The 71,923-nt window shown below is 37.6% G+C and overlaps 6 protein-coding genes and 2 pseudogenes across 7 annotated transcripts in view; 4 read left to right on the top strand and 4 right to left on the bottom strand.

The window, feature by feature from the left end:
* The window catches only part of BNAC07G16420D, a 3,182-nt gene extending 2,258 nt beyond the window's left edge, over positions 1-924 (top strand). Inside the window, exon 1 of the mRNA XM_013830794.3 lies at positions 1-924. This exon is cut by the window's left edge and continues 2,258 nt beyond it. Coding sequence (XP_013686248.2) covers positions 1-776 — 776 coding nt within the window. The 3' untranslated portion in view covers positions 777-924.
* A 1,491-nt stretch (positions 925-2,415) lies between these two features.
* Positions 2,416-2,999, bottom strand: LOC106393537 (annotated as a pseudogene).
* LOC106393536 lies at positions 2,998-4,748 on the top strand (annotated as a pseudogene).
* Positions 4,749-37,666: 32,918 nt separating this feature from the next.
* Positions 37,667-39,447, bottom strand: LOC106393532 (protein RKD3-like). Its single transcript, XM_013834224.2, has 4 exons — positions 38,790-39,447; positions 38,523-38,680; positions 38,099-38,454; positions 37,667-38,013 (listed from the first exon to the last, which is right to left on the bottom strand). The coding sequence occupies exons 1-4, from the start codon at positions 38,897-38,899 to the stop codon at positions 37,735-37,737; spliced, it is 903 nt and encodes a 300-aa protein (XP_013689678.2). The 5' UTR covers positions 38,900-39,447; the 3' UTR covers positions 37,667-37,734.
* Positions 39,448-46,457: 7,010 nt separating this feature from the next.
* Positions 46,458-47,861, top strand: LOC106394880 (vacuolar protein sorting-associated protein 32 homolog 1-like). The gene is made up of 4 exons (XM_048764138.1): positions 46,458-46,461; positions 46,574-46,659; positions 46,745-46,836; positions 46,917-47,861. Exons 1-4 carry the CDS (start codon positions 46,458-46,460, stop codon positions 47,071-47,073), a joined length of 339 nt encoding a protein of 112 aa, XP_048620095.1. The 3' UTR covers positions 47,074-47,861.
* A 14-nt stretch (positions 47,862-47,875) lies between these two features.
* LOC106393529 (putative ethylene-responsive transcription factor ERF121) lies at positions 47,876-48,970 on the bottom strand. Its single transcript, XM_013834222.2, has 2 exons — positions 48,107-48,970; positions 47,876-48,009 (listed from the first exon to the last, which is right to left on the bottom strand). The coding sequence occupies exons 1-2, from the start codon at positions 48,447-48,449 to the stop codon at positions 47,876-47,878; spliced, it is 477 nt and encodes a 158-aa protein (XP_013689676.2). The 5' UTR covers positions 48,450-48,970.
* A 5,198-nt stretch (positions 48,971-54,168) lies between these two features.
* Positions 54,169-55,801, top strand: BNAC07G16360D. Its single transcript, XM_013835305.3, has one exon. The coding sequence runs from the start codon at positions 54,542-54,544 to the stop codon at positions 55,706-55,708; it is 1,167 nt and encodes a 388-aa protein (XP_013690759.2). The 5' UTR covers positions 54,169-54,541; the 3' UTR covers positions 55,709-55,801.
* Positions 55,802-64,026: 8,225 nt separating this feature from the next.
* Positions 64,027-70,006, bottom strand: LOC106390346 (zeaxanthin epoxidase, chloroplastic). 2 transcript variants are annotated; one of them, XM_013830789.3, is made up of 20 exons: positions 69,722-70,006; positions 69,360-69,453; positions 68,863-69,197; positions 68,574-68,677; positions 66,963-67,696; positions 66,711-66,873; positions 66,567-66,641; positions 66,368-66,468; positions 66,161-66,276; positions 65,859-66,070; positions 65,675-65,766; positions 65,485-65,599; positions 65,299-65,402; positions 65,186-65,231; positions 65,038-65,102; positions 64,872-64,958; positions 64,730-64,784; positions 64,537-64,625; positions 64,356-64,443; positions 64,027-64,272 (listed from the first exon to the last, which is right to left on the bottom strand). In XM_013830789.3, exons 5-20 carry the CDS (start codon positions 67,634-67,636, stop codon positions 64,183-64,185), a joined length of 2,172 nt encoding a protein of 723 aa, XP_013686243.1. In that variant the 5' UTR covers positions 67,637-67,696; positions 68,574-68,677; positions 68,863-69,197; positions 69,360-69,453; positions 69,722-70,006; the 3' UTR covers positions 64,027-64,182. The 2 variants fall into 2 exon arrangements, with proteins under 2 accessions (XP_013686243.1, XP_013686242.1); XM_013830788.3 differs by lacking the exons at positions 68,574-68,677; positions 68,863-69,197; positions 69,360-69,453; positions 69,722-70,006 and having other exon boundaries at positions 64,730-64,787; positions 66,963-67,673.
* Positions 70,007-71,923: the final 1,917 nt, after the last annotated feature.

The following is a 71,923-nucleotide window of genomic DNA, read 5'->3' as shown; positions in this document are numbered from 1 at the left end:
AAGAGAGTGCGATAAGAAGAGAAACAGAAGGCGAGTTTAGGCTGCTAGGGAGAAGGGAGAAGAGTCAGTACAATGGTGGGAGAGTTCTTGTGAACGAAGATGAACATCCCAGTAAACGAAGAGTATCTTTCAGATCAGTAGATCATGGAGAAGCATCGGTGATCAGCTTTGAAGATGATGAAGAAGAAGAAGATGGAAGCAATGGAGGAGCAGAATGGGATGATGATCAGAGAGAACCAGAGATCGTTTGCCGTCACATTGATCATGTGAACATGTTAGGTCTCAACAAGACCACCTCGAGACTCCGGTACCTCATTAACTGGCTTGTGACTTCTCTGCTCCAGCTAAGGCTGCCTAGATCAGACCCCGGTGGAGAGCACAAGAATCTTGTTCAAATCTACGGTCCAAAGATCAAATACGAGCGAGGATCATCCGTGGCGTTTAACGTAAGGGATTTGAAGAGTGGGATGGTTCATCCTGAGATAGTGCAGAAGCTAGCTGAAAGAGAAGGTATATCTCTAGGCATTGGTTACCTCAGTCACATAAAGATCGTCGATAATCGAAGAAGCGAAGATTCGAGTTCTTGGAAACCAGATGGAAGGAACAACAACGGGTTCATAAGAGTTGAGGTTGTCACAGCTTCACTTGGGTTCTTAACAAACTTTGAAGATGTTTACAGATTATGGAGTTTCGTGGCAAAGTTCTTGAGTCCAGGCTTTGCTAAACAAGGGACACTCCCAACAGTTATTGAAGAAGATGACTCTTCAGAAACTTAGAAGAAGACATGAGCAATGAATACATTTTGTTTTGCTACACTTCCTTTACTGTACTTATCTGAGAGCATTCACATGTATGATTCTGGCAAGTTATGTGAACAGAGACGATCCCAGAAAAGTTTGCAGCTGTAACTGTTCATTTATTTTCTATCTTGTGTCATAAAATTCATTGATTCATACATAAATTTTAGAACAAGAAGATAGCTGCTCTCTGTGACTGATGATGGGTTTGCTTTCAAGATTCCATCATCTTTATAATAAAAGCAATCGCTAACGCAGATTCCTTAGTCTGCAAGAACCTGTTTTCTTCGACAATATCAGTAGTCAAGTTGAGTAAGAGAGGGCGTTCCGGGTCATTGAATGTATTGTCACGAACTCTTGCAACCCATTTCGCAGCTTCCCATACACCAAATCTGACAAATGCGAGAGAAGAAAATCTTAAACATCCATAGGAGGCAAGAGTATAAACCATCTATGACCGAGAGAGTGCTGAATACTTAACCGAGTATTGAATGAGGAGGTAACTAAAACTGCTGGATAAAGAACATCTTTAGGAATGTTTTCATAAGGAGAGCACTCGCGTATTGCATGAAAATCATCGATGATATCTCCTGGATATCCAACCTCTTCGTAGTCTACTGCCGTTAAGGGTAGCATTGGGATGTATTAGAGTATGAGTTGGATCAAGAAAAGTAACCTGAAACAAAAAACAAAAGACACATTTGATGTCTTACTTTTTTAATGGATGCACAGCTTCCTTGTTACCTTTAGACGGCAGATTGAAATAGATCAGGACAGTGATTTATGGCTGAAGCAACGACAAGCCCTCCTGCACTGTATCCCCGACCGGCGAGCTTGTTTTCTTGAACTATATTGTTCTCAACAAGGAACTTGGCACAGTGAATGTAATCTTTAACAGAGTTATAGTTTCTTTGCGCCACTTCCTTCTTGATGCCACTTCTTTCCTTTTCCACCTCCGCCTCTGAATACATATCATCTTTTTGAGAGAGAGTGAGAAGATGGGACTGACCTAACATCTGCATATGCAAGAACCCATCCACGGCCAAGGAGGCTTTTAGCCATCTCTTATCAAGCATTTCACCATAAGCAGCACCATGAGCATGAAGCAGACCAGGTTTCCGGTTCCCTTCTCTCTGAGCTCTCGAGTAAACAACAGTTAACGGGACCATGGCTCCATCATGGCATAAAACTCGGTTAAGTCATTCCACAAGTTGTCATTCAAGGCACTAGTAATATCCTCCTCACTATCAAAACTGACAGTTCTTGTGCCTGTCTCGGTGGAGTTTGCAGTGCCGTATAAAACCCGTGTTCTCTCGTGAAGCATGTTTTGCTGCTGCACGATGTTCCATTTTAGTTTTGAGTTTAATTATGAAACTAATATTGATGAATTATCAAAGTTAGATATACAAAACCAAAGAAATCAGATTTTTGTTGTATTTGTACTAACTTTATTGCTTAATTTAACATATTTGAACTGATTTAAAACGATTTAACCAATTTAGAATAGTTCAAACCGATTTGAGTCTTATAAAATGTTTTGGAGAGGACATAGTTAGTTGCAGCATAAACCGATTTTTAGAACCATGCTTACAAGTAAGTATGAGATCCTAGAGTTGCTTTATTTACCTCCAAATCTATCAGCTTTCCTGATTGTAGTCAAGCAGCTTCTGCTCAATACTCTTCCCAGAAGTGAAATCAAACCCAGCAGCAGGAGACTTATGAGAAATAAACTACTCGTGCAAGCTCGCTAGCCTCCTCCTACACAGTACTGGATACTACTGCTTTCCTTCTTCAACCCTTCTATAATACAACCAAAAATCAATGTCCAATTACCCAAAACATAATTCGAGCTTTTCACCACTCTTTAACTGAATTCAAAGAAAGGAACAAGAAAAAGTCTGTTTAATTTTTAACGAACCAAGCGAGAAGCCATCTTCGGTGTACTTCTCTTATTTCTCCATGTAGATATCCGTGTGTCGCATCGCCACTTTGTCTTCTGAGCTTAGACATCCAGCTGTAAGGATCCTCCCACGTCGCGCCGTGGAAGGTGAAACTCTGAGGCTTCTTCGGAGGTTTTGGTAACGTAGGGGGTGGTGGAGGTGGAGGAGGAGTCTTCTGAGGCTTGTAACGGCGGCATTGTTGCCGGAAACGATGATTGTTATGACGGAAGGTCCGGTAGAGATGGGAGGAGAGCACTGTTGTTGGGGTTTACAGAGGTTTTGCGTCTCAGAGATTGTCATAAAGGTATTAAGTTGTAAAAAAATAGAAGTTTAGAGGCTGTAACATAAATAACAAAAACCAAGGGGAGTAGAAAGCAAAACTCGTAACTTACCCAAAAGTTGGCGATTTATTTTCCTTTTTATTAGGGCACCGAAAATATAAATTTGCCTGTTTGTTTTCTCGCTAATAAAGGTTTTCGTATCAGTTTATCACACAAGATTATATCCTCTCGTCCTCTCATTCATGAATCTTGAACCCTCTTGTTCTTAGATCTTCTTCAGTCTTTAAACCCTCTCTTGTTTTATTTACTTAATCACTACCAAAAAGCTGATCAAAGAAGAAGAAAGAAAGAATGGTTGAAACTAGTGAGAAGACTTCTTCTCCATCTTCTTCCTCTCATGGGCGTAAAGACTTGGAGTTTTTCAAGGTTTATCTTCCCGAGTTCAGCTCTCACCAACTGGTCTGCTCTTATATGTTATCTCTTTTCTTCTCTAGGAGTTAAATATTCTTTTTTCTCTTGGAAACTAATTAATATCAAAATTAAAGTGCAGGTGATACCTCAAGCATTCATAAACATCTTAGATAAGCCATTACCTAAGAGAGTGGTATTAGTAGATGAGATCGGACGGTTATGGGATGTGGAGACAAAGACTGGTGCTGTTGTTTTCAGACAAGGTTGGGAAAAATTTGCAAACGAACATTCTCTTGATTTTGGAGACTTTCTTTTGTTTAGATACAACGGCGAGTCTAGATTTGACGTCACGATTTTCGCCAAAGACGGATGTAAAAAAGACCTTGATAGATTTAGGGTTTCTGTTGAGAAAGAACCGGTTATCGTTAAACCGGTGGGTATTTCTATCAAACCGGAACCTTGGGAAGACTGTGGCAAGAGGGTCATGCAGAATCGTAAACGCGTTTCGGTTAGAGAGGAGGCTAGTGTTCTTGGTGATATTGAACCGGGCCACCGAAGAAATACTAGGAAAAAAGATAACCGGTCTAGAGGTATCTGAATTTAGCTGTTTTTTTTATATCCTATTTGATTCAATTTATTCAAGTTTGATTTTGATCATATGTAGATCCTCGTGAGATGTCATGGGTTCCTGAGAAGAAACACAAAGGATCTGAAGAACCGGTTTATAAACCCAAGAATCCGCATTTTGTGAGGAATATTGCAGTCGGTTCACTTCGTTTACTGGTGAGTTGTAAGAACCGGTTCTATATATGAATATGTCTTAATGGTTATAACATAAACAAACAAATATGAGTTTTCTATGTGTTGCTAGGAAATACCGACAACTTTTCTGAAAGCGAACGGGATCGAGCTGGAGGAAGGCCAAGACATCGAGCTTTGTGATGAAAATGGAAAGAAATGGCCACTGAAGATTGAGAAACACGGTAGAGGATACATATTCTCATATGATTCGTGGTTGTGTTTCTGTGAAAGCCATAACTTGAGGAATCCCAATAAGTGTTTGTTTGAGTTTATTGTGTCAAGTAATGGGACATGCAGCCAGATTCTAGTTCGTATATTCCGTGGGACGTTGCTTACTACTGCTGCCAAAAGTGGTTACCACGTTCTTTCTATGTAAACTTAAAACTATACATTGTGTTGTATTCGGTTCTTCCATGACGGCCTAGCTCCCTAGCATCTAGCGGTTTTGGTTAGAAACGTGTACAAATGTTGAATCACTACAAGAAAACAGCAAGAATTATGAGGGAAAAAATCGTCGGAATTTCGTCGGAATATCGTTATTCCGACGACATACCGACGAAACAAGTCGTCGGAAATAATTTCTCGGAATTTCTTCTTTCTTCGGAAATCCCTCGGAATTTTCCGACGGAATTCCGAGGAAACAAACTTCCGAAGAAATTCCGAGGATCACTAGTTTGTCGGAAATGTCCTCGGAATATACCGAGGGAGAACTTCGTCGGGATATTTCCTCGGACGTTCATCGATCGATGCGTTTTTGGAACAGTTCGGTATATACCGAGGGAACAGTTCCTCAGTATATTCCGAGAAACATGTCCCTCGGTATATTCCGAACGTTTTTTTGTAAACAGATCGATCGATGGATTTATGTCCAAAAACGCATCGATCGATCGAGTAAAAAATATAATTAATTTCCTCGGAATGTAAAAAATATTATTTAAAAAAAAAAAAAAATTCTGAAATTTAAATTCGAAAATATGAAATTAAAATTAAAATTGAAATCATATTAATTAATATTCAAAGTTTCACAAATAAAAATAAAACATTCTGAGTTTTTGGAAAAAAAAAAACTACGGGTCTGGCACGTCCGGGAACACCTCGTTCGGGTACATCCTCTGCATCATCTCCATCATTTGCTGGTTCAGCCTCCTTTGTGCCTCATAGCCCGCCTGTTGAGCCGCCATCTGGGTCTCCAACAAAGATATACGATCATCTTTGTCCTTCAACTGAGCCGTAAGTACTTCTGGATCAACAAAGGGCGGTGGTGCAGAAGAAGGAGGAACCGACCGGGTGCGACGACCCAAACCGACCAAACGTCCCTTCTTCTTTGGAACCGACTGAATAGAAAATAGTCAAATTTACAAATTTAAACCAAGAAATAAATGAATTGAACTTTAAAAAAAAAAGAACTTACGGATTCAACGATTTCGTTGATTCGAAACCGGGACAAGTTGGTCGAAGCCGTCGAAGCGTCATCCTCGGTTTGAAGCTGAGACACTTCGTCTACCACCTGAGTTTGGACCAGGTCGACCACCACCCTCACAAGACCGTCATCAATCTGGCCGGTCTTCTTGTTGGTATACGCCCTCCTCATTAGGGCGCGCGAGATCATCAACCGGCTCGCCATCATTTTCTTCCGCCTTGAAAAAAAACATAAATTAAAGAAACATTAGAAATTAGAAGAAATGCACAATAAATTAAAATTCTGAAACTCAAATAATTGAAGAAAAAGCGGTTGAACTTACCATGCGATCTCCCAGAGTGGCAATAGATTGAGCACCCAAGTTATGCTTGTAGATGCCCTTCCCTTTACGGTCGCTCCTGCGGTTGGTGGAGTTGGTGGAAGAAGTTTCTTTCGTCTCTTCCTTATCCCAATGCGCACACAACTCCTTCCAGACCGTGTCGTTCATCGACTTTGGGACCTTTTAATAATAAAAAAAAGAAAATAGTTTAATAAATTCAAAAATAGTTTAGTAAATTAAAAAATTGTTTAATAAATTAAATCAAACCTTATTGATTTCCCACTTCTTCTTCTTCCACTCGTGGATCCGCTTCCCATAGTTGCCCATAACTTTATGGACGAAGTGGTGATAGATAAAGAGCGTCTCATCGGAATTCCAGTTAAACTATTGCTGAAAAAAAAACAATTAGTAGAAAATTTATATTAAAGATTAAAAATATAAGTAAAAAATTAGAATACTTACCGCAAACTGACGAAACCACAGAACCTGCTTGTCGGTAGGGAAGTGAGTGAAAGTCGGATGTCCACTGTCGAGGGCCGAGTACATCATACGGTTGATCCATGCGCTGATCCCGTTCCCGGATCGGTTGAACCTAATAAAAAGAATAAACGGTTAATAATGAATCCAAATTTAAAGAAAAAAATGTTTAATTACCATGTTTGACCCCGTCCATGTGGATACGGAGTGAGATACGGAAGATGGTCACGACCGGGCTGTTGAACCAACTCCGCAACACGCATCACTCCCGGAGGACCCGGAAGAACAGGAGCGGATGCAGCAGCGGGAGCGAGAGGAGGAGGAGCGGGTGCAGCAGAGGGAGATGTATGGTTGGAGCTGTGGGGCGAAGGGGAATCCTGAAAATGGCTGGAATCCCGAGACTGGCTCCCCGTACCACCACGACCACGACGCTGTCGAGGCCGGGTCTGATCATCATGAGACCTGTAAATTAAAAAAATATATTTAATAAATAGAGAAATATATAAATTAATTTTTTTTTTTTAAAAATCCCAAATATGGGGCAAATCTCCAAAATAGCACATTTCTAAGTTTATATCACAAAAATAGCACTCAAAAACTAAAATGACCAAAATAGCATTTTATCTTTTGAAAATTTTAATTTTTTTATTTTCCAAAATTTGAAACCTTATCCCTAAAACTTCATTTCTCAACTCTAAACCCTAAACCCTAAACTCTAAACCCTAAACCCTAAATTCTAAACCCTAAACCCTAATCCCTAAACCCTAAACTCTAAACCCTAAACCCTAAACTCTAAACCCTAAACCCTAAACCCTAAACCCTAAACTCTAAACCCTAAACCCTAAACCCTAAACCCTAAACCCTAAATTCTAAACCCCACCCTTTAACTCTAAACCCTAAATTTGTGACTTTTGATAAAACATTAAATGCTATTTTTGTGACTTTTGACCTTGAGTGCTAGTTTGGGAACAAAAACTTGATTTAATGCTATTTTTATCTTTTTCTCATAATTTAATCACAAAAAAAGATTTATATATATTAAAAATATTTAATAAATATATAAAAATAGTTCTAATAAACAAAAAATAGTTTTAATAAATAAAAATAGTTTAATAATTACAAAAAAATAGTTTTAATAATATATATATATATATATATATATATATATATATATATATATATATATATATATATATATATATATATATATATATATATTAAAAATATTTTTAAATCCCAAATAATAGTTTTTAATCACAAAAAAAGTTTTATAGATATTTAAAATGTTTTGTAAAATCCAAAAAATCGAATTTATATACAAATTTTTTTTTGTAAAATCCAAAAAATCGAATTTATATAGAAAAATCTCTCTTCTTCCTCTGCGCGACTCCTCTCTCCTTTCCGGCGATTTCCCCCTGAAATCCGACGATATCTCCGGCGATCTCTCCCTTCTCTTACACAAATCATGTAAGGACCCTATCCCACTCTCTTAGGTTCTATTTGTTAGGTTTTTGTGTAGTTTTAATAGATTTTTGTTAGGGTGATTGGTTAGGATTGTGATTTGGTTGTATAATAGGTTTAGGATTATGATTTGGTTGAATAATTTGTTTTGTTGAATTGATTTATAAAAAAATTCTAAATCAATTCAACAAAACAAATTATTCAACCAAATCATAATCCTAAACCTATTATACAACCAAATCACAATCCTAACCAATCACCCTAACAAAAATCTATCAAAACTACACAAAAACCTAACAAATAGAACCTAAGAGAGTGGGATAGGGTCCTTACATGATTTGTGTAAGAGAAGGGGGAGATCGCCGGAGATATCGTAGGATTTCAGGGGGAAATCGCCGGAAAGGAGAGAGGAGTCGCGCAGAGGAAGAAGAGAGAAATGGGGAAGAAGAAGCGGCTCGTGGTTATAAAACCTAGGGTCCGACGGTTAATATCCGTCGGAATTCCGTCGGAATTCTAATTTCAATTTTCGCAAAATATTTGCCCGGTAAAATGAAAATAGTCCGAGGAAATACCGAGGAACTAGTGTTTGGGGTTTCAAAACATCAATTTTTTTTTGCCGTATTTCATTTCTTATACAATTGTAATGCATACCATTGAGGATTCTTTGTATAGATGAGCATAAACCATGAAATAACAAATTTCAAAACTAATTGAAAGTATTCTCTTTACCGTTCAATAAAAGGTATAAGTGTTTCTCTTATGTTGTGGGATTTCGTTCATACAATCGGAAAAGTGTTAATTATACGGTAAGGAACAAATATTTGACTTCATAATGAACGTAAGACACTTAATAAGGGTTATATAAGTGTTATTCAAACCGCAAAACGTTGTTTTCGGTTTAAAAACCCTATTTCCTCGGAATTTCGTCGGATTATTCCGAGGGAACTCCGAGGAAACCCTCTTCTTCCTCGGAATTTCCTCGGAATATTCCGAGGAAATTCCGAGGAACTAGTGTTTGGGGTTTCAATACGTCAATTTTTTTTTATAAACGGATCGATCGATGTATATATATCCAAAAACGCATCGATCGATCACTAAGATGGACCGGACCGTAAGAATGTGATCGATCGATGAGATTATCCCATCGATCGATCGATAATCTCAAGTGTTCCTCGGAATGTCCTCGGAAAATCTTGTAAGTTTTTTTATAAACGGATCGATCGATGGATATATGTCCAAAAACGCATCGATCGATCACTAAGATGCACCGGACCGTAAGAATGTGATCGATCGATGAGATTATCCCATCGATCGATCGAGAATCTCAAGTGTTCCTCGGAATGTCCTCGGAAAATCTTGTAAGTTTTTTTATAAACGGATCGATCGATGGATATATGTCCAAAAACGCATCGATCGATCACTAAGATGCACCGGACCGTAAGAATGTGATCGATCGATGAGATTATCCCATCGATCGATCGAGAATCTCAAATGTTCCTTGGAATGTCCTCGGAAAATCTTGTAAGTTTTTTTATAAACGGATCGATCGATGGATATATGTCCAAAAACGGATCGATCGATCACTAAGATGGACCAAAGCGTAAGAATGTGATCGATCGATCCGTATTTGTTCAAAAACGCATCGATCGATGCGTGTGCGGGAAACAGAATTATAAGGCAAAACCCGACATTTTTTGGATCTAAACCTCAGAACTCTCATCCCCTCCGATTTCCCCTATAATTCACCCCCCCTTTCTCTCTCTATAATCATCCGATTTGAACAATTTTGGGCTCTATTCCCCTTGATTTTTTGAGCTCTACCTGATTCCTACACTCGTTTTCACCCTAAGACAGGTATACTGATAGAGTAACCGATAGAATAGGAACGACTGTTTAGTCTGAGAATTCCCAAAAGTACCTATGAACTTGAATCCGTTGAGTTCAACCAATGAACTAGCCGTAATCAAGAATTTAAAGCAAAAGCTCTGTTTTTATAAATCAATAATAATGTATATCTTTACAACACCTAGAGATCACTATATATAGCTGAAGGAAAAGTCCTAAGTCCTTAGGGATTATGACCTAACATTATATCCTTAAGTCTTATTTCTAATCTCCTAAAATAATGGAAAGCTAACATTTATCTTAAGTTTAAACGATAAAGGAAAATAACACCAACACCAAAAAGGAAAGGACGTCCATGCTGCATCAGGTCGCCCGGGGTAGAGAAAGATCCGACCTCGGATCTTCGGTATCATCCTGTGCCACGAACGGAATGAGATGTTTGATGTTGAATACATCCGAAAATCGAGCTTCTGGTGGTAATAACAGTCGATATGCATTGGCGTTAATCTTCTCAATAACCTCCAAGGGACCTATTTTTCTAGACTTCAATTTATTGTACTCTCCCGGTACAAAACGTTCACGCGTTAGAACTGCCCATACGCGATCGCCAACCTTGAACTGTAGATCCCGTTTATGATGATCAGCACTTGCTTTGTATTTAGCGGATGCGAGCTGTAAATTGTCATGAACTTGTGCATGTATAGCCGAGACGTTGGCCAAAAAATCCATAGCCTGACCATGATCCCTAGACGTGTCTGGAGCCACACCAAGGTCCAACGGACCACGCGGAACAATGCCATATACGATCCGGAAAGGGCTGAAGCGAGTACTCTTGTTGACTGCATGATTATGAGCGAACTCCACTTGACAAAGCACAGAATCCCAAGACTTTATGTTACCCACGACCAAACAACGAAGCATGTCACCAAGTGTCCTGTTAGTTACTTCAGTTTGACCATCGGTTTGTGGATGATATGCAGAGCTCATGTCAAGACTTGTACGCAATAGACGCCACAGGGATCGCCAAAAATGGCTGAGAAAACGGGAGTCCCTGTCCGACACAATGGATAACGGCAAGCCATGAAGGCGATAAACCTCGCGGAAGAAAAGTGTTGCAACTTGTACCGCATCTGTTGTCTTTTTGCAGGGTATAAAGTGAGCCATCTTAGAGAAGCGGTCAACGACCACAAAGATGGAATCATGACCACGCTGAGTGCGAGGAAGACCCAAGACAAAATCCATACTAACGTCAGTCCATGGCTGAGTTGGAATGGGAAGCGGAAGATACAAGCCAGCGTTAGACGCATGCCCTTTTGATTGTTGACAAATAACACACCTTGCCACGAAGCGATACACATCTCTGCGCAAAGAGGGCCAGAAATAAGCGTCCATTACCAACTGTAGTGTACGATCCCGACCTACATGACCTTCTTCGTGAAGCTCCTTTATAATCTTCATACGTAAGCTGCTTTCTGGGATACATAACCGAGTGCCTCGAAAAAGGAAGTTATCGTGAAGGACGAACTCGGAATCAACACCATCACACAAAGAAAAACATATCGATCCAAAATAAGGATCGGTTGGATAGAGGTCCGGTAAGGCAGCAAAACCCGGAACAGAAACCTGCAAAGTAGCCACCAAGGAATGTCTTCGGCTTAAGGCGTCTGCCACTTTATTGGTTTTACTCGACAGGTGTTTTATCACGAAAGTAAAATGCTGCAGAAACGCTATCCAAGAGGCGTGGCGAGAGGAGATCTTGTCTTGACTGCCCAGGTGTTTTAAGGCATCATGGTCAGTGTAGAGGATGAACTCCTGATGGAACAGATAATGCCTCCAATGCTTAATAGCCTGCACAATAGCATAAAATTCGACGTCGTATGTACTGTAACGAGCACGCGACCCAGCTATCTTCTCGCTAAAGAATGCTATAGGACGTCCCAATTGACTTAGAACAGCACCAATCCCGAGTTTACAAGCATCGCAATGGAGCTCAAAAACCTGAGTAAAATCCGGCAATGCTAATATCTGAGCTGATACCAGGCGCTGCTTAAGATCCTCGAATGCGGAATTTGCCTCGTCAGTCCAAAGAAACGACGAACCTTTCATGCAGTCTGTTAGTGGTGCTGCAATATTGCTGAAGTGATGCACGAATCTTCTGTAAAAAGACGCCAGGCCGTGAAAACTCCGTATGTCGCTGATAGAACGTGGTGTTGGCCACGACTTGATGGCCTCCACTTTGCTTGGGTCAACTTGTAGTCCCTTATCGGAAACTATGTAACCCAAAAAGAGCACGTGACGGACTCCAAAGATACACTTGTGGCGAGCTGCAAAGAGTTTCTCACGTCGAAGGACCTCTAACACGCTTTTTAAATGGGACAGATGGCTCGTCAAATCATTGCTGAAGATCAAGATGTCGTCAAAGTAGACAACAACATATTTTCCAATGAACGGTCGAAGGGCTTGATTCATCACTCTCATGAACGTACTAGGTGCATTTGAGAGGCCAAATGGCATGACTGTCCATTCAAAAAGGCCTTCTCGCATTTTAAAAGCCGTCTTCCATTCATCTCCGGGACGGATACAGATTTGATGATAACCACTCTTCAGGTCAAGTTTAGTAAATATGGTTGCTTTACCGATTTGATCAAGGAGATCATCAAGGCGTGGAATAGGGAATCTATACCGAACCGTTATTTTGTTGATTGCACGGCTATCAACACACATTCGCCAAGTTCCATCTTTCTTAGGAATGAGTAAAGCGGGAACAGCAGCAGGGCTTAGACTCTCACGCACGTGGCCCTTCTGAAGGAGCTCTTCAACTTGACGACGCAGGTCGTCATGTTCTTGAGGGCTCATTCGGTAATGTGGTCTGTTAGGAAGAACTGCATTAGGAACCAAGTATATATGATGCTGAATATCCCTCAATGGTGGTAAATCGCTAGGAAGTTTGTTTGGAAAGACATCACCAAAGTCTTGGAGCAAAGGAATAAATTTTGGGGAAGGTTCAGTCTCGGTTGTTGTTGTGACTGGAGACGCGATAAGAGCCCACAGAACATCAGCATCGAGAATAAGCTTTTCAAATTCGCCTTTGGGAAGTGTTAGGAGTGATTTCGCTGATGATGTATTGCCTTTGGTATTAGTACCCTCAGATCGAGTGCTTGGTTCAGGTTGCTCCTTGGAAGGAACTAGTGTGACCGTACGATTGTCAAACACAAAGCTATAAGTGTTTGCTTTTCCACGATGTATCGCATCTCGATCAAACTGCCAAGGTCGTCCTAGAAGCAAGTGGCAAGCGTCCATAGGTATAACATCACAAGTAACCGAATCCTTGTAGTTTCCAATGGAGAAGGAGACGAGCACTTGTTTTGACACGGTGATTTCGGTGCTATTGTTGAGCCATGCCAACGGATAAGGAGATGGGTGAGGTATCACGGCAAGGCCAAGTTTCTGAGTTGCTTCAAACGACATAACGTTAGTACAACTGCCAGAGTCTATAATTAGTTTGCAGACCCGTCCGTTGATGGTACACGTCGAACGAAACAAGTTGGTGCGAAGCCAGATTTCTGGTGATGCCTTAGGTATGAGACAGTTCCTGCGGAGGACAAGGTTAAGACCTGTATCACCTTGAATAATATCAGGATTCCCATCGTCAATAGCATCATAGTCATCATATCGGGGCTCGGCATCCTCTGTTTCTTGAAGAATCAACCCACGCTTTGCTTTGTTGGGACACACTGTCTGTATGTGGCCGCGTTCGCCACATGTGAAACAACGCAGAGCGTTGGGACGAGCTGGTCTTGAAGAAGCAATAGGTTCGGTGTTGAGGCCTGATTTGGCAACTTCTGACCGTTGTGTTGTACTGTCCGTACCAGGTGTGGTACTCTCACCAGCAGCTGGAGTTTGAAGGCGGGATCGTGAAGACGATGACCAAGACGACCGCTGCTGTAACTCCATAGAGATTGAGCGTTGATAAGCCTCAGATACTGACGTCGGATTGAATTGTGCCAAAGCAAGCTGTAGCTGAGAGCGTAATCCTCCGATGAACCGTGAGATTAGTTGCTTCTCGGTTTCGCCTGCGGTCATTCGGGCTGTCATGTAGAAAAACTCGGTTGCGTATTCCTCAACTGTACGTGAACCCTGCCTTAGGTTTTGCAATTTGTTGTATAAAGTACGCTCATAATTGTATGGTAGGAAGGCGCGACGCATGTGTTTCGTCAAGCGATCCCATGAATTGATTCGAGGTTTATTAGTTTGGCGACGTGACTCCTTGAGTTGTTGCCACCAAGCCATAGCCCTTCCTTTGAAACGAGTTGCCACAAGAGGAACTCGCATATCCTCAGGAACTTGTCGAAACTCGAGAATCTCCTCCGCCGTATTTAACCAGTCGATGAAATTTTCCGGGTTTAGTGTCCCGAGGAACTCTGGAATATCGGAGCGAAAACTTGTTTCCCACCGAGGTTGATTATAAACTCTTTGGTCTTGTTCGTTGCGACGAAAAGGATTTGCTTGCTGATCACGACGTTGTTGATGTTGGTCGTGGTCTTGGTTAGCAAAAACGTTCTCGACGATCTTGTCATCATCTGATGTGTTGAGTTGAGCATCACGACGGCGAGGCGGTGGAACGTGTTGATCTCCCGGAGCTTCGCGTTGAGCACGCTGATCCTGGAGAGCGGTGGTAAGAGCGTTTTGGACTGCTGTCTGCAACGCCTCCTGAAGGTTTGTGGTTAAAGTTTCGAACATAAGGCGTACTTCCTCCTGCTGTTCGTCCGTCATAGTCTTGCGTGGTGCCATGATCGATTTGTTTGATTGAGAAATCAAACGCCTGGAATCTGATACCAACTGATAGAGTAACCGATAGAATAGGAACGATTGTTTAGTCTGAGAATTCCCAAAAGTACCTATGAACTTGAATCCGTTGAGTTCAACCAATGAACTAGCCGTAATCAAGAATTTAAAGCAAAAGCTCTGTTTTTATAAATCAATAATAATGTGTCTCTTTACAACACCTAGAGATCACTATATATAGCTGAAGGAAAAGTCCTAAGTCCTTAGAGATTATGACCTAACATTATATCCTTAAGTCTTATTTCTAATCTCCTAAAATAATGGAAAGCTAACATTTATCTTAAGTTTAAACGATAAAGGAAAATAACACCAACACCAAAAAGGAAAGGACGATCCATGCTGCATCATATACTCCGCGAATCTCCACATTCTGAAAACGTGTTCTTGAGCAATTTTTTTGGGTTTTGTGAATTTCTTATTTCCGTGTTGATTCCTTGATCAAATATGCATGAAACAGATGTTTAAACATGGAATAGAACACAATTGTCTGTGATCAACGAGTTTGGAACAGGATTTGAGATGATTTAGGGATTGAGAATTTTTTTCAATTTGGTTTTTTTTTATCACAACTCGATTTCGCCTTTCATTTTCATGTTGCTTTGAGTTCTTAATTGATTATAACCATGTTGAGAGCAATGATTCTATTTTGTAGAGAATGAAGCGCACGAAAACATCAGCAAAGAAGAACACACAAGAAGAGGGTTCGTCTCAGCGAGAGAAGCAAAGGCCAAAGAACTGGGATAAGTCTGATACCACCCACTACAACAACATGAAGAAGGTAGCCGTTCCGGCTACACAACTAGCATGTCCTGAGACGATGACAATATTGGGAATCAAAGCAGACATTGAAGGGTTGTTCCAGAACATGGGTCTAGGCCAACTATGCAACCTCAACGAACCCACTTATCCGGAGTTGGTACGCCAGTTCATAGCATCCACATACGTCAGCCATCCCGATGATAGCCATCAGGAAGGTTTTCTGGCATTCGTAGTGCAGAAAGTATACTATGAGGTATCTTTCACAAACCTCTGTGGACTATTTGGATTGAGTGCAGGGGAGAGGAAATCTGGTCTTTATTGGACTTCAGAGCTGTTGAACTTCTGGGAAACGATTGGCACAGGGGTTTATAGATCTTCTCAGGCAAAGGAGTCACTTATCCGGAGCCCAGTACTGAGATATGCCACACGCCTCATTGGCTCATTGCTATACGGGACAACCACAGCCGCATCAGTCATGCAATGGGAGTTGTGCCTCCTGTACCAAGGTGTGAGGCATTTGCTACCGGCATTTGGAAACTCTACATTCCCACCTGCTACTGCCTTCAACATGGGAGCGGTGCTGGCCGCAAACTTAGCAGGATACAAGGGGAAAGTAACCAAATCCAAGAGCAATGCATGTGGATTTGGTGCAGTGATTACTCGGATCCTTAGACATGTGGGTGTAGACTGCGAGAACCAGCAGGTAGCACTGGACAGATCGAACAACATTGCTTGGAACTACCTGGATGTCAAAAATCTTGTAAGTAAGGAGTTCATAGCTGGTCCCCACTCGAGGATCGATCGGGATGGTCCTTACGTCTACGTATTCCAGGACCGAGCGAAGAAAACACTCTACTGCCACCTGCCTCAGATCGGCCTGACTGCTCTACTTTTAGAGGCTGCAGTTGAGTTCCTACCCCCTGCTACCGCACTAGTAGACAAGCCATCCTTCTTCACGCCAAAATATCAGACCAAAGGCAAGGCCGTGGTTGATGAAGAAGGAGAAGATGAGGCTGCACAAACCATTCCAGATGATTCACAACCCCATCAGCTACTCCCATCAGACTCCAGCCAGTACAAGCTGCAAGAGCTTCCACCGAACGCCACTTCGCGCCAGCAACAACATTGGAGAGATCAGAGCATAAAGACAAACAACGACATGCTACACAAGATCTGGGCTGCCATTTCACATATCAGGCCGTGTCGTTGCCAAAAGGATGATGTAGTTCATCGGGACAACTCTCCATCCAGCTCTGGTTCGGGTTCGAGTGGTACACACAGGGTAAGAAAGAGGTCCAAGAGACCCAACGATGCAGGAACATCTGGAGCAGGAGACGAGGAGTAGGAGCTATCACCGGCCAGTATTGCCATTTGATTTCCGACCACGCTATTTTATTTTATTTTCTATTCTAACGTTTTATGGTCTTATTTTCTGTTAATTTTGAACTTAGTTTTTTTTTTCTTAATTATGAGTTCGTATTTCTTTTACATGGTTTCTTCATTTTATTTGGTTGTGTTTTGAGTATTTTTTAATTCGTATTCAGCTTTGCCTTGCTAGATAAACCAAATAACTAATATCCGAGGAAAGAGGTTATATCAAGTGTTCCTCGGAATTTCCTCGGTATTTCTTAAAAAAAAAAAAAAAAAAAATCAATGGTAGTCTGTTTCCGAGTCATCATCACCAGATGAATCTGAATCTGGATCTTGGTGAAACTCTCCAATCACTGGTTCATCCTCTACGTGAACGACGGCTTCCTCTCCAAAGTCGGTTAAATCGACAACAAGGCCAACTCCAGCTAAATCTTCTGCTGCACTTAAGTTGCCGGATGTGCTTGGTTGTAGTGGGTCTTCCAGCTCAGAACTTCCCTGAACTCGGCCTCTCGGGTTGAGTCTTGTAACAGTAACCCATGGATCATCTCTGTTCCTTACCCGGGGGTACTTGATATAACAAACCTGTAACATTTAGAAAAATTATAAATTAATACACATGATGATGAATCATTCTGAATAATTAACATTTAATTACCTGATCGGTCTGAGAAGCAAGAATGAAAGGATCATAATATTGCAGCTTTCGCCTCGAATTTACTGATGTAACACCAAATGCATCTGTTCTCACACCTCGATCTGGAGTGTTGTCGTGCCAATCACAATAGAAAACAGTACAGCGCAATCCAACCATGCCCAAATACTTGATTTCCAAAATCTCATGTATGTGTCCGTAGTATACATCATCTCCTGATGCAGAACAAACGCCAGCATCATAAGTCGTACTCGAACGTCTCCTCTTCTGAGTTGTGAATGCATATCCTCGAGTACAAAATATCGGATATGACTTCACAACAAAGTTTGGTCCAACGACCATCTCACGTATCCAATCGTCAAATGTTTCACCTCTGGCCAAACCAGCAGACACCTATTAATAGCACATATATATATGTTATATCAATAAATGTGAATTAGTATAAATATATGATAAAATATATTTTAATTTGTTTAAAGCACTCACATAAGTAAACATTCATCCAGTAAATTCTCTCTGCTTCATTTCTTCTAGTTCGTCCTCTGTGGCGTATCTATACTCGAACCGCTTTTCTGCCATGAAAATCCTGTATATGATGACAATAATGTAATTAATTAAGATTTAAATTTCAACTTGTTAAAATAAAAATTTGTAAGCTCATTTATTTACCTCTCATATTGTAGAACGTCTTCGCAGTTGGTGAGCAAATATGTTTGCAAATGACTGCGCTCCTGCTCAGTAAGTCGACGGTCCTTTGGTTTTCCGCTAAGTCGTCCAACGTCTGGGAAAATTTCTGGAACCGTAACATGATATGTTGCCCGTTCGCCTCTATCATCATGCCGAGCAGGTCTTCTGTTTTTGGTCTGAACTTCTGCTGGAAAGTAGTACTCGGCAAAGTTTGAAGTTTCTTCATTGATCATCTGTGCGACTATAGAACCTTCCACCCTACTTAAATTTTTCACCATCTTCTTCAAATGGAACATATACCGCTCATACAGATACATCCATCTATACTGCACAGGACCACCAAGTTCCAATTCTCCTGCCAGGTGAATAACAAGATGCTCCATAACATCAAAAAATGAGGGAGGAAATATCTTCTCAAGGTTGCACTGAATCACGGCTATGTTAGTTTTCAAATTTTCAATACCTTCAAGAGTCACTGATCTCGTGCATAAATCGCGGAAGAAACCACTTATCCCTGCAATTGCTTCATGAACATTTCGTGGTAATAGTTCCTTGAAGGCGAACGGAAGGAGGCGCTGCATCATTACATGGCAATCGTGGCTTTTCAAGCCAGTAAACTTTCCTTCCTTTTTGTCGATACAGTTACGCAAATTTGATGCGTAACCGTCTGGAAATTCCATATCGTTTGAAATCCAATCAAAGAACGCATCTTTTCCCGCTGCATCAAGTCGGTATATGGGAAAAGGAGCCCTACCATTCTCATCAACATGAAGTTCTGAACGAGCACATATATCGACTAAATCCAGTCTTGACTTCAAATTATCCTTTGTTTTACCTTGAACATTAAGGATCGTGTTCATGAGATTGTCAAAAAAGTTCTTCTCAATATGCATGACATCTAAATTATGCCTTAGCAGATGATCCTCCCAGTATGGCAGATCCCAGAAAATACTTTTTTTGTGCCAGATATGTAGTTCTCCAACAGCATCTACCGGAAAACGCTCATGTCCACCGACGTCTGGCGTCCTTTCTGCACCAAAATCTCTTAGTTGAATCTTCAAATCTTTCCCACAAATTTCCGGAGGTGGACTGTCAAACACCCTCTTGTTCTTCGTAAACAAATTCCTACTCCTACGATATGGATGATCAGGTGGTAGGAATCTCCTGTGACAGTCAAACCAACACGTTTTCCTTATGTGTTTTAGTTGGAAAGCATCAGTGTTATCTTGACAATATGGACATGATAGCCTTCCATGCGTTGTCCATCCAGACAACATACCATATGCTGGAAAATCACTTATTGTCTACATTAGTACTGCCCGCATTTGAAAGTTTTCTTTACACGAAACATCGTATGTTTCAGCACCTTGAGCCCATAGTTGTTGCAACTCATATATTAGTGGCTGAAAAAACACATCAAGTGATCTCTTAGGATGCTCTGGTCCGGGAACGAGAATCGAGAGAAACAAAAACTCTCGTCGCAAGCACAAGTTTTGGGGTAGGTTGTATGGTGTAAGAATGACGGGCCATAGAGAATACTGTCTTCCACTCTTGCCAAACGGACTGAAACCATCAGTACATAATCCAAGGTAGACATTTCTTCTCTCATACGCAAAGTCGGGATACTTTGATTGGAAATGCTTCCACGCTTTTGCATCTGAAGGATGTCTGATCTCACCATCTGTTGAGTGCTCTGCATGCCATCTCATTGGTTGCGCTGTGCGTTCAGACAGATACAACCTCTGCAACCTTTCCGTCAAAGGTAAATACCACATCCTTTTATATGGCACTGGAACTTTTCCACTCGTATCTTTATAACGAGGCTTTCCACAAAATTTGCATGTAACCCGCTGTTCATCCGCCCTCCAATAAATCATGCAGTTGTCGCTGCATACATCTATTACCTGATACGATAAACCAAGACCAGCTACGAGTTTCTGAACCTCGTAGTATGAACCAGGAGCTACATTATCCTCGGGTAGAATACCTTTTACAAAATCAGCAATCGCATCCACACAGTCTTCAGCCAAATTATAATCTGTTTTAATGCCCATCAATCTTGTAGCAGATGATAAAGCTGAATGACCATCTCTGCAACCTTCGTACAATGGTTGCTTTCCAGCATCCAACATATCATAAAATCTCCTAGCTTCTGCATTGGGTAAATCTTCCCCTCTAAAATGATCATTTACCATCTGCTCAGTACCTACACCATAATCTACATCCGTTCTAATTGGTTCTTCTAATCTAACCGCTGGCTGAGGTTCGCTAGTACTACCATGTTCATAATCAGTTTCCCCATGATGTTTCCAAATTTTGTAACTTCGTGTAAACCCACTCAAATATAGATGAGTCCAAACATCCCACTCTTTAATAACCTTTCTATTTTTACAATTAGAGCAAGGACATCTTAACATACCTGTTTTTTCTTCCGGTTGTCGGTGAACTAACCCCATGAATTCGGTTATACCTCGTTGGTATTCTTCCGTAAGCAATCTCGTGTTCGGATCCAAATGAGGTCGATCGATCCAAGAACGAAAATAATTTGAAGAAGACATATTTTTTATGAATCAAATTCGTGTGTAAATAGAGTAAGAGGAAGGATGAAGATATGGAGTGAATGAAGAGGAAGAAGAGTGCTTGTATTTATAGTTTAAATCCTGCCGACAGACCGAGAAAATTCCGACGGAATTCCGACGGAAAAGGCTAGTTCGTCGGAATTTCCTCAGAATTTTGTAAAATCCCCCAACGGCTCTCCAACGGCTATAATATTTCCTCGGAATTCATCGGTTTTTTCCGAGGAACCCATTTTTCCTTGGAATTTCCTTGGAATATTCCGACGGATTGATATTTCCTCGGAATTCCGTCGGTATATTCCGAGGAAATTCCTCGGGATATTCTGAAGATTTCATTTTCCGTCGGAATGTCCGTCAGAATACCGCTGTTTTCTTGTAGTGAATACTTGACCTATATATAGATCTTTAGAGTATTTGTGGTCTTTGATCATTTGGCTAGTGTGTTTTTTCAGTATTCATGTCTCATAAGTACAAACCCTTATATCTACAAATAAAAAATCATTGAAGAAAGGTAGTTTTTTCTTCTAAATAAATAAACAGTATTGTAACAGAAAATTAAGTCTAGAGTCGAGAAGACTTGAAAAATGCCAAGGGTTTTGGGCGACAAGATAGGCGATTGTCAGATCCAAAAATTTTGACGTCGCTTCACGACAAGACCATCGTAACTTTATCTCCTACGCAAGGAAGACTACCCCACACTTCTTGCTAGGTTTTGTAAGGTTATAGCTGCTATAATAACTCGAGTTCTAGCGTTTTGCTACGGTTTTTTCACTCTTTTCAAGAAGTAGATCTATTGTTTTTCAAGTATCCCTCACATTTCTTTTTGAGATCCTCTAGCCGTTTGCTAATCTGGTGGTGTTTGCCCTATTTCGAAACGATGAATTCACAATCCAACCTAATCCGCCAAGGAGGGAACCTTCCGAGACAAGACGCCATGTGGATCTAACGGAAGAGGACGAGATCATCCGTATCCCAGCATGTGATCTTACTGCAGTGTCTGAACGCTTCAAAAGAACCCTAATTGGAAGAGTTCTACACAGAGGAGGCAGAAGTGTTGTAGCGATGATTGCCCTCTTTCCGAGAGCTTGCATCTGGAATGTGGAAGGGAGAGCTCGTGGAGTTAACCTAGGTAATGGCCGTTTCCGTTTTGATTTTGACAAGGAGAAAGATCTTAACATGGTGTTGAACAAGAGGCCATGTCATTTCAACCACTGGATATTTGCTCTGGAACGTTAGGAACCATCAACAAGTGAAAACTTTCCCAAAACGATCCCTTCTGGATCAAGATCACGAGGGTCCCAGTCCACTTCTGGAATGATGATACTTTCAGTGCAATTGCAAAAGATCTGGGGAAAAAGTTGGATATTGACGCCATGAATGCTAGTATTCAAGTCTCCATCGATGCTGATAGACCTCTTAAGCTAGAGGCAAGGATTGAATTCCCTAATGGAGATTTTGGAAAAGTACACATGACGTACGAAGGTCTGAACCGTCACTGCTTTGGGTGTAAGCGTATCTCTCATGATATATACTCTTGCTTGGACTTGTCTCCGGAAGAGCGAGAATAGAAGATAAAAGAATTTCGGGAGTTCAATGCAACAGGATCACAGTCTCTCGCTTACCAGGCACTGACAGGACCGGTAGGGAACTTCAGAGGCAACGTACCTAATAACAAGAGACCTCGTTTCCCCAATGGGGATGTATCCCAAAGATCACCAACGCGGGCGGGATTTCCTGGACAATCCAAAGGTGAAAAGCGACATAAGGAATCAGAAAGCTACTGGACTACGAAAGCCAATTCGGGCCGTGATGCTCCTCCAAAATCGATGGATGGAAGAAGATTGGAAGGACATGAGCGATACCCACACCATCAAGGAAAAACTATTGTTTGGGACCGGCTTGATGATCGGCCTGATGGAAGGGACATAAAGAAGCCAGTGGACTACAACTCGCGGCCGAGGCAGAATTCGATGGAACGCCACGAACGCCAGAGAGGACGCGAGTCGTATAGACCAAGGGAGCGACATTACTCTCATTAGTCACAAGCTTCCCAACAAGGTTGGAGACCACGGGCTCAGAGAAATGAAGGTAAAAGCTGCAGCCCCTCCAGAACGGTTACAAACCCGAAACATCAAAGTGCTCCTACCCCTGAGAAAGCAGACTCGCAACAAACCATATCAGGAGGGTTACAAGTGCGTAACGGTCCGGATGGACAAGGTATAATTGTTCTCGTGGTACACAAGAATGAGACTTCGGAAGAAAGATTGAGACGCCTCAAAGGAAAAGCAATTATGTGTGAAGATCTTTCTGCTAAATCTCCAAGCTCGGCCTTCTGACAGGATCCACATGCGATTCTAACTAGAGACAATGGTACTGTTGTAATCAGGGAGGGAGGAATTCGCTCGTCCCCACCAGCTCCCAGGTCTGTTTCACCTCCTCTGAGACTTAGGGATGAATCTGAGGAACAGCCTAGACCTAGTCAATTTGATGAATTCGAACCACATAGATGATATGGTCCTGACTAGGGAGGAAGAAGCGGAGGTTGACAAGCTTGCAGATGAGTTTGGTGACGTAAACATGGATGAGGATATGATCTAAAACGATGATCTTCTGATTGACGAGCCTGGCTATGACGCGGAGATTATTGATGCCATATCACAACTTTCTCCAGCAAATGCTGTGAACAAAGAAAATGGTGCAATGACAGGAGCGGAGAAGGAACCACAACCTACCACCATGAACCAAATGAAGAACAAAAGTGCCGGTTCATCTAAGATCCCGCAAGCAAGCTCAGGCCAAAGTAGGGCGGGTGGTACAGGGGAGGAAAAAAAGAAAAGCTACCTAAGCTCGGAACTGAAGGGAGCTCAAGCATCAAAGAAGCTCAATGCGTTACGAGGACGCCCATCCCCGAGGAAGAGAGGCTCGGGTAATGGAAAAAAACTTAGCTCTCTTGTTGTCCCTCGTAATGAGGTGTTTACATCTGCTAAAAGTACGATGTTGTCTTGTGTTTTAGGTTCGGCGGGGTCCCAGAAACCACCCAGTAAGAAGATATGAATACAATTTCCTGGAAATGTCAAGGGGCCGGAGCCTATTTGACCAAGTAACATCTCCGGGAGTTACATCAGTTTTTCGCACCTTCTTTTTTTTCTTTCTGAAACAAAAAACTCTCGTTCTTTTTTGCAAGACTTTAAAGTTTTTTTTGGTTATAATAAATTGTTTATCGTGGAACCGGAAGGTCGAAGCGGTGGACTAGCACTTTTTTATATGGATTCTTATGATGTGTCGATTCTCTATTTCGATAAACGTATGATTGATATTGCAGCTACTATAGAGGGACACATAGTCTTTATGACATTTGTTTATGGTGATCCGGTCGTTGAGTGCCGAGACTATGTATAGGAAAGATTGACCCATATGAGCTCTTCTAAAACTGTGCATGGCTAATGAGTGGAGATTTTAATGAGATTATCGGAAACCATGAGAAGAAAGGAGGAAGAAAAAGGCCTGAGACATCTTTCATGGCCTTCAAATCCATGCTAGCTGATTGTGGAATGGTTGATTCCCAATATAGAGAGGCCGACTGATATGGCAGAATTCCGGCCCATTAGTCTCTGCAATGTTAGCTATAAGATTATTTCAAAAATCTTATGTTCTCGGCTGAAAGAACTCCTTCTGAAGCTGATTTCGGAGACCCAATCCGCTTTTGTGGCGAAACGACTCATAACAGATAATATTCTGTTGGCACAAGAAGCATTCCATGCCTTGCGTACTAACCCAATGTGTAAGGCGAAATTTGTGGCGATCAAAACAGACATGAGTAAAGCCTACGACCGGGTTGAATGAGATTTCCTTGAAGCACTCTTATTAAAAATGGGCTTTGCTGAGACATGGGTCTCCTGGATACGGTGGTGTGTCTCCTCGGTTTCATATCGAATTCTGCAAAATGGCGAACCAAAGGGCAATATACAACCATCTCGAGGGTTACGCTAAGGAGATCCTTTGTCACCTTTTCTTTTTATCCTATTGACTGAAGCGCTTATCTCACAGCTGAAAGGTACAGAGGAAGAGGGAAGGATAACTGGTTTAAAAATCGCTAGAGCTAGCCCAGCAGTATCACATCTCCTCTTCGCAGATAACAACCTTTTTTTCTGTAAAGCCGATGTCCAGCAATGTGCTGAGCTGATGAGAATCATTACTGTATATGGAAGGGCTTCAGGGCAGCTATTAAACCCCGGAAAATCATCAATTTTGTGTGGCAACAAAGTGGATCAAGATATTAAAAGAGCTATTAAGCAAACTCTAGGCATTCAACAGGAAGGTGGCATGGGAATGTATCTAGGGCTACCCGAGAAAATATGTGGATCCAAACGGCAAGTTTTTGCTTTCATCAGGAACCGTCTAAATGCTCGGATCAATTCCTGGTCGGCAAGACTTTTATCTAAAGGAGGTAAAGAAGTTCTTTTAAAATCAGTAGCCCAAAGCCTGCCTACTTACGTAATGTCATGCTTTCTCCTACCAAAAGAGATACTAAACAAGCTTCAAGGTGCAATAGCGAAGTTTTGGTGGAGTACGAAAGCTAATAATAGAGGACTCCACTGGATAGCCTGGGAGAAAATCTTCTTGCCTTTCGATAAAGGGGGTTTAGGCTTCAGATCTCCACGATTTTAATCTGGCCTTATTGGCCAAACAACTATGGAGGCTTCTGCATCATCCAAATTCCTTACTTTCCCGTGTCTTGAAAGGAAGATATTTCAGGCACTCAAACCCTATGGAGGTCAAATCGTCAAACTCCCCATCGTACGGATGTAGAAGTATTCTTGCTGCACAAGACCTCCTCCGGGAAGGACTACAGAAGACGATAGGGTCAGGCTGTAGCACACGCGTATGGCTAGACCCGTGGATCCCAACGTCCCCGGCAAGATCGGTCCTAGATGCTGGTGTGTATCGAGACAAAGATCTATTTGTTAGTCACCTCATTGATGAGACTTCAAAACAATGGAGAACTGATATACTTGAGGCGCTGATAGACCCATGAGACATCCCGTTGATACGGAGTTTACGTCCCAGTTACTTTGGCAAAGAAGATGGCATCTGTTGGATCTTTACGAAATCAGGTCTTTATACCGTCAAGTCGGGGTATGAGCTGGCTTCGCACTTAAAGAAAGAAAATAACATACAACAGGCTACAGAACCAAGTACGAACTCCCTCAAGGCTATGATAAGGAAGTTGAAGACAACCCGCAAGATCAAACACTTTTTATGGCAAGCTCTGTCCGACTGTCTCGCAACCTGCAGTCGGCTTGTAGATAGACACTGTGGGACTGAACGCCTTTTCCCAAGATGTGGTACTGAAGAGGAAACAATCAACCATTGCTTGTTCTCGTGTCCACCCGCACTCCAGACCTGGGTCCTATCGGATATCTCGTCATCTTCGGGATCTTTCCCGAGTAAATCTTTAGTGGAAAACTTTGACTATTTACTTCTCCGAGCAAAGAACCTGGGAACTCCTACCAACGTGCTGGCTCGTTTTCCATGGATCATGTGGTTCATTTGGAAAACACGAAATGATAAAGTCTTCAATGGTAAGGAAATACTTCCTCCGGACACGGTCTGCCATGCAACCAGAGAAGAAGAAGAATGGCGAGTGGCACAAATACAATCATCACTTAAAGCACCAACGACAATAGCAAATGAAGAAGTCTCGAATGTCTCACCATTTCCTCTATGCCAAGTGGATGCATCTTGGGTGAGAAATTCAAGTGTCTTTGGAGGTGGTTTCGTTTTTGATTTCGAACCAGGGTCCCATACCTATGGTTCTGTTGGGATGAACCAGGTTTCATCTCCACTTCATGCGGAGTTTAATATCTTGCTTTGTGCAATGAGAAACTCCTTGCAATTGGGTTATACTTCAATGTCTTTTGAATCGGACTGTTTACAGCTTGTAAAGCTGATAAACGAAGAAGAAGATTGGCCAAGTTTGGCTTCAGAATGGAATGAATTCATCTTTTTAGTCTCTGAGTTTAATGTTTTCTCTATCTCCTTTATTGTTCGTACTCGCAATGTAAGAGCCGATCTCCTTGCTAAAGGAGCTCGTCTCCAAAATTCTATTCTATCCCATGTAAACTCTTTGATTCCGACGTGGGTAGTCTCACAAGCTAACATGTTCGTCATGAATTAATAAAACATGGTGTTTGCCATAAAAAAAAAAAACAGTATTGTAAAAAACATTAAAATAAAATGTGACTTGATCTCAGAGTGGTCGACGATTGTCATATAAACTGGCCATATTAGAGTTCTCCCACTGGTATTTTAGTTCTTGACTATGAATAAATGTTTAAATTATAAGACAATTGGGTTGTTTCCTCATATAGTTTGAACTTCGTTTGGGACCTGTCGACTATATATTATAAGGGATTTTTATAATGTCATTTGGTCTCATTATACTAGGAATTCAAGGTATGAAGAACGCACTAAACGCGGGGAAATTGAGTCATTCAACTATATAAAGCTATGTCACGTAGGAGAGCACATAGTTTGTTTCCTTTGTTTTATAAAGATGAAAAAACCAAATCAGCCACCGGTTTCCAAATAAACCAATGGAACTACGGCCCAAAGTATAATGTATTAGTCCACTTTGTTTTTTTTAATATAAAACTGAATGTGAAGTGTCACCAATCCCTTTCTTATTAAAGGAGGAGCATTGCTAGAAATAAACCTTGGCCTCATGTGTTTATTACATGAGTGCCATTTCCTAGGTGTCATCACCACATGCACTCTCACTTACTTTTTAGAAAAACCCTTCATGAACTAGAAAAATTACATACAAATGCCACTGGTCATTACATTATACTATATGATTTCGGATTTCAAAAATCACTTTCGGATTACATTTCGATTTCCAAAAAAAAAATCGGGATCTAAATAAGGCAGCATATTAACTCATTTCTAAGGTAGACTTTATGATATGTTCAAAAATTTGGAAATGTTTTATTTAAATAAGGCAACACAATAAGTGTCTCATCGATCGTTATGTATGCTTTAGTACAATTTTTGATTCTTTAAACGTGGTACAACTAAGTTCTTTAACCTGTATCAGTACTTGGTACATCTAAAGTTCATATCAAAATTCATAAAACTAATCTTGCAACAAGCAAACTATGTTTATCATAAAACTAATCTACAATCGTTTATCATAATATTTATATCATAACCTATACGAATGTTCATATCAAATCGTTTTATGATATTTTTGATTCAATTCATCGAAAATAACCAATTAAACCCAAGACTTAATGCTTCAAAATATTAAGGAAACACAATTTAATTGTTAATGTAATCAAGGAAACTAAATTCAAAGAATTGAAAAACTTACTTTAATCGATAGGGGAATGATTCTGATATATTTTTGTCGTGACCATCACTGATACATCTAAAGTTCATATCAAAATTCATAAAACTAATCTTGCAACAAGCAAACTATGTTTATAGGAGTAGGATTTCTTGAAGAATATATGATGGAACCTACGAACGGAAATAATGGTATCATCGACCACAAAATTTGTTTTTTTGTACTACACATCCCGTAAGTATTCAACATCTGTAAAAAGAAAGATATACATTTGTATAGTATCACATGGTTTGAACCCCTTTTTTTTTTACAGTAACGTCGTCATTAAGTGTGTCGCTTATGGTGCATTTGCTCATGTTTTCAATGATTTATGGAATTCTATAGATGCAGACATAATATTATGTGTTTTGTAGTGTTGGCAAATTAAATGGGGACAAGGTAATCTATTGTATTTATTGTATATACATAAATTAATCGGAGCTGATATTATATGTATATTTTACTAATATTTTTTCATATTTCATAATAAGGCCGACTTAAGAGGGTTACTAACATTGATGGGTTTTCCAAAGTTGTCTTCGACCCCATTGGTGTTCCAGAAATTGATGCTTTACGATTGAGGTAATACATGCATTCACATATTTTGTTAAATAATGTTTTTAAATTCTCTAGATGATCTATTTGCTATATTTCTCATAATAGGATTGCAAACGAAGACTTATGAAAACATTATTGACATCAGTTATTTTGTCTCCATTTTTATTTTTGTTTTGTTTTTTTATACATTGTTCATTTTATATTTTATTAGACTGTTGCTTATGTTTCATTTAATATTGTATTTATAATTTACCCGCATGCAAACAAATATACAATTTAATTTTAATGGCCATCGCATATAAATTTATATTGACATACTAAAATTCTTAGCTATAATCCGTACTTTTTTACATATATTGTTTTTACTATGACTTTAATTTTTATTATGTCTACATATTAAAAGTTATAATATTTTAATAATCTTTTCGCCCCGTGCAGGGCGCGGGTTATCACCTAGTCCATTATTATATGCTCTGTATATAAAATACACACGAGTGTTGTTAGACATCACACAATATCATCAACAACAAAAAAATCTTTCTCGAGCTTTCTGTTTTCCCTTTTTTGTAAAATGGAGTTTGAGATTTCTAAACGAGTCCAGTCGGAGGAAGGAGAAGAGAGTTTAAAAGAGGAACAAGTGTGTAAACAGGTACAACTGAAATCGTCTGAAACGCAAACGCAGGCGCTGAACAAAAGAGCGGTCCTGAACCGCATCCGCGACCACAAATGTATTCACAAAATCAAGAGTCTTCTCCTCACCACCGCAGGTAGTAACAAGGGATCCACCGTCGACGCTGATAGCCGATGGATTGATAGTGGGGATGTCTTCTCTTGCCCGTGAACTCGGCTTATACTTTGACACGTGTGTGTCAACGTGTGTCGTGTTTGTGATTCTCGCTTGTGTCTTCTTGTTGTCTTAAATGTAACTGTGATGAATCATCGTTGTAGATCTCGATGAATTAATGAATCACCGTTGATCTCTAGCGATTCTTTTTATTGGGATTCGGACGCATGCAACTGGTGATTATTAGTTTTATTGGGCTATATTAAAACCATTCAAGCCCAATAGTACAGACCTTGACGGTTTCGGTTCGAGTTCAAGTATTCACATCCATCAAAACCAAGCTGGAAAAAAAAAATAGAAATCAATACAACGAAGTAATTTCTTTTTAATATTCCTTTGAATTAAGTCGACATAAATACTCCTACTTATTTTTTGAACGTCGGCAATGTATTAATCATAACAAAATGACAAAGGTTTGATACAACAGAGAAAAGATAACACGCTCAACCTTAAATAAAGATCTATGAGCGGGAAGAAACTGCTTTTCTGTTGATAAGTTGTTGTAGCCAAGCAGGTCCCCCTAGTGCCAGGTACGATTGGAAACGACCATCTCTAAGAACACTCTTGGTTATCTCTCGAGCAAAGCCGAGGACTCAGACCCAAACGCCACCAATGAAAATAACGTGCAGAAACGCATAATACTCAAACGCCACCAATGAAAATAACGTACACAAACCCATTATGCATTGCAGGACGATACGGAATCTTGGCCGGTCTGTGGCTTTCTTAACTGCATTCAGAAGATCATGCAAGTAAGACCCAATGATCACCTCCTGACAGGCCCGGCCCTGAAGCTTGTAAAAACCCATTGGGCCGGAAGCTTAAAAACATTTTGGACCGGAATTAATTACAAAAACAAGGAAAAAAATTGTAGCTATAGAAAATCGAATCCATGAACGGCAACTTACTTACTCTGCATCTTTTACCGGTTGAACTAATGAGACTTTTGTAAAAATGAAGGCCGATAATTTATCTTTTTTTAAAAACGGTCGGAAGCTGATGCTTCCTCCGCTTCCTGCCAGGGCCGCTACAGCCTCCCGATAGCCTAAATCTTTCATACTAAGTAAAGCCCATTCCAGACAACGTAGTTCCGCCGTAAGTCTCTTGGGTGAAAAAGTGAAGGCCTCCTTCGCATGATGGAGAACATTACCTATAGCATCTCTAATGATAAAAGCTCCTCCACTATGTAGTTTTGCATTCCTCCAATTGGCATGTATATTGCTGCATTTCGCAAACCCATGAATGGGAGGTTCCCATCTCTTGTTCTCTTCTAGCAAACCATTCCCAATGATATCATTCTCAGGGACATTTTTAAGCTCATTCCAGATTCTTGCCTCCTCATAAGCTTGTTGAATTTGAATGTATAAAGAGACCTGAGTATCAGCATATAAGATAGAGTTTCTGTTCTTCCAAAGAGACCAGAGGATCCATGGAATCGCTTGCCGTTGATGCATACTGCATATGAAGTAACTCATCATACATCTTTTTGAGATAGAGTGATAGTAACTCGATGAGCTGCATATTGCTTTGATCTGAGGTTCGTAAAACACCCATACGAGACCAAACCTCTAATGCCACAGGACAATGGAATAGAACATGAACTATGGATTCCGAACCTGCCAAACAAAGTTTACAAGTCGTATCCAAGTTCATCCCTCTGGTGTTCAAGCGTTCAGCCGCTCAGCCACTGCTAAAGCGCCAGAGACAGCTCTCCATAAGAAGCTACGAATCTTAGGGATGGTCGAGACTTTCCAAATAAGACGCTTTAACTCCAAGCTCCCTTGCTCATGTAAACTCAAGTGCGGCACCTGAGCTTATCTAATACTTGCAGCTAGAGCATAACCACTCTTAACTGTATATGAGCCGTGAGGAGTAAACATCCAAATATATCTATATGTAGCTTCTCCAACAGGAAGTTGGCGAATGCGTTGGACTTCATTGACCGGGAAAGATCCTGCAACTTTTCCAAATCCCACTGACCATTCCCATGTAGAAGGTTCTCTACTTTCAGATTAACATCTATCTCCACATTTCTGTTAACCGCCTTGGAGCTTCATCCATTATCCACTTCTCTGACCATACCAGAGTCGTTTTTCCATCACCAATGCATTTAATGAGACCCTTACTGAGTAGCTCACGTCCAAATAAAATACCACAATCCATAAAACTCTTATTAGCATAGTACTTGCCTTTATATATCTTAGCAATGAGACTATCAGGGTTGTTAAATAAACGCCAAGCCTGCTTGGCCAAGAGAGCTTGGTTGAAATCTTAAATATCACGGAATCCTAAACCCCCATCTTCTTTAGACACGCACAATTTCTTCCAAGATATCTAGTGAATCTTTTTTTTATCACCACATTCATCCCACCAGAAGCTTGTCATTGCACTCATAATCTTTTGACAGTACTGATTCTTTGTCAATCTAAAGCATAACATGGCATAAACAGGCAGAGCCATGGCTATAGACTTGAGGAGAACCTCGTTACCACCTAGTGACAGTTTCTTAGCAAACCAACCTTTGAGTCTCTTGTTTAGTTTTTCACCAACAAAGGCTAGAAGCTTGTGCTTAGAACCACTGAAACACTCTGGAAGACCAAGATATTTTCCATCACCGCCTTTATTTTCAATGCATGGGACCTCCGCTAAGAGCCTTTTCATAAACAGATCAATCCCTAAACCAAAAGTAACATCCCGATGAATCTTCGTAAAGCTTGAGACATCTTAAGAATTCAGAACACTTTGCGAGAGTGGCCCGACAGGGGAAGAAGCTGTCGACTGCGAAAAGTAAATGTTGGACTGAGGGCACGACGGAGCTATCTTCATGCCTGTAAGTCTGCCCCTTTGTTCAGTCTGGTTCATTGTATGGATCAGAGCCTCTGCGCATAATATGAAGAGGAAAAGGGAGAGGGGATCTCCTTGTCTGATCCCCTGTTGAGGAACAATGTGTCCATATGACTGGTCATTCAATAGGACTGAGTAAGAGACAGAATGAACACAACCCATGATCCATTTAATCCATGTAGCGTGAAAACCCATTTTTGTAAACAGAGCTTCCAAAAAATTTCACTCTACTCTGTCATAAGGTTTGGACATATCTGTTTTGATGGCTATGAAGTCTGACTTACACGCATGATTAGTCCTCAGATCATGAACCATTTCATGTACAATCAGTAAATTATCGGAGATGAGGCGACCAGCGACAAAAGCACCCTGTGTAGGGGAGATAACGTGAGGCAACACCATCTTCAACCGATCACACATGACATTAGAAACAATTTTGTACACCACAAAACATAAGCTGATCGGCCGTAAGTCCTTCATCTGATTAGGATTTTGAACTTTCGGTAATAAGCACAACTCCCTAAAATTCTAATCTGGAGGTAGTTGACCAGAGTCGAAGAACTTTCTCACTTCCTGTGTAACATGATGACTAGTGATGTTTCAAAACTTCTGGAAGAATTGTCCTGTCATACCATCAACACCAGGAGTACTATCGCTTTTGATCGCTTTCACTGCTCTTTTAATTTAACCATCTGAGACAGGTTTGATCAACTCCCTCTTCATGTGATCCATTACTCTTGGAAGCATACCCTCCAGCAGTTCAGTCGGGTCAGCCGAGCCATTCAATTGAAAGAGCTCCGAGAAGTAGTCTACAACTATCTTTCCTTTCATATCCTTTGAGAAATGTTCCATACCAGATCCATCAAGTAAAGAATGAATCTTATTCTTCATCTTTCTTGACTCCACCCAACCATGAAATACTTTAGTATTCTTGTCACCGACGCAAACCCATGAGTTCTTGCTTTTTTTGTTTCCAAAAAGCTTCATCTTCCTGAAAGGCTTTCTCCAATTATGTGTGCATAACTTGAAGCCTCAACAAGTTAGACCTCAATTTACTTTCTTCTATCTCCAATTCCTTGCGTAAGCGGGTGATATTTGTATCGGAGTTCACATTGGCAGTCCTTTTCCACTTCGAAAGTTCATGTCTGCAAGACCTAATCCGCTCTAAAACTGAAACTGAGTTTGGTGAGCCATTCAAACTCCATCCTCTGCCCACCACATCTTGTATCCCTGGTTTCTTACACCACCTTTTATCAAACATGAACCGACCTGTTCTCCGCCACCCCGTATTGTCCAAGCTAGTAAAGATTGGTCTATGATCAGGGCCAGTCTTTTCCAAGTAAAAGGAGTGAGAATTTGGGAACAGTTGAAACCATTCTGCATTACCAAAAGTCATGTCCAGCCTGCACTAGATCCAAAACTTTTCTTTAATGCCATTAGTCATGATCTCTCTCGCACCAGCCCATGACAATCTATTTCCAGAACTCAGAATTTCTTTCAGCCGACAATCTCGAGCCAAAGCTCGAAACTCATAAAAGGAGCTCTCCTGCCTCCTTGGTCCCCCTACTTTCTCTGAGTTATTCATTAACTCATTAAAGTCCCCCAAAATAGGGGTGAGCACTTTACCCGATATCCAAAGCCGCACCCGAACCCGATCCGAAAAACCGAAAACCAAAATCCGAACCGAAGTAGAAAAATATCCGAACGGGTATTGAATTAGGAGAGATTGGATATCCGAACCCGAACGGGTAATATCCGAACCCGAATGGATATCCGAAGATAACCGAACATATGTATAATTAACCTTATATTTCTAGTTTACATCTCTCATTTTATATAAAATATTTATATTGATACTACATATACTTTAAGTTCATATGATATACATATAATTACGGAGAAAATGATTTGCTACTCACTTAAAATGCATGTCAAACTTTTTATTTCTAGAATTAACAAAAAGTTACATCCAAAATTTAAAAACAATAACCAAATTAATATCTTTTTTGTTTCAAAATGTTATGTCCAAATCTATTAACCATTCAATCTATTAAAAAAAATAGTTAAGTGAAAGTTATATTTTTAAATACAAGAAATTTGAGAAATGAAAAATTTTAAATTTAAATTTTTTCAAAATTTAAATATAAGAACCCGATCTGAAATAACCGAATCCGGACTAAGAATACCCAAACCCGGCCCGAAGTACAGAAATACCCGAACGGATTCTACACTTCTATACCAAAATACCTGAAAATCCGAAATACCCGAAAATCCGAAATACCCGATCCGAACATGAAAGGGTACCCGGACGCCCATCCCTACCCCACAAGAAACCATCCTCCATTTCTGTTCAAGCCAATATCTTTCAGAATATTCCAGACAACATCTCTTCTATGTTGAACGGGATCATCATAAACAAAGGACATGAGCCAAACTTTATTTTAGTATCAATGATCCTATTCGTAGCCAACAACACCTCAAAATTATTTTTCCAAAACAAAGCCAATCCTCTGCTTAGTCCCACTGGGTCCACCAGATAGCAATGGTCATAACCCAACAAACTTTGGAGCTTCAACACGTGAGCACTAGAGTTTTTAGTCTCTAGGAGAAACAGAAAATCCGGGAGATGTACACACAACTCTTCTAGGCGTCGAACTGTCAAGTTGCCTCTCAAACCTTGACAGTTCCAACTGAGCATCGTCATTGAGGATTGGATGGTTTCTAGTGAACCATCAAACCCTTTGATGACTTAGACAATTTAAACGTAACTTCCACCTCCTCATATGCCTTCCTTTTCAACTGACTCACCTCTATATCCTTCGCAACCTGACTATTGATAGGCTGAGCAGACTTCTTTCTGCGTCGCTTCCATGATGATGTTTTCCTCTGGTGACCTCTGTTTCCTCCACTTCTCAAAGGTGGTATAGAAAAATTACATCCAATCTCGAAACTACCATGACCGGCCAGCCCATTCATTCCAAAGTTGTCCCTTTTGTCTTGTTCAACTCCTAGATATCTTGAAATGTTGAAAGTCCTGTCACCAGCACGAGCTACCGTTTGAATTCTGTTGAATCTTGTCTCTGAGTTGGACCTCTGACCATGACTAGCAATAAGCATAAAGTTTTTTTGACTGCTAGTTCTTCTATATTGACTCTCTGTATGACTCGATGATTCACCTGTCTCCAAAATCTCTCCAATATTAACCTTCCTGAAGTCAAATACCAACCCCTTGTCTTTGTTGAGCCTCTTCCATCCTTAAACCACGTTGCGCAATGGAGTCTTTAGAGAGGGCATCTAACGTTTTCTTCATTCTGAATTCTCGGATCCTTCGTCCTCACGATCATGACAGTTCATATACAACTGCATATGTTCAAACACTTCTGGGGCAATCAGACCGCATGAGGAGCAAATCCTGGAGGAACTGTTGGAGCAAGCAAAGGCATTATATCATTCGACAAATTGGTATTATGCTGCCTCTGAGCAAGTCGTTGCATACTCTGATTGACCCTCCCTTTTGCGTTCCCATCTGGCTGACCTTTCAGTAGGGGGCACACTTGTTTTTCATGCGACAAGCGAAGAGAGTGAAAGCACTTTTTCCTAATGCGTTCATACTCTACATCAACCATAGATGAGCCACCTCCTTTTGGTAAAGTAACACACTTTTTATCTCTGATTGGTAGGTTCATATCGAGCACAACCAGGGCCCTGATATAATCATGAAGCAATGGCTTTTCGGGGTTCCAATCACTATCCTTCACATAACCAATTGCTCCGGCCACCGAGTCAATAGTCTTGATGGTAAGGTAGTTAACTGGAATATTGCGGATCCTGATCCAAACCGCCTCCGATTGCAGAAAGTTGCTTGATGGAAACTCAACCCATCTCTCCATCACCAAGCCCCAATCATCAAAGGTCCAGAAGCCTTACTTTAAGACAATTTGTATGTTTGTTTCCAGTTCGAAAATAAATTGGAAGCTTTCCTTAGTGAGAGCAATCCCACGGACTCTTTCATACACCTTCCAAATCTTCGTCATCGTGCGCAGCATTCACGACATGTTTTTGGCAAGCTGGATTAAGCAATCGACCCAATAAGCTTCGGCTTCTTCTCTCCACGGCACTGTAATCATCCTCCTCAGGTAAAACGATCGGTACATCGTCTTGTAGAGACATTCCTTGCATAACCCCAACTAAATTATCATCCATCAGGAGCAAAAATACCTCTTTTCGTTGTGAAGGATGAAGTAGTAAGAGTTTGATGTTCGAAGAATAACGAGGCGGCGCAAGAAAGACCTCTAAATAACCAAAGGAACGAAGAGGAACACTACATTCCTTAACGTTCCTCAAAAATGTTACCATTCATGAGGAATATTTTTTCCTCTTCATTCCTTCTCATTCCCTTTTTTGTAGAGAATTATAATGTAAATTTGTTCCTTGTTAATTTTGATAAGGAACCCTCATTCCTCATCATTCCCAAAATTTTATTCCTATTCATTCTTTTCTTAATCATTCCTAATGTTCCTCAATGGTTACCAGTCACACCCTAAATCTTAGGGAAGATTTTGGAAAAAAAACGGTATTTCCATAAAAAATATTTGATAATTCCAAATATATTTTGGAAAATATTTGAATCAATCCTGTTACCGGCAAGGGAAAAGGCCTTCCGTATGGTAGCTTTCCTCTGATTGGCTAAAAGGAAATCGCCCTTAGAGAGAGAATTTTGGAAAAACATTTTCAGTTGATTTTTTTTCTAAATACTCCTACTTATCCTACAAGGGCCCTGTTCGTTTCGTAAACTGGATGAGAATTCCAGACGCGGCATCCGCGCGCAGTAATTGGATGCAGCAATCAGATGTTGTTCGTTCGCGATTCTGGAAATTTTGGATCATGCGTCTGGAAATTGTAAATTGTTGTAGTTGGAAGCGTTCAAACATCTCATCCAGAAATCCCGAAAAATCCGGATGAGGCCCTGTTCGTTTCGTAAACTGGATGAGAATTCCAGACGCGGCATCCGCGCACAGTAATTGGATGCAGCAATCAGATGTTGTTCGTTCGCGATTCTGGAAATTTTGGATCATGCGTCTGGAAATTGTAACTTGCTGTAGTTGGAAGCATTCAAACATCTCATCCAGAAATCCCGAAAAATCCGGATGAGTTTTCAAAATTAATCTGGATGCCGCGTCCAACTTAACCTCCTGTTTCGCGCCAAACGAACATCGGTCCGCGTCTGCGTCTGGATGCTGCGTCCAGTTTACGAAACGAACAGTAATAATATACTAAACCAAATCAGAATAAAGACCATTTAGTAAAATGCTTGTTTTCATTAGGATACTTTTTGCTTTTTTTTTTTTTTGCTTTGTAAACCAAGAAAACCGTAGAAAAAAGAACAGGATAAACTGGATTAACTCTGTTATACAAGCAAAACCACCTTCATGAGAAGTATTGATCATCGTCAAAAGAAACTAGTACATGTCATTGTTTGTTAGACCTCTTTCTCCTCTACGTCTCTGATCTAGACATGCAAGCTCTTGCTCCCCGAAAAAAAAAGATGTGTTAGAAATAGACAAAAGCCGTCTTCGTTTGTAATTAGCTTTAAAGCAAGCCTGTCTTAACCTCTTAGTCTCATCCCCAAATTCCAAATTAGGATCCTCCTCAATCATTTTCTTCTCCCTCTCCAAAATCTTCAGAGCTTTCGTCACCTTACTCCTGATCCTTTCATCCTCCGTCTTTCCTAAGTGATCCTTTCATGAAAGATCACCGCGTTATATATGTGTGACCCCATAAGAAAGTCATATTAACTATGTATATACACGTGTGTGAACTCACCAGGAGGTTAGTAATGATGCCCTGAATGCTCATAAGCTTGCGGTGAGGCCAACGGGAAATACCCAACTCACGACTTTTTTTCTTCAAAAGGGTTAATCCAACGTTAAGCTCTTTGGCTGCTTTAGTTATCGGCATGTAGAAGTATGGCTTGATTTCTTCCCTTGACAAGCTCTTGACGAGTACTCCATCTGTTCTCTCTCTCCTCTTATAGCATGTTATCTCTTTCATTGTGTTGTTACTCTCATGCAATATCATCTCCATGTTCGGAATCCCTATGCTTGATATTTCATCTCTAATTGGTTCAAAATGATTATTGAAATTACCAGTAATTTCATTCCACGATCCACTAAACACATCTGCTACACGTCAGAAGATTAGTATCATAATCCAAGCATGAATATATGAATGTATTCATATGTTATACCTTGAGAAAAGGTAGAAATTGCTTCAAGATCCTCTGAAGCCATAAACGTATGATCACCAGCCGAGAAACGAGTAGAGAGAGGATCAACATTAATGATGTCTTGGACAGAAAACCAAGTTTGGGTTTGGATATCACTTAAAGGGTTGTTAATGGACGAACTGCACAAACGCAAACAACCAAGAGATCATATATATTAGATCAATTGCTAATACAAACAAACTACTTTCTCCTTCTTATGTTAAAACAGTACAACCCTTATGAACTTACTTGTAGTCTAAGGAAAGTGAGTGATCGAATAATGAGAACAAGTTTTCTTCTTGAATGAATTCATAGTCATCAAACTGTGACCAGTTCTGTAGTTGTTTATGATCAGTCATTTCGAGTGAGATGGGGTTGATAAAAAGTAACGATTTTTTCAAGTGATAGAAGAAGAAAACGAAACGTGTGTATATATATTTATTTGGAATGTATAAACGCTTTAGCTTATATGTATAAACGCTTTAGCTTACTTCTCGGAGATGGTGAGCCGTCTAAATCATTAGATGTCTTGTGTAAGTTACGAGAGAGAGATATTATTGTAGAAGTTAATGATTATAGTTTATTGTTTTGGTTAATAGAGAAAAATATTTATTTAATGCTAATTATATATTTATATCTACTAATTACCGGCCCTAATTCAATAGGCTTAGCTTCCCCATCCCATCACATGCAATGCAAGTTCATCATATCTTGCTTGTTGTCATTTTTCAAAATCTTTTTATTTATTTTTTCAAAAATAATCTTGAAAATCGTTATACTAGACATATACATGAATATAGAACGTATCAGTTTGTATATGACGGGCCGGCTCCGTTGTGATTAAACCTGGGCGTTCGGGTACCTGTTGGCGTTCGGATCGGGGTTTTCGGGTTTTTGGGTTTTCGGGTTTACGCTCCTAGGTCCCATACTAAAATTTTATTAGTACGGGTCGGGTTCGGATAATAACACTTCGGATTCGGTTCAAAATTGTATTGCGTCCTAAAACCCATAAAGTAATCATATATCGTACGGATTCGGGTTATATCGGTTCGGTTCGGGTTATATCGGTTCGGTTCGGATATAACCGAAGTAAAAAACAAAATTTTGAACCAAAACATAAAAAAAAACATCTAAATTAAATAAAAATCAATCTATCACACATAAAATTGATAAAATAACAATAAAATGTTAAATCAAGCAAAACAAATCATCACTTGTAAACAATATGCATTGCCTTATAGAGAGTAGACTTTTTATTTTAATGAACAAATTATAAAATACTTATTTATTACTAATTGGTACTTAAACCATTTATTAAAATTTTAATATTTATTATTATATATCATATTACCACAAATATTGAATTTAATAATTGAAATACTTATATATATTTCAAAATATTTATATTGACTATTAATTTCAGATTTTTCGGGTTACTCGTTCGGGTTCGGTTAATAACATTTCGGGTTCGGATATTTTTTGTACCACCCTACAAGACCCGTTCGGGTATTTTTACAATTCGGGTCGGATAACGGGTCGGGTTTTTCGGTTCGTGTTCGGTTCGTTTTTCGGGTTTCGGATTTTATGCCCAGGCCTAGTTGTGATTATCAAGTAAGTTCATAAGGGTTGTACTGTTTTAAGGTCTACGTAACGATTATGATTCAAATCACCGTTTTATAAATCAAATTGATCCATAAGTATAAAACATTAATTACCTCCGAATTGGAATACCAAGTTAACCGGACTAGAGGTAATTAAGGTTTTATACTTATGAATCAATTTGATTTACAAGACGGTGATTTGAATCATAATCGTTATGTAGATCGTTGTGACACATCTTTGGTTTCTGATAAAAAAAAAAGGATTTGATCAAATAGTCGCGGATAAAAATGATCAAGGATTCCGATTGGTAATGGTTGTAACTTTAAAATTTTTGCTGTAGAAAAAAACCTGTAAACTTTTTGTCGTAGTTTTAGATTTTATTGTTGTAGAATTTTATAGAAAGCACTAAAAAATTGTTTTGGATATTTGGCAATGCAGAGCACTTGTACAGCTGTAGGTTATTTTAAGAGTTGTGGTTTCAAAAAAAAAAATTTAAAGCTTGATTGCTCTGAATTTGGTGATGTATAAATAAATATGGCTGTGGACAGCAACTACCAATCATTCATCCCCCCAAAGAGCAATAAAATGCATAGTTGGATAAGCTTGAAAGATACTTGAGATACAAGTTTCCTATTCTCTAATGAGTTGTGTTTATCTAAAGAGAATAGAAAATATATAGTTGAGTTAATCCTAATGAGTTTAGGATAAATTAAGTGTTATATAAGGAGATGCAAGAGTGTTGCATAACTTGTGAGTTTTAGAGTTTGTGATTGAGAGCTTAAGGTTTTGTGGTAGTTTCCTTAAGAGATTAATAAGAGAGAATACTTATTAAGAGTTTGTGTTTGTGTGTTCTTGAGACCTGATTTCAATATTTGGTATCAGAGCCATACAAAACCATGGGTGATATTGTTGCTGCGACAGGAAGAGATAAAGATGGTGGAGGACTTTCAACGATCAAGTGTCCTATGCTCACCGCAACAAACTATACAGTATGGTCTATGAGGATGAAGATTACGCTACGAATACATAAAGTTTGGGAAGTTGCCGAAGCTGATTCGAAGAATGGTGAGAAGAACGACATGGCGCTAGGACTGTTGTTCCAATCAATTCCCGAGAGTCTTATCTTACAAGTTGGAGAACTTGAGACGGCGAAAAAGGTGTGGGAAGCAATCAAGACGAGACATGTAGGGGCTGAAAGAGTAAAAGAGGCTCGGCTACAAACACTTATGACCGAGTTCGATCGGTTAAAGATGAAAGACTCAAAGAGTATTGATGATTTTGGAGGCAAATTATCCGAGCTAGCTTCAAAATCAGCTGCATTGGGTGTAACAATCGAAGAAGCTAAGTTGGTTAAAAAGTTTCTCATGAGTCTTCCACGGAAGAAGTACATACATATTGTTGCTTCTCTCGAGCAAGTCCTTGATCTTAACATAACTAGCTTTGAAGATATTCTAGGACGTTTAAAAGCATACGAGGAGCGCATCGCCGAGGAAGAAGAGGTTAATGAGGATCAAAGCAAGTTGATGTATGTGGATGGACAAGAAAATCGATATCAACAAGATCAAACAAACCAATATCAGCACGAGCAAGCTAACCGTGATTATAATGCCGACCAATACAGAAGTAGAGGCAGAGGAGGTCGTTTCAACAGAGGAAGGGGTCGCGGACGTTATAATGGAGGAAGAGGTGACTATAATGGAGGTAGAGGCGATGGAGGAAGAGATGCATCACGCATCACTTGTTTTCGTTGCGATAAAATAGGTCACTTCGCGATGCATTGCCCGGACCGCATGTTGAAACTACAAGAAGCGCAAGAGACTGATAATACATCAACACAAGAAGCTGATGAGCTCATGATGCATGAAGTGGTGTTCTTAAACGAGAAGAACATAATGCCAGAGAAGTATGAGACAAACACAGGCGAAGAAGACTTATGGTATCTCGATAATGGTGCTAGTAATCATATGACGGGAGATAAGAGGTATTTCTCTAAGTTAGACGATACAGTTACGGGAAAAGTACGTTTTGGTGATGATTCTCGGATAGATATCAGAGGCAAAGGAACGATCTCATTCGTTGATTTGAACGGTGAATCAAGAATAATGACAGATGTGTATTTCATTCCCGAATTAAGAAGCAACATCATTAGCCTGGGGCAAGCTACAGAAGCTGGATGTGACATAAGGTTGAGAGGAGAGTTATTGACTATGCATGATCAGAACAAGAAGCTACTTGTTACTGCTAAACGATCGAAAAATCGATTATACAAAGTACGTATGGGAGTTAAAACCACGACGTGCCTTCATCTATCCACGGAAAGGAAGACAAGTAGATGGCATGCACGTCTAAGCCATGTAAACTTGGAGATCATACGCAATATGATGCAAAGAGAGCTGGTTCTAGGAATACCAAGTGTTAAACTCGAGAAAGAAGTGTGTGGTTCCTGCTTGCTTGGGAAACAAGCAAGACAAACTTTTCCCAAAGCGACTTCCTACAGAGCTTCAACGGTGCTGGAACTCCTACATGGAGATCTTTGTGGACCCATAACACCAGGAACACCTGCGGGAAAGAGATATATCTTCGTTGTCATCGACGATCACACGAGATACATGTGGTCTATGCTTCTAAGAGAGAAAAGTGAAGCTTTTGAGAGCTTCAAGAGGTTGAGGAGTGCAATAGAACAAGAAACAGGGGGGAAAATACAAGTCTTCCGGTCAGACAGGGGAGGAGAATTCGTGTCTCAAGAATTCAATATGTTTTGTGATGGCGCAGGCATACGACGTCACCTCATGGCACCGTACACGCCTCAACAAAACGGTGTCGTTGAGCGGAGAAACCGCACGATGATGGAGATGGCAAGGAGTATGTTGAAGCATATGCACATGCCTAACTACCTTTGGGGGGAAGCTATACGTCATGCTACATATCTCCTTAATAGAGTAGCCACGAGGGCTTTAAAAGAGAAGACGCCATATGAAGTGTTCCGAAAGAAAAGGCCTAACGTCAGCCATCTTCGAGTATTTGGGTGTATTGGATATGCAAAAATCGATGGTGCAAAGCTGAAGAAGCTTGATGATAGGTCTCGTATGTTGGTGCATCTAGGGACAGAGCCTGGATCAAAAGCTTATCGCTTGTACGATCCAAACTCTCGAAGAATTGTTGTAAGCAGAGATGTCGTTTTTGATGAAGAAAAGGGATGGAACTGGAGTAGAGAGAGCTCAGAAGCACAAGGCAATGAGAGCTTTGACTTGGTAATTGATGATCATGGGAAGATGGAAAATAAAACCTTAGAGGATACGGTCAAGCAAGAGCCCATCGAAGAAGAAGTTGTCGAAGCCGAGGAAGAAGAGAATGAGATGGAGCACCATCCTTAAGGAGATCCGAGAGACAAATGACACAGCCTAAGTATCTTGATGATTACGTTCTGTTGGCAGAAGAGCTAGGGGAAGAAGTACTAATGTATATCAATAACGAACCGAGGAACTTTGAAGAAGCTAAAGTTTCGAGAGAATGGACTAAGGCGTGTGAAGAAGAGATTGACTCGATCATCAAGAATAAAACGTGGATAATGGTCGATCTTCCTATAGGAGCTAAAGCAATTGGGCTAAAGTGGGTGTTCAAACTCAAACGCAACTCCGATGGAAGCATCAACAAATACAAAGCTCGACTTGTCGCAAAAGGATATGTACAACAACACGGAGTTGACTTTGAAGAGGTATTTGCACCTGTGGCACGAATTGAAACAATAAGATTGTTGATCAGTCTCGCGGCAACTAACGGATGGGAAGTGCATCACCTCGACATAAAGACCGCCTTCTTGCACGGAGAACTCAAAGAGATCGTGTACGTATCCCAACCGGAAAGGTACGAGAAGAAGGGACAAGATAATAAGGTTTACAGGCTCAATAAAGCTTTATACGGCTTGAGACAGGCGCCAAGGGCCTGGAACCATAAACTTAACACGATTCTTATGGAGCTCGGGTTCCATAAGTGCTCGAAAGAGCCGTCAATATACAGAAAGATGGTGAAAGGAGAGCTTCTTGTGGTGGCAGTGTATGTTGACGATTTGTTCGTAACGGGAACATGCAAGAAGCTTATAGATGATTTTAAAGATGGGATGTCAAAGAAGTTCGACATGAGTGACTTAGGGAGATTAACATATTACCTCGGGATGGAGGTGTGTCAAAGCGATTGGGGAATCACTTTAAATCAGAGTCGTTATGCGTTGAGGATACTCGAAGAAGCCGGTATGTCTAAGTGTAATCCAACACAATCACCTATGGAGATCGGGCTTAATTTATCTAAGGCAGAGGAAGAGAAGGAGATCGATGCAACAAGGTTTCGGAAACAGATTGGTTGCTTGAGATACTTACTTCACACTAGGCCTGATCTATCGTTTGTTGTGGGTGTGTTAAGCCGATATATGCACAGCCCTCGGGAGTCTCATGGTGTCGCGTTAAAACAATGTTTGAGGTATCTACAAGGCAGCACTGGATATGGTTTACGGTTTGAGAGATCATTGAACAGAGTACCTCGACTGATCGGGTATAGTGATTCAAGTTACAACGTTGATCCTGACGACGGACGAAGCACAACGGGTCACATCTTCTACTTTGGCAGGAGCCCAATCACATGGTGTTCGACCAAACAAGAAACTGTCGCATTGTCAAGCTGCGAGGCCGAGTTCATGGCTGGTACGGAGGCAGCTAGACAAGCTATATGGCTTCGAGATTTGCTAAGCGAAATCACTGGTCAAGTGGAGCAGAAGGTTATAATTCGGATCGATAATCAATATGCGATTGCCCTAACCAAAAATATGGTATTTCATGGGAGAAGCAAACACATACTAACGAGATATCACTTTATCAGAGAATGTGTAGAGAACGGGCAAGTTGAGGTAGAACACGTTCCGGGAAGTGAACAAAAGGCAGATATCTTGACAAAGGCTTTAGGGAAAGTCAAGTTCCGAGAAATGAGAGAGTTCATAGGAGTACAAGAGTTGGAGTATAAGAACTTCAAGCTTAGGAGGGAGAATGTTGGATAAGCTTGAAAGATACTTGAGATACAAGTTTCCTATTCTCTAATGAGTTGTGTTTATCTAAAGAGAATAGGAAATATATAGTTGAGTTAATCCTAATGAGTTTAGGATAAATTAAGTGTTATATAAGGAGATGCAAGAGTGTTGCATAACTTGTGAGTTTTAGAGTTTGTGATTGAGAGCTTAAGGTTTTGTGGTAGTTTCTTTAAGAGATTAATAAGAGAGAATACTTATAAAGAGTTTGTGTTTGTGTGTTCTTGAGACCTGATTTCAATATGCATTTGATCAACAACTTCTTTTTTCTTTATGTACATTCGATCCTTTAGTTATCTCCACCACTCGTTGCTTGCTATTTACGTTTGATTTCTCAAGCTCTGCTAAACGCCAGAGAGTATCAATCAATGGTCAATCAGCAATCGATTTAGTAAGAGCTGGAAATGATCAAAGTGATGTGAAGGTTTTTTAAAAAAGAGTTGTGTTATTTACAAAATAAAAAGAGTATGTTTACACAAACTAGGAAGGGAAAACGACTGCATGGGTCTAATGTAAATCCAAATCATGGCGGGATACCACACGTGTATACCTTTTTCTCGAACAAAATTTGGGTTCACCCCTAAGGTGAATCCTCTAAATTCACGTCACTATTGATTACCAATCAAATTGCCATATAGGATTAGTCAAAAAAAAGCTATTAAAACTAATTAAGAAAAGAGGAAAATAGCTTTAAAAGAAAAAAAAAGGAAGACGTCGACTTAACGACGTTCTTCAAAACATCTCGTGTTTTGCTGCTTCTTCAAACTCAGAGGCTTCTTCACAATCCCTAATAAAACACAGATTGTAGTTTTCAAACAATTTCAAGTATAATTTGTGTTTTGCGTCGGTATGTCGCTTTACTCTCTTTTATCCTTTTTCAAATTTTAGAATCATGTTTTTACATCAGGTCAATTCGCTAAAACAACATAAGTAACCTCAAGTATAATTATTGTTTGTTATCAACAAGGAAGAAGAAGATGGAGAAGAAGAGCATCTAGTTAAAAGATATGTTTTTTATTGGAATTGAACTTTTGATTAAATCTACAGACCAAGCGGATGTAAGAGAAGTTCCCAAGAAGAAGAACAAAGAAGAGTAGCAGAGAACAAGCTACAAAGAAGGAAGAAGAAGAAGAAAAGACTTGAGGCGCAAGAAACCTAAGAGTGAAGAAGAAGATTACTCTCTTCTCTCTCTACAAGAACAAGAAAAGAAACAAGGGAGTAAAAAGACTGTGTGTGCTTGTGTAATGGGTCTGGTTTGTTCTTCGTTGGTCACTAAAGAGACTGTGTGTGCTTGTGGGATTAGTATTCTCTGTTGTTTAGTAGAAGATTCAAGAGAACTTAATATCTTGTTATTGTGCAGCGGCTATACAATGTTTGAAAAGGAAGAGATTATATGAGCAACAAGTTGAACAGCTTGGCAACTTCCAGCTCCGTATCCATGATCAAGTAACCTTTTTCTTTTTTTAACATTTGATGAAAGTTTGCTTACTACTTTAAGCGATGACTTTATATCTCTTCTTGTAAACTACAGATGATTATGTTGGAAGGTGCCAAAGCAACAACAGAGACTGTAGATGCTTTGAGGACTGGTGCTGCTACTATGAAAGCTATGCAGAGAGCTACGTACGTGTTTTATATATATACCTAACCTCTTTTTTATTTATTTAAGCAGCAGACTAAGTGTGCGATGTGTGTTTTGGCAGAAACATTGATGATGTTGACAAGACGATGGATGAGATCAATGAGCAAACCGATAACATGAAACAGATCCAAGACGCATTGTCTGCTCCCTTTGGCTCTGCTGCTGATTTCGATGAGGTAAAATTTCCCCTTTATTCCCACGATCATCATACTCTTTAGAAACAAACAATCTCCCCTTCTCTTACATCCGCTTGATCTGTAGATTTAATCAAAAGTTCAATTCAAATAAAAAACATATCTTTTAACTAGATGCTCTTCTTCTCCATCTTCTTCTTCTTTGTTGATAACAAACAATAACTATACTTGAGGTTAATTATCTTGTTTTGGGGAATTGACCTAATCTAAAAACATCGTTTCTTAAATTTGAATAAGGATAAAAGAGAGTAACGCGACATACCGATCAAAACACAGATCTCGAACCTTTGTTTAAAAACTACAATCTGTGTTTTATTAGGGATTGTCAAGAAACCTCTGAGTTTGAAGAAGCAGCAAGACACGAGATGTTTTGATGAACGTCGTTAAGTCTACATCTTCCTTTTTTTTCTTTTAAAGCTATTTTCCTTTTTTTTTTCTTTAGTTTTAATATTTTTTTTGACTAATGCAATTTGATTGGTAATCAATAGTGAGGTGAATTAGAGGATTCACCATAGGGGTGAACCCAAGTATTGTTCCTTTTTCTCTTACTTTTTTTTCCTTGTTATATTCGTTGACTTCACACACTGTGCACTACATGTGTGGTCAATGGTCATGTAGTCATGTGTGGTTTTAGGAATATGAATATATTTATATATATTAAAAAACAACACAAGTCAATGGTTATAGTCTGCTTTCTAGTAAAAAGACCATATAACATTCCAAAGTCTTAACAAGAGAGTTTGGATCTTATTCAAAGAAAATAGCCGGGATGATCAATCATATACGTATATCTTCTCGGTAAACGCTTCCTTCTCCCTGAGCCACTTCACGCCGACCTTCTTACGGCAAGCTCGTATTTTGCTTCTTCATAAGACTGCACTGCCATATCATAGGTGGGAAACGTTCCAAGCCATCTCCTTGCCTTTATACTCGGATCCCGTATCTCAGCCGACCATTTACCTAATGGTTAATGAAAAAAGTAATATATACATATATATATAAATTGGTCGAACAGATTATAAGATGTTGGAACATAACATATTGAAATACAGTTTACCTGATGGCTTCTTCCTCACTCCTTTGTGCTTCTTCTCCTTCTTTATCTCTACGGGCCGTGGGAAAGCGCAGCCGTAGCAACCGGTGACACCGCAGATAGGACAAGGGCCAGCGTCCGGAGGCGGAAGAACTTCACTAGCGATCCAGTATGATGAAGAAGTGTCACCACCGGGGCTGGATATCACTTGTCGCAGAGTAGAGACGATGATCTCATGCTCTTGATCTCTTGTCAAGTAAGATGGTTGTGAAACAGGGGTGAAATTTTCGTTTTGAACATAAGATTGAACATTTTCTGAATTATTCATTCTCGTGGGATCAAACTGATCAAACTGATCATTATTCATTCCCACGTCAAAGGATAGAAAGTCTTGTGAAGATTTGAAAACAAACAGACGACATTTAGGGTTTATATAGGCGGACGTTGGTAATGTACATATGGGTCCATGAAAATCTTTTTTGTCAACTTTATAACATTTTTTTGGAATCTTGTGTTTGGACTTTGGAGTTAGTACACGCGGCACGAAGCTGTTACATCGTTGGATGATGTATCTGTAGTAAATGCGATTTTGAGAGGAAACTAATTAAGGAAGGAATAGTACATGTCAAAACCCTTTCTCAAAAAAGAAGAAGGTTAATAGTATACATGTATACTATTGAATTTATTCCCTCCATCTAAGTTTTACAAATTATAGTAATGTACAACAGTATTGTTTTTGGGTCGGTTCTATTAAAAGTAATTCAATCATTACACCGAGTAACAGTTAAACGTGGATGTCATTTCATGCCAAGTATGTCACGTTTTAAATATATAAGAATTCACATGCAAATTTGGATTTCTTTTCAAGTCATTTGCTACGGTCTTCGTTTCTCAACAAATGAACTGGTTGGCAACTTGGCATAATCCAAATTCAAAATTCCGTTTGCTTTCAAATGAACTGGTTGGCATGTTCTCTTTAGTTATCACATGCTTTAATATTTTAAAAATTATAACATGTTTGAATATCAATATCATTAAAAGTGGATCATTCCCAAATAATCTTTTTTTCAAAAATATCCTTATTTTTACAAGCGATTAATAAAATTCATTAAAGGCATCTAAATCTTTTGCTTTTGCGCCTACTTATACACATAAATTGATCTATAAATAATGTGCACATATATATATATATATATATATATATATATATATATATATATATATATATATATATATATATTTAAAAGATATATTAACTTTAAATTTAATATAAGTATAAATATATCATGAAATATAAATAAATTAACAAACATGAAAATATTATATTCTTAAATATACGTATCAATATTCAAAATAGATCATTTGAACATTATACAATTTTTCAATACAAACCAAAACCATATATCATACACCATATATCATATACATATTTGAATATCATTTTTCCATGTATAATGTCATTTTATACATAATATTGATATGAAAATTACGAGTGTTTAAGAATATTTTAAAAACTATCTTAAAATCAATTTTTAAATCTAAAATAAAAACACAAACATATAATAAATTATTAATAATGAAAATAAACTAATATTGTCATATCATTAAGTTTTTTTATATTATCATTTTTTATTTGGATAACATAATAAAATTTCATCAAATTCTAAGGAATCACTAATTTATGTAATATTAAAAAATATATGAGTAATTTAATCAATTGTTTTTCAAAAAATACTATCAGATATTTTGTGTTTTATCGGATCAATGGTATCAGATCGCAGGTTAATTGTGAGTTTTTTTTTTGGATTTTTACCGGGTTATATCGAATTTTTAATTAACAAATTTTTCATTAAATAAGAACCAAATTATATACAATGTATCGGGTCTATAAGTTCAACCATGAATCTAGGTCGGATATGAAAACAAATCTTAAAACTCCAACATTATTATAGAACAACTACCAAGAGAAAAAAACAAATGATAAAAACCTAAAAATTTAATTTTTATGGTTCGAAACAAAAATAATGGTAGTTTGTAAATCAGTTTTCAATCAATAAATGAAAAACAAATAAATATGCGCTTTCTAAGCGTGGGTCAAAATCTAGTATAACACGTTATAAAAATCCAATTAGTAGTTTAATAACAGGAAAACACAAATTTAACAATTCTAAAGAAGGAAAGAAAACTTTGAATTTATTTTATTAAAACTGAAGTACAAAATAGAATTAACTTTCGTTTCAACAATTGTTTTACACTTTTTTCCTTTTTTTTTACTCTTCATAATTTCATCATTAATTACTTACCATAATACTATATCCACAGCTTTTTATTCATCTTTTACTCATCCTAACAATTAATTTGTGAAAATATAACAAAGAGTTAATTTACTTTTAGCCATATCCATAAACCATGTGACAAGTAAACAAAATATTTTGGCAAATCAATATTACTTACCATAATAATATATCCACAGTTTTCTATTTGTTTACACTAATATTTTAAAATTGTTATAAATGCAAATAAAATTAGTATATAAATAATTATTTAATTTAAATGTAAAGTATACATGTGAATAGTTATTTTTAATACAATATTATATTTATATGTGTTGTTTCACACATATATTCATTTATCTAATAATCAAATAAAAATTAATAAGATAAATATATAATAAAATTATGGTTTATAACAATAAAGTAAATAACAGCATGTAACTTATTCAATTTTATGTTTAAAAATGTCATATAAGCTTTAAATATATGGTAAATATTAAAAGTATTCAACCACTAAACATATATTTATGTATATAAAAGTTAAATGAAACACGGATATGCGGATTAAGTTTTAGTTTGTATTATTACGCACTGCATGCTGGAGGGGGGAGTATATATATCTTATTATATAAAGTTTGGTTCTTCAAAGTTGCTAATTAACATGATCGCGACACATAGCAATTATATATTTAAGATTGTGACATGTGTTAATCTATCTCATAATTAAAAATAAATATACTAAGATATTAACAAAAACGAATTTTATCAAAAATATTATTATATATATTATTTAATAGTAATTTTCCTTTTTTTTAAATCCTAATCAAAAGATAATTGGAAAAGATTATTTGATAATAATTCTCCTTCTAATATTGCGACATATGTTTAAATATATAAAAGATTAAAAATATATATAAGATAATAAGAACGAATTTTGAAAAAACTACTTTTAAAAATTATTTAATAGTAAAAACGATTTTTTAAAAATATTTAGTAGTAATGTTTTTAGAAATTTTCCTTTTTCAAAATCCTAAAAAATAGATTTGAAAACAATTTATTTAATTTAATTTTTATTTTCTAAACTTTTAATGAAAATATAATTATAAAAGATTATATTGAGCTTGGTTCTTCAAAATTGGTAATTAACATGTGACACATGGTAGTTATATATTTAAAAATGTGATATATGTTAAACTATATCACAATCAAAAATATATATACTAAAATAATAAAAACGAGTTTTCTTAAAAATTAATTATAAATATTATTTAAGAGTCTTATTATTATTATTATTATTGTTATTATTATTTTTCATTATAATGTTTGTTTTAAAAGATAGTAAAGATAGATAATTATAAAAGATAAACATTCACTTTTAAGAAAAAAATACTAAACAAAAAAAAATTGTAAAATCCTACAAGTACAATAAATTATTAATATGAAGAAAAACTAACTTTAAAATAATTAATATTACTTTTTTAAAAGCATAATTAAAAGAAAATTGTAAAATTACTCTTATTATTTTCTTATAAGCAAATAACTTTCATTTTTAATAGATAATTGTATGTCAAACAATTATGACAAAAAATAACTATAAATATTTCACATCTATATTTAGGTTTAAGCTTCCACATATTATTTTTACGAAACACAATAGTATTTACATGAAAAGTATTACTTATTATTATCCTTAATACATCTTATGATGCTAGCATAACTTTTAATTTTGTTGTTATTGTCGTACATGGGTATCTGTGCATATGATAAATATGTGTGTGTATGTATAAGACAAAATATATAAATAATTAAACATAATTTTTCTATTAAAAATAAAATAGTTGTATAAAAATTTAAAAGAAATAAAATAATTAATTTCCTTTTTAAAAGTCTAAATAAAATAAAAACGTGAATTTAATCTTATTTTTCTTATAATTAACTAATTTTACTTTTTAATAATTTTGTGTTAAAAAATATAAACCAAAATTAACTTCAAATATTTCACGTGATATGATTGTGATAAGTGTCAATTAAAAAATTAGATTGTGGACGTGTCAGTAAACCTCCATTATGTGAAAATAACTTCTTCTTTTCCTAAAAACTTAAATAAAAGAGATTTCTAAAAGAAAATTCTTTTCTAATCTTAACCAATTAAGAATTTTTCCTTTTTTTTTTTAAATTGTGACTAGAGAGAATTGTAAAATTTTATTTAATAGTAATTTTTACTTCAAAGATTTAATGATAAACATGATACAAACAATTATTCAATTTACAAGAAAATTTGTAAAAATATTAATGATATTGAATTTTTTATTTTTTCTTTGAAAATTGCAACTTTTAAATATAGTTAATATTAACTGAAAATAGTTATTTGATAGATTTTTTTTTAAAAATCCTAGACAAAATATAATAGTAAAAGATTATGTAATATTAATTTCCTTTTTTAAAATCCTACAAAACTGTAAAAGAATATTGATATTTGTTTTCCTTTTTTATAAAAAAAAATCCTAAACAAAAAAAAATTTGTATAATATTTTTTTAAGTCCTTACCAAAAAATAATTGTAAAAATTTATTTGATATTATTTTTAAGAGAGTGTTTGATGATGAACATGATACTAAAATTATTTAATTAACAAAAGAAGTGTTAAATTAGTATTGATACGAATTGTAAAATAGAAATTTAAAAATGTTTATTAATAACTAAAAATAATTATTTGATAGCAATATAGTTTTTTATGAAATTCTAAATAAAAGATAATTGTAATAGGTTATATGATAGTAATTTACATTTTCTAAAATCTTAAACAAAATTGTAAAAGAGTATTTAATATTTTTTCTTATTTTTTAATTGTAAAGAAAGAGAAGATTTATAAAATAGAATGTTTTATTTTTTTTTAAATCCTAGCAAAATAAAACTTTAAAGACTTATTTAATAAAACATTAAATTAATACATAAGAACATGTATAATGTTGTCATTGATTCGATTGGTGCATTTAACTTTCATTTCGTTTTTACTTTTCATTTCTTATTTCAGATTGTATTCAGTTTAAATGTTTATATATAGTATTTTCTCTAATTCTTAGTATAAAGTTTTAACAACTCATCTATGGACCATGATTATAAAATACAAATATTAACTGAAACTTATGTGTGAAAATGTTTTAATTATAAAATAAATGTCAAACAACATATGCAAAAAACAATAATAATACTATAATAAAATAATTTATTATTTTATGGTTCTTATTAAATTATAACATCAAACAAAAACCGGCTGCAACGCAACGGGCTCATATCTTGTATATATATATATGTTAGTTATTAGATTTTTCTGCAAGAAAAATATGCTACCCACCCAAAAAATGACTTCAAGCACTCATACGTACGCTAAAAATAGTACGTAACGTGCAACAAATAAACTAATATGCCTCCAACCAAAAAACCAAAAGCATGTTTATGTTGTGGGAATTGTTACTTTTTAGTTAATTTTGTTTATGTTGTGGGAATTGTTACTTTTTAGTTAATTTTGTTGGAACAGTAAGAAAAAACCAAATAATTTTTTTTTGTCAAAAATTAAACATGACTGCCAAGAGATATGATTATTGAGCTGGCACGAAAGTTAGCTTCTTTTTTGTCAATTGGGTTTTATTAGAACACATCCGGTGGGAATTGTTCTAAAAATTCATATATATGTATGTATATATAAATAATAGAATTTAATTGTGGGTACGAAATTTTCGATTGGAACGAAAGTTAGCTAAATGAAAAGGAGATTTGTTATTTTCTCTCTTTGTTTTGTCAGCGTTATTTTTCCTTGCACAAAAAAAAACATTTTAAATCTGAACAAGGATAGGATACTACACTATGGTGTGGAAAGGATGGACCGTCGCCGCCAAGCCAGTTAGAATTGGGCTGGGCCTGAAGAGAGTGTGAATTGTGGATCTTAGTGAATGTGAATGGATTAAAAAGAAATATGAACCTATCAGAGGTTTCGAGTTTGAAATAAAAGGTCAAGACAGTTTCGAGTTTCTTGGTTTTATTTTACTTGTTTGTGAAGAAATGTACAACTAGAAAAGACATCAATATAGAACTATAAATACAGAGGCTTCTCATTCAATCAGCACCCTCTCTCTTACTCCAAGTATTTATTATTATCATCCGAACTCATCAACCTTCCTTGGAGAAATATGATCGGTGTTGACCAGGGAACGACCGGTCTGACTCAAGCTCACGCAGCTGGTCTCCGCCGTCTCTCAGCCCGCGCCGCCGCTCCATCTACTCCTACGGTCAGAAACAGCCTCCTACCATTCTCCACTTTCCCCGATGAAATAATCACACGTATAAAGAACTCAGGCGTCAAAATCCAACCGGGTCTCTCCGACTCCGAGTTCGCCCGAGTCGAAGCCGAGTTCGGTTTCGTCTTCCCACCGGACCTCCGTGTTATCCTCTCCTCTGGCCTCTCCGCCGACGCAGGCTTCCCAGATTGGCGCTCTCCCGGAGCTCGTCGCCACCTCCGTGCCATGATCGATTTACCAAACGCGGCTGTGTCGCTCCAAGTCGCGAAGAACAGTCTCTGGTGCAAATCTTGGGGCCTGAAACCACCCGACCCGGAAAAAGCATTACGGGTCGCGAGAAACGCCTTGAAGAGAGCTCCTTTGTTGATTCCCGTTTTCGATCACTGTTACATTCCTTGTAACCCATCTTTAGCGGGTAACCCGGTCTTCTTCGTGGACGAAACTCGGATATTTTGCTGCGGGTCGGATCTATCCGAGTTTTTCCAGCGTGAGTCTGCTTTTGGCACCCCCGAAACTCTCACCAAGCAGACCTCTTCTGGATCATCCACGAACTTCTCTCGGAGGAGCTTTGATTCGGGTCGGGTTATCGGGTCGAGTACTTCGAGATGGGTGGAGTTTTGGAGCGAGGCGGCTATGGATAGCTGCCGGAGAAATTCTGGCTCGACCTCATCATCATGGTCATCTTACTCTACATCGCCTGACCTTCCAAGAAAGGAAACTCCGAAATGGGTGAACCAGTACGTAAACCGGATCGGTTCGGTTTTGAGAGGAGGCGGGTGGGAGGAATCCGATATCGACGATATGATCCACGTGTCAGCATCTGGTTTCTTCGAGAGTGAAGTGGTAATTCTGGACAATCAAACGGTTCTTGATGTGCTCCTATTGAATGTGGGTCGGTTATCTGAGTCGCTCCGTAAAACTGGGTGGAGCTCCGAAGAAGTATCGGATGCTCTTGGTTTCGAATTTCGACGGGAGAAAGAAAGAAAACCGGCGAATATATTATCGCCGGAGCTTATAGAAAGAGTCCAAAAACTTGGTGAATGGGTTTCCCGGCTGTGAAACTTGTTCCATGCCTGTGTTTCTAATAAACAAAAACTAAACTTGTTCATGATGTTGTTTCTAATAAACAAAATTAAATTTTCTTTTTCAAAATAAAATTTAATTATATCTAATCTATTAATTTCGGATCATATTTTTATCTACTATTAACAAATCATAGTATGACCAATTAAAAATAACATATTTAATTATTTATATTAATAATAAACTAACTACAAATTTGATTTTTTTTAGTTATAAAAAATCTGTTGAGAAAAATCTAACAAAATCTTACTTACAAATATAAATATTTTTATAAAATAACACATTAATTAATTTCGTAATATAATATTATTATACATCAATGTTAACTAAAATTTTATTATAAAACAAGAAAATAAAAATTATATATAAATTATATAATTATATTATGTATTATAAACGTGCTATATTAATTAATATATGACAAAATTATATTAAATAGGTAAATTAAAAAAATATTTTTTAAAATGGTTACATTACCGACTTCAGGACGATGGTGCTTCATAGATGGTTTTTGGAAAGACAATGACTTATTTTCAGGGCAGGGCTGGTATAGCACTTTACAGGGTTTTGATGGTTTACTAGGGGCAAGGAATGTAAGGGCATGTCTTTCACCTCTACATTCGGAGGTGAAGGCATTAATTTGGGCAATGAAATGTATGAATAATTTAAGACAGTTTCAGGTTACGTCTGCAACGGATTATTCTCAATTGGTGAAGATGGTTTCGGAACCAGAAGAACGGCCAGCATTTGGAATTTACCTGGAAGACATTAAGATTTTAAAAAGAAGTTTCCTCAACTCAAACATCGTTCATGTACTCCGGACAGAGAACCTACGGGCGGATAGCTTAGCACACAGTGTTAGGAAACAACCGTTTTTCGTCGTCCACATGGATACGGAGTTACCAATTTGGTTTACAGAGTCAACATGAGTTTGTAAATGTTTGTTGCCATAAAAAAAAATAGTTACATTTAAATAAATAATCACTCATCATTAAAATGAGTTAAAATTCGTAAACCATATAATCTCTTACACAAAAATAAATTTAACATAGGTTAAACTTTTATATCTATAACTACATATTATCTTTTTATTTATTTTGAAAACACTCAACAATATATTGTTTAAAAATGTGTATACAAGAATAAAATAGTATATAATAACCTTTAGTTTGTATACTATTTAAAAACATGTTATTAGAAAACTTTGAAATTTTAGTAATTCATTTAAAATATTAATGAAAATCAAATTTTAACTATAAACTTTTTTGAGTTATAACAAAATCTGTTGAGAAAAAATTAGAAAATATTACCAAATATTCAAATATTTTTATAAAAAAAATATATTAATTTAGTAACAAAAAAATTCAGAATTCATGTAATCTTCCAAACTCAAAAATAGTTGTGTTGTTTTCCAAAGTTTTCTTGATAAAATATAATATTTTGAAAATAAATATTCAAACTCAAAATGATATTATTTCAAAATTTTAAAAAGATAAAACTATAGATAATAAAGAATAATTTTTTTTAAAATGCACCACGAAAAACCAAACTATATGTTTTAAAAATTAAAGCAATCTAATATTTCGAATTCTTAACTAAAAAGAAAAAAGAAAACTTAATATCATAACATCCAAAAATATCATATATCAATGAAATTTACTAAAATAATATGATAAATGCTACTATGTATAAAATTTACTAAAATAATAGGGCTATATTATTGAAACAACAGTATTTTTACTTATAAATTCCATAAAATACTAAAATAATAGATGTTAAAAGTATATTTTTAACACAGCATGTCTATTTCTTTTCTATAGTATAAATAAATTTGAAAATGTATTATATGCAAAATATATAAATTAAAGAAAAACATATTTTGAATTGGTTCTCTATTTGATTATTTCAGATTGTATAAATAAACAGATTGTTATGAACTCTCTCTCCTCTCTCTCTCCTCCCCTACTTCTCTCTCGCGACCCAAAACTTAATCAAACCTTCCCCCGGCGTCAGGCGGTGCGTGCGAGCGCGTGCCGGCGCCGGAGGTCTTGCCGTCTTCTGCTTTAGCTTCGTCTCGTTGCTGCCGTCTCGTCTGTCTCACTCTCCTTCGATATGCACGATGTCCTTGGCTAGGGTTTGGTCCTGTTGTGCGCTCCGCTGCAGAGGAATACGGCTCTGGGGGTCTCTCTGCTTTCTCTGGGGTGTCGGCGAGGAGGTCGAGTGGTGGGTGATGGCTGCCGTCGGCTTTTATGGGTTCAGGTTCGAAGTCAATATTCTCTCTTTGATCTCGTTTTTGGGCTTCGGTTCGTGAGGAAGGGGGAAGGTTTGGCTCCTCCGGGACCTTAGCGGCCTCTGCTTAGTCCTAGGGGTCAATCAGCGTGGGAAGGTCTCAGATCTTGGTTGACTGTCTCTCGGATCTCGACGGGCCGTACAACGCTGGGTTCTGTCCTTTGCTGTTGTGTGCTTCGGTGGATTTCACTACCACGTTGGCGGGATGTGGGCTTGAGTACGCAGGCGGGTTGGTGCTCGAGGTCAGTCTGTCTCGCGTAGGCTATGTAAGCGGTTCAAAGGGCTGTTGTCTATGCAGCTTCAGTGGCTGTTTGTATTTGCTTCCACACATTGGACATTTTCTTCTCGATTCCATGTTTTGATGTTCTCAGGAGGCTTTGGTCTTCGTGTTGAAGTATACCCTTGTTCTTAATGTGTCTTTGCCATGGCAAGTAAAGGCGTTTAGCAGCTCCAATTTCAGCTCGCCGGTTCTCGGCGACTACAGGCGTAGTGTGGTTCTCGTGTCGTTCACCGACACATTATCGCGATTGGTCTTTGCTCACTTCCCAGCATCACTAAGGTTCGCTTGAGCTCTAGTGGTGGTGTGCGAGACAATTGGGTGCAGGCTGGGTCCATTTCAGGGAGTACCGGGGCTGCGGCCCTTTTTTACTCGGAGCTGGATCTTATGATTCATTCCGGGCTTAATAAATGCTCAGGCAGATTGAGGTGGGCGTGCTAGGCCGTTTCTGTGGTTCTCGGTTCGTGTCTGCAGGTACTATGAAGTCTTCGGCAAGCTGTTCCCAGACGGGTCATTATCTTTAAGAGCGGATTCATCGGGGATGCCAAAATTACCGGGTTCCGACTCTCGGTTGAACTTGGCTCGTCTTCTTACGGAAAGGAGTAGGTTGACTTAGTCGAAGCATCTGGATAGCGATCTCGGTTTGTGCATGCCCCTGTTTCGGTTTGTTGTTAAGTTTGTGTGTAGATTTTCTTTTTTTTTCTCTGCTTCTTGTCATCCTTGTACTTCTGTCAAAAACTTTAAAACTTGGTAATAATATCTTTACATTTTACCAAAAAAAACTTGAAAATATATTAGTAATATGTATTAAACAAATCACTATATATTAATAATGCCGAATAAGAAATATAAAAATAATATTATAGAGTTACACAATATATAATACTAAAATAGAAATTATATATTTAAAACATTTGTAATAATATCAAATACATTTATAAAGTGCAAAAAATATCTGCACGGACGTGCGGGTTAAAATCTAGTGATTAATTTAGAGGTGTTATTGGTTTATATATTTTGATTGATTTAGAAACTCATGTAGTATATATAAATCTAAGTAAAATATACAGATTCTTAAATTTTTCGGATTAGTATTTACAAATCCGAAGATTTTCCCTCGGATTTGAATCTTTGTATTTTTAACAAAAAAAAATGCAAGAAAATCCATTCAAATCAATTATAAACTCAAATTTATAAGTTTGTCCGAACGGTTGAATAACATTTGATTTGATATAGAATTTATGAATCATTGAACCAATAACACATGATTTTAATACAAATTTGAAAATCATAGAACTAATAACACTAAATTTAGTTCGGATTTTCAGATCCATTAAAATACACCATCCAATAGTAAACTACTACTATTCGAGACTTCGAGTTGTGATGATTATATCAAATTATTAACAAAAAAAATATCTGAAATTTGGATATTAAGAGCACCTTTAGTGAAGGTCTCTAAACAAATCTCTAACATATTAAATAATAAAAAGTAATTACAGAAGAGGAAAGAGGTAAGAAAATCAAGAGAGGCGTCTCGTGGGCAAGAGACGCGGAACCAATTCTCAGGTACCGTCTTTCCAGATGTTGCTCTTTCATTTGTTTTAAAGTTTAATAACAAAAGTAATATATATCACTATAAAATAAGGTGAGGGACGATTCTAATATTTTATCCACTAAGAGCATCTTAAGCGGGTTCTTAAAAAGTGGGTCCACAATTTTGTTTTTTTGTTTTTTTTTTTTTCACAATTTTGTTAAAACCCACCTCTTCTTCTTTTTCAGCAAGAAGCGAGTTTGGTGGAGTTATTGTACTGTTCACGGACTCCACTGACATGTGACGGTACGTGATTGGTTAGTTTTTAATTTTTTTTTCTATAATCAGACAAAAATAAAAAAATAAAAAGAATAAAAACTTCAAATGGGATTTAGGGTTAATGATGCTGTAACTGCGTACTGGAAAATCAGCATGCATGCACGTGTATGGACTTTTCCAAACAAACCACAAACGACGGCAAGGACGGGCGTCGTCCGAACGCATTATCTTGTCTTTAGCTTAACCCTGTTACATATAATATCGAGTTACGTGAAACTATGAAATGATTAGTTCTAAAACAAATTAAAAAATAGACATGTTTAGACAAACACTAAACTATTTGTTAATCACCAAGTGCTTTAAACTCCTAGAATTAATAACTCGTTAAACAAAACAAAAAAATCGACTAGCAGATTGTAAAGTCGGATCAACAAAGTTGTTAGATTCTGTGTTTGTCAGGTGACATGAACAATTATTGTAGAAACCAAACGAGTTAAGCCAAAATTATAAAGCTATGTACGCGACCAAACGCTAATAATCCAGATACTTACTCAGCTAGATGAGTTGAATCGGACAGCCTATATAGTATGTGCGACGTATGTATCAGAGAAAGGCAAGGTCGTTGGTTACAACTTCAATTATTATGTTAAGCAATCATTAATATCCTAGCTAACTAATACAGTAATACTACTGCTTCTGTTTTATATATTGTATACGCTATACATCACCCTTTTTTTTTTTTTTTTGAAAAATATACATCACCCATTTTGCTAATCAATACTAAAAAGTTTTCCGTTTAAATTGTTTTCTTCTTCAACATTTTATGAGAACATAAACCAACAAACCTAACTATACGTACTAACTACCGTGTAGACTATTTCTCAAACAAAAAAACCTGCCGTGTAGACTTGATCGATCAGTAAACATATTTTTCTACAATAATTGTTCATGTCACCGGACAAACACAGATACTTACTCAGCTAGATGAGTTGAATCGGACAGCCTATATAGTATGTGCTACGTATGTATCAGAGAAACGCAAGGTCGTTGGTTACAACTTCAATTATTATGTTAAGCAATCATTAATATCCTAGCTAACTAATACAGTAAAACTACTGCTTCTGTTTTATATATTGTATACGCTATACATCACCCATTTTGCTAATCAATACTACAAAGTTTTCCGTTTAAATTGTTTTCTTCTTCAACATTTTATGAGAACATAAACCAACAAACCTAACTATACGTACTAACTACCGTGTAGACTATTTCTCAAACAAAAAAAACTGCCGTGTAGACTTGATCGATCAGTAAATATATTTTTCTAATCAAAATATGATATACTAGTGGTATTCCGGCGCTACGCGCCGGGTTTGTATATTTTATTCTCTAATGAATTTAAAATTATTTTTTTTCTGATCCATTTGATAGTGGTTAGTAACAATAGTGTATCACCTTGTTTTGTAGTTGTTTAGGTCAAAGAAAAATAGCATAAATTGTTTTTATAGATTAATACAATAAAAATAGAATAAATAATTGATAGTTGCACCAAAGTAAATATAGTTGAACTTAAAACATAAAGTAGAGTCGATGTTGGAAAAAGAAACATGTAAATGTATGTGTTTTTTTGTTTTATATTTATGCAACGAATATTTTTATTTTGATTTGCAGATTATAGGATTTCAAAATGTAAGCTATTTGATATATTTGATATTGGTAGTAGGTGCCATTAGTGTAAAACTGTGTTTCCTTTATTAGTGTTAATAGTTGAAATTAGGGATGGACGTTCGGCTACCCATTCGGGTTTGCTATAGGTCTATTCAGATTTCGGGTCTTCGGAGTTAAAGATTTCAGAACCGTTTGGTATAAATTTTGGTTCGGATACGGTTTGAGTTCCGATAACCCGTTTAAATTATTTTTAAAATTTTTAAATTCATATATATTTTAAATTTTTCAAAATCTAAAAACAAAAATAATATCTATAACAATGTTCTGAAATATTGCAATCATATATATATTGTTTTGCATAATGTTGGTTTTTATTTTTTTTTGTAACTTATCATATTTGATTTTAGTTTGTTTACCTTGTGTATATTGTAAGTTTAGATTTTGACTTCTGATTTCTAATTGTATTTTCACTTTGAAAATATATCCTTTGATAATATTTATAATTTTAAATGGTTTGTTTTTACTTGGTCAAATTTATTCTCAAATTTTCTTTTTATACTTTGAATTTATTAGATCAATAAATACACAATTGTCTATTTTCTACATTTATGTTCTGACACAATTGTCCATTTTCTACATTTATGTGCATATTCCATTTTTTTATCTTCTATTTTTATTATTTCTGAATTGCTACATCTAAAGAACACTGGTGAAAAAGAAAAAAAAGAACACTACTTGGTGTTATGTTGTCTAAAACTTGGTTTTTGATGTGTTTGATATATACATATTTTCTATCGTGCCATTATATTATTTTGATTCTTACTATCTATTTTTTTTATTAAATTAAAAATAACGTAACTTGCAATATTTTTTCTATGTCAGAGTAGAAATATTCTTCATTGTTTTTTTAGATACTTAAATCAATTATTAAACCGTTTAAAATGGAGTTGGAAAAATGAGAAGTAAATTGGAATTTTTAAAAAATTTGTAGGAGGTTCTAGCTAAAATTGGTGATACTTTTTTAGTGATAAAACCCTATTTACCGTCGTCTTTTATATTTCATAAGCTTGATTGAAAGCTTGAGAGTAAAGTACATCACGTTAAATCTCGGTTTAAAGTACATATTAATGAGGGTGGAGGAGGTTACGGAGAGTTGATCGGCGACGTCATCTGAATCAGTCGGCAGCTGAGCCGTAAAAATCCAAGTTCAGAAAATGACGTAAACCCTACACTTCAATGGGCCTGAACAAAACATATTTTAAAAACCCAAATGCCATAACAAAACCATTCGAAACTGAAAATTCTTAGTATGCCATGTGTCCAGAAATGCCCCATATAGAAAAATGACGTTGAGGGGTAAGGGGGAGAGAAAACATAGATAGTTTTCCGCCAATTAATGTTGTTCTTCCAATCACGTGGGTCTGAATCGCACCGCCCATCTTGCCTTCCCCATCGGTCTGATTACTTCACGAGAGAAACCCAAAAAAGAACAACGCAAATAATTGTAAACTGCAAAAGTCATAAAAGAGTAAGAACTCATGCATAAACCACATGAATAATAATACCAATGAAGGGGTCCATCTTAGAGAATGTGCATGAAATTGCAGCTGTTGATTAAAACTAAGAGAGGTACGATCAGATGGGCGGTGGCGCAGGAGAACGAGGAACCAAGAGATGTCAACCGTATGGTTTGTTCGGTCAATATATTATTTATGTATCACAGTGGAATTGGACAGATGATATTAATGGAAGATGGGACCTTACCTCAAACATCAAAACATGTCAGTAAAAATTATTGTTTCACACTTTACAGTCTTCCCCTTCTTACTTCTACATTTATTATCTACATGAATTAGATGTTCCAAGCACCAAAACAACTTATGATATTTTTTTGAACGGCAAAAATGTTCACTTCCGAATTCCCATTTGTGTCATGTTTAGCTCTCATCAATTATACAAACAAGATTTTCATACCAAATTCTTGAGGATTTGTTGATGACTTCTAACCGCTTTTCCATCTGATTATCTCCCTTACCCTCATGGTAGCCTTGTAAGCTTTAAGAGATTATGTATTATCAAATTAATCAGTACATTTGAAAGAATGGAAACTTAGCTATATAGTAATCGTGTTACAAAAAAAAAAAGTTATATAGTAATCATTAAATAAAGAGAACGTTCTGCACAAAACTTTCAGTACGGAAAACAATTGTGAGGAAGTAAAACAAGTTTAATAGTTTGACAAGCAAATAAAGAGAAAACGTTCTGTATAAATTATCCTTTGTTTCAGACTATATACATTGCAATGCAGGTAATATATTAATTTTCTTTTTTGTGACAATTACTACACATTATCTGCCAAACTGATCTTTTTTTTCTTAAATTCACCGTCGGTTTACTTAAGTATCAAGCAGCCTGAAGCAATTTACCGTCACTCTTCTCATCCCTTCTCGTCAATTTGGGAGTTGTCCTGATCACCTTGACCCTAAACGCCGCCTGATAAGAACCAAACCGGGGTTTTCAGAACCAAAACCCATAAAGGTCCGTATTAAACCAATATTTGGTAATGTGTGTCTCACCTTCTTGTCCGAACCAAACTCGATGATATCAGACGGTCTAAACCGGGCCGGGAAGTTTGGTGTCACTCTGTATTTTCCTCCTTCGTTACTGGTAAAACAATATTTCAAACAATTCAAATATTGGATCAGATAATTTCACAAGACTCCAGAGATAAGGATAAGCAAAGCTCTCTTGACTTACTCGGTGAGATAGGTCCCGTGTTCGCTTCGAAGATCCATCAAGAAGAAAGCTCCATCTTTGTAGATCACACGCGCATGCATCTTCGATACCTATACCAAATATTTTAACAGAAACTTTATGTTCCTTCCTTGACTACTAGTCTCTGAAGCTACTCAGGTAAACTATTTAGATTCGAAGTTTCTATATAATATACCTGAGGGGAAGGGATCACAATGTGCGTTCCAGGAATATCTTGGTCTGGTTCACTCCTGCTTAATCACAAAAGAGTTTCATAAGTTAAGAACTTTATACTTAGTTTATCTTCTGGACATTGATGAGGTTTTATTGTTTCATACCCGACAATGCAAGGCTGATCCTCATCTTTGGTTAGACGTAATGTTTCAGAAACGCTACACTCGTTGCCATGTGGGATAAGATACCACCTGACAAAGAAATACAGACTCAGGCCAATCGGTTAAGAGAGAAAGCAAATGTGGTTTTCTGGTAGGTGAAGAAACATACTCTCCGTTAATAGTACGTTCAAGAGCCTCGTCGTCCTCAAACCACTCACGAAGGCGGTCATCAGCCTTTAAACAAAAGAGTTACACTTCCATATTAATCACTAAATGGGTTTGTTCAAGGTGCGGTGGAGAAAAGGAAAGAAACATACTTTGTCAGTGAGTCTGCAACTAGGTGGCCTTCCTTCGAGTTTCTCACTGCAAAAGAATGTAAAATGAGTTGGTTTTACTTAACGGAACCCTTTCTAAGGAGAAAGATCCTAACCTGTTACCACCAAGGACCCAGTTAAGCATCAGAGGCATAGCAATGTCAATGAAGAATCTCCCACCTACTCTTCCCGGATGCGGTACTCTAAACTTGGTTAAGAACTGCAAAAGAAAGATATGAGGCCAACAAAAACGATGCTTTTATGCATATTTATCATTGAAAAACTAATTAAAAATTACTCACAGAGAGAGGACCAAGCCCAACACCTAAGTATGCTTTGTAAGTTGACGCCATTATTGCAGCCATTCTCGCCATTCCATGGATAATAGCAACTCTTAGTCTTCTAGATTCCTCGTATCTAAAACCAATTCATGCGCATGTTTAAGTACTTACTAGACTCCCAAACTAAAAAGAAGTTATATTTAGTTTTAACCTTCTCAAAGAGGAAACAACATCAACAGGTGTATTAGTTTCAACACTCTGTTTCCATGCTTGTTCAAGCTCCAATCCTAGTTGAAAACTATCCTGCAATAATCATTGCAACATCCACAATATTTTTTTTTAAAATCAAGTCAATTGTTGAACTGATTCAGTACATATAGATAGAGAAAGATTACCTCAATGGCCATGCATCCACCTTGACCCATATTTGGCTGCATTGCATGAATAGAATCACCGAGCAGCGTCACACGCCCTTTACCCCAAGTGAAACTAGGACTTCTATCATATATATCTCTTCTCAGAATCGCCTCCTCCTCTGTGGCATTCAGTAAGTCCAGCACATTGTCGCACCAACCTTCAAATATATCAAACAGTCTTTTCTTCATACCTGGCAAAAAAAATCAAAAAGGAAAAAGAGAAGCTTATGTGATTTGATAACTAAATGCAAACCATACAAACAATCCAAAGAAACTTTTACCATTGGGAGCATCAACCCCACCAGCTGCTTCCTCATGGAACGCATACCACTGCATTTTCCCACCACCAACATCCGAAGAAACAAAGTATTGCTTGTGTCCCAAGAAAACCCGGTAGCTTTTCAAGAGACAAAACAGTTGTTTCCAATATCAGAAATAAAGATTTATCTTAAACAGAGAAGAGATGCATTAAGTTTCCTTCAACATACCCAACAGACTCGATATCAGCAGGTACAAAATCTGCAATACCAGTGTAACAAGTGTAGCCTGAGTAAGTAGCTTCACTTCGACCAAACAAGTTGTTTCTCACCTATAGACAAAAAGCAAAAAGGCAGAATCTTTTAAGTTTTATCCTCGGGAACAAACAAAAGCTATTCGTTAAACTCTATTCACTTAAAAAAAACATACTTTAGACCATATGCCATCCGCACCCACAAGCAGATCACCGTCATAACGTTGCCCATTCTCAAGCACCACCGTTACCTAAACAACCAAAACTCATACAGCTGCATTCCTTTAAAATATTTTGGCAAATCAATATCAAGTCACCACCTTATCTCCGGAGTCTTCAAAATCAACAACATTACTCTCGTTTCTAATAATTTCTTCACCAACCGCACGTGCCAAGATCTGCTGCAGAGTCATTCTGCTAATCACCCGAGTCACAGGGAGTCCACGCGACGCCGCGGGAGTGAAAGTATCAAACTTGACATACCTGGCCCCAACGAACGATATCACAATCTAATAGACAGACAACAAACCAAGTAGTCAACTTTGACGATCAATCTCAATAGAGAAACTCACCAAGTGCCAGAGACACCGTCGACGAGGCCGTTAATCCGATCACCGGTGATACATCCAGCTTCCATGACTTCTTCAGCAACACCGATATCGATAGCTTCCAGAGCAGCCAAAGCGTTGCTCTGTATCTGAATCGGACCTCTGTACTGTCCTTCTCCTCTTATGGCGCTCAAGTCCTTCTCGAACACCAGCACATCGAACCCTTTCTTCTTCGCCGCGAGAGCGAACACCAGACCTCCGATTCCGCCTCCGGCCACCAGAACTCTCGGTTTCTTCTTACTCTCCGCCGCCGTCTCCCGCGTCTCCTCCTCCGCCACTAAAGCCGCCGCCGCCGCCTTTACTCCGATTAAAGCTCGACGCTTTCGTATCCCCGATTTGCCGGCGAACGACGGTAAGTCGAGATAGAACTGTTTGGCGACGGGGCTGAACGCGTGGGTCTTCGTGAAATCGAGCTTTGACGGAGATGGGTTGATTGAGTAGCAGAAGGGAGTTGAACCCATCTCGATGAGAAGAGCTAGCTCCTGATAAGGAAGGATACAAAAGTTTTCTATGTGGTGCGCTTCTTCCGAGTGGAGACGAGAGAGAGAGAGAGGAAGGAAATGATTTGAAGGAGGAGAAGAAAGGCAAATGATGGAGAAGGAGGAGACAGGTGGCATCACCACCGCTTCACACTTCATCCTCTACAGATATCGCTTCTGATGTGGGCACCTCTTTCCTCTCCGCCATTAGATATTCATCTTAATAAACATTTTGAAAATTAAAAAACAAAAGAAAAAAAATGATAATATCTTATTATTTGAACGTGACGTTATATTCATCTAATAAAATCTTTTTATAAAATAATAATGATAACATATAGATGTTTTTCGCAAATTTTAAGCCACTAATATTTTGGTTTTGACATCTTTCAATTCTTATCCTGAATAATAAACCCTTCATCAACTCAATTGTGTCATGTCGACAAAAATAAAAATCTTTATTACTGACTTTTACATCAAGACAATAATAAGAGCATCATTACGCCACGCACTCATTTATTTTTTAATAATTTTTAATCATTTTTTAATAATTTTTAGTTGAAAAAATAAGTTTAAGAGAATTGGTTAAGAAACGGATATATTTGTGTGGTCCATTGCAAGTCTCTTATAAAAAAATATTAAGAATTTTCTTCTTCTCAAACTCAAAAGATAGACATCAAAGCTAGGGGAAGACAATTAAATACATATAATCGAAGGGACTAATGTACAGAGCTTAACTGAGTGTTGAAAGCATGACTTAGAAGTGGATTATTCCCAAAAGACTTGAGCAAATGATTTCTTGCCAAATAATATATCTTATTTTTTCTATCTCACAACAGAGAATTCAAAGCAAGAGATGGACATCAAAGCTAGAGAGAGTCAAATTACTAACAGGAAACAGAATTCAAAGCAAGAGATGGACATCAAAGCTAGAGAGAGTCAAATTACTAACAGGAAACAACGAGACATTCACACATATATATATATATATATATATAATTAAAGAAAGTGATGAACAGAGCATCTATGTGTGTCCAAAGCCAAAAGGTTAAACCAAAAATACAAACTAATCTAATTCTTGGAAAAGTTGATGTACCTTAGCATCGTTGTGGACAAACTGAATACCATGTCCTGGATATATCGTAGAAGAGCAGAACCAACACTTGACCAATCTCATCTTGTCTCCTCCTTAAAAGATCCCTACAAGAACACAGATGAATCACAACAAAGAAGAGATTCAGTCAGACATCAAATTGAAGCAAAATCATAAAAACTAAACACAACTAGTAGAGATATTTCCCTAGAAACATGTTTACTCAAAAACAATACGAGGAAGGCAGATAAAAGTTTCAATGTTTATCTAATTATTGGTTTCACTATCTCACTCTCTGGACTGTGGTGATGTCTGGGTCAAAATGCTTAAAGAAGCCAAATCCGACGTAGAGCAAGAACCCATTTTGTCAAGCTACTATCACCAACAAGACATTCAGCAATTCGCATATGACGAGCCTGAGGACCACTGGGACGACCACCTCCTCCTCTCTGCATCACCATCTTCGTGCTGATGACTTTGCTAGTGTAAATAAGACTCACTAGAACAGCAAAGTATTGTGAATGACTAAACCAAGAACAGCTCCTCCGAAGTACAAGAGACTGAGAAGCAAGAGACTTTCCTATACAAGAAGGATACAGTGCTTTTTGATCTTCAAAGATCTTGTCCCTGCAAAACCAACAAATGTAGCAAAGGCCACAATGAATAGCATACAAAGTAAACAAGCTAACTTAACCCTCCAAGAAAAACTTCACATACACACTATTTTTCATCATACATACAATTTAAAAATCTGGATTCTGACAAGTAAAGGAGGTGACTTTCAAATACCGTGAAGCAATAGTCTGTAAAAGCTTCTGTTTTAAACCTTTATCAATGATTTCTTCCAACAACTGCAAGTCCTTCTGACGTCCCTCCTCCATTACTGCAAACATTCTCAGTAATTACTAAAATGCATGAGAATTTTGGACCCATTACATCGAACAAGTGGTGAACACACTCCAAGAGAGAAACACATTTACGCAGTTCGACTTCAAATATTAAATCAAACTGACCTCTACAGAAATAATTTATCGAGAAAATATTAAACTTTGGACGAAATCAAAAGTCGATTAACAATAATTAATCAGAAAAAGAAAAAAAAAACTAAAGAGTACAGAGAACAGCAAAAGGTCCAATATGTTTCGACTCACGGGCAAGGTTATGATACAACGGCGACGGTGACGGTGGATGGTGAGCGAGAGAGAAGCTAATTGGGTTTTCAGTTTGAACGCGAGAGCATTTATTGGACCTTCGCCGCCACGGCTTCCTCCACGTAACAGCTCCGTCATATCTGACTCCGTCGCATCCATCGCGATGCTACCCACCCATAGATTGTGCGATGAATCAATAGAGTGGAGAAGAGATTGCTAGGATGAAGGGGCTATAGAGAGAGGAAGCAAACATCAATGGGGAAGAAAGGACTCGAGACGTTTCTTGTTTTAATTACAATTACTCTTAAGAGACACTGAACATATTAATGAGCCAAGCAAAAGATCCATTTAAACTAAACCCAAGCCCATCAAATAAATTCGAACGGGAGATTTTGATATATACGGTCAATCGGGACCACAGGCCTGCCCCGTAAAAGACTGTCGCGGTACGATATTAGGACGAGGTTTTCTAGGCTCGTAAATTTGTGGACTTCGCGGAACGGATCTTTGCGGGACTCGATCTTTTACGGGATGGGCCGAAACGGGTCATGCGAGATTACATGGACCCGCATTTTTTTTTCTTCATTTCTTACAACGGTGTTGTTTAGGAGAAAAATTAGTTGTATATTACGTCACTTTTATAATTTGTGATTCACGAATCTTTTTGCAATCCAAATAATTAAAAAGAGAGATGGTTTAATGAAGACATACAACACTTGAGCCAAATTATTACAAAGACAACAACTCAATCAGATTCAAACTCAACAAAAGCTTATGCTGGTAACAAAAGAAAGATTTTGACTCAAGAAAGCAAGCACAAACGAAGCTTTGTGGCATTGATTTTGATAAGGCTTTAGTGAAGCTTAATGAGCTATCTTCAACTCTCTTACATAACTCTTCTACTTGAACATTCATGAAAGAAACTGTAGCAGACGGTTTGATAAGGAGGTGTCCCGTGGGACGGCCCGCGAAGGCCTATATATTCTGCGATATAGGTTTGGGCCGGCATTTTAAAGACAGCAGCCCGCGCGGAACATGTCCGTTGTAACCCGCTCGACGACTAACCCGCCGCGGTACGGAACAGAACGGAACGAGAACAGAACGGGATGAGTAAACCTGTTTGACATCTCTAGGTCAGTCCATCGAATCCAGCTATCAACTGTCTAGCCGCAAAGTCCTTTTATGACCACTCCATTAGATTCTCAAACGATATCTGAAATCTGACAACAGCTTCTCTTCTTTCTTTTTCTTGTAGCATTTTCAGTTTTAGTTTTCACATAGTTATTTTAAATTATAAAAAATAAATATTTGTAATTTCGTTTGACTCATTTATAAATAAGAAAAAAAACTCATACAAAATCTCAAAATGAATAACATTTTAGAAAGAATGTGTTAGTTTCTCAACTATTGAAAATACTAGGGGCATTGCCTCCGCGCTAGCGCATGGTTGTTGACAGAGTTCTTGTTTCATTTTAATATTTGTTAGGGTTATTTTAGCCTTGAATTTTGCATTTGGAGTTGATCATTGTTTTTCAAGTTTTTTATTGTTATAGGGTTAGAGTTGTAATGATGAACTGTGTATGCACTGTTCTCCACTCATGAAAGACTAAACTGTGTTAGTAATGTGATTGATATAGTTCGTGGTGTTGCTTGTTGTGTCACTGAGACTTATTGTTTGTTTGTCTTTTTAGTTTGTTACTTCTACTGTAGATACTACATAAATTATATTAAGGTTGTTGAGAATACCTTTTGTTTCTGGATATTTTTTTCTCCAGTTTAGTTGTGTAAGTTGTGTGTAGTAAGTAATAATTTTTTTTATTCTTATTATGTTGGTTATATGTTATTTTATTTTTAAATTTGTTGGTTTTACCGGACCTTTAAAACAAATACATAAAGATTTGTAGAAATAGTTATAAATTAAGTGACAATTACTATTTGGGCATTAAAACGAATATATGTATTTTTCGAAGACAATAGCATTGGCCTGTTGACATTGAGCATGTAAGCTATTTTCATAAGACAAGAGGAGTGAGCAGGTGGAGATGTTGTTGCCGCCTTTGTATATGTTGGGATTGTTTCTTGTATCTGCTGGTGTGGTTGTGTTTGTTTCTCTTTTATTTGATGGATAATATGTAAACAAAAATCATTGTTAGTTGTATTTATCAGAGTTTGTAACTTACTATGCTTTTTTGTTTAAGTAAT

The sequence above is a fragment of the Brassica napus genome, chromosome C7 (assembly GCF_020379485.1).
Source record: "Brassica napus cultivar Da-Ae chromosome C7, Da-Ae, whole genome shotgun sequence".
Classification (NCBI taxonomy): Eukaryota; Viridiplantae; Streptophyta; class Magnoliopsida; order Brassicales; family Brassicaceae; genus Brassica; species Brassica napus.
The sequence above is the reverse complement of the archived record's forward strand: the minus strand, read 5'-3'. Positions and strand labels throughout refer to the sequence as shown.

Bases quoted from the DNA above. Each gene is read 5' to 3' on its own strand.
- LOC106393532 (XM_013834224.2), bottom strand. From the start codon at position 38,899: ATGACTGATCATAAACAACTACAGAACTGGTCACAGTTTGATGACTAT. The intron at 38,681-38,789 runs GTAAGTTCATAA...GCGTTTGTGCAG, and splicing joins TCACTTTCCTTAGACTACAA to TTCGTCCATTAACAACCCTT. The intron at 38,014-38,098 runs GTGAGTTCACAC...CTTTCATGAAAG, and splicing joins GCATCATTACTAACCTCCTG to GATCACTTAGGAAAGACGGA.
- LOC106394880 (XM_048764138.1), top strand. The intron at 46,660-46,744 runs GTAACCTTTTTC...TGTAAACTACAG, and splicing joins AGCTCCGTATCCATGATCAA to ATGATTATGTTGGAAGGTGC. The intron at 46,837-46,916 runs GTACGTGTTTTA...GTGTTTTGGCAG, and splicing joins AAAGCTATGCAGAGAGCTAC to AAACATTGATGATGTTGACA.
- LOC106393529 (XM_013834222.2), bottom strand. From the start codon at position 48,449: ATGAATAATGATCAGTTTGATCAGTTTGATCCCACGAGAATGAATAAT. The intron at 48,010-48,106 runs GTAAACTGTATT...ATTAACCATTAG, and splicing joins AGTGAGGAAGAAGCCATCAG to GTAAATGGTCGGCTGAGATA.
- BNAC07G16360D (XM_013835305.3), top strand. From the start codon at position 54,542: ATGATCGGTGTTGACCAGGGAACGACCGGTCTGACTCAAGCTCACGCA.
- LOC106390346 (XM_013830788.3), bottom strand. From the start codon at position 67,636: ATGAAGTGTGAAGCGGTGGTGATGCCACCTGTCTCCTCCTTCTCCATC. The intron at 65,767-65,858 runs GTAATCTTTCTC...TGATTATTGCAG, and splicing joins GTGGATGCATGGCCATTGAG to GATAGTTTTCAACTAGGATT. The intron at 65,600-65,674 runs GTTAAAACTAAA...AATTGGTTTTAG, and splicing joins GTTGTTTCCTCTTTGAGAAG to ATACGAGGAATCTAGAAGAC.